The sequence below is a fragment of the Myxine glutinosa genome, chromosome 4, assembly GCF_964187855.1.
Source record: "Myxine glutinosa chromosome 4, kmMyxGlut1.1, whole genome shotgun sequence".
NCBI lineage: Eukaryota > Metazoa > Chordata > Myxini > Myxiniformes > Myxinidae > Myxine > Myxine glutinosa.
The window spans coordinates 111,404,378-111,476,466 of record NC_136264.1 but is presented as its reverse complement, the minus strand read 5'-3'; the positions used below and the strand labels follow the sequence as shown (position 1 = coordinate 111,476,466).

The 72,089-nt window shown below is 43.7% G+C and overlaps 1 protein-coding gene across 3 annotated transcripts; it reads right to left on the bottom strand.

Moving 5' to 3' along the window:
- Positions 1–18,661: 18,661 nt before the first annotated feature.
- On the bottom strand, positions 18,662–63,811 carry LAMTOR3 (late endosomal/lysosomal adaptor, MAPK and MTOR activator 3). Of its 3 annotated transcripts, XM_068113112.2 has the most exons (8): positions 63,716–63,770; positions 60,286–60,386; positions 59,922–59,956; positions 55,260–55,294; positions 51,841–51,899; positions 23,786–23,916; positions 23,605–23,668; positions 18,662–19,249 (listed from the first exon to the last, which is right to left on the bottom strand). In XM_068113112.2, exons 2-8 carry the CDS (start codon positions 60,305–60,307, stop codon positions 19,173–19,175), a joined length of 423 nt encoding a protein of 140 aa, XP_067969213.1. In that variant the 5' UTR covers positions 60,308–60,386; positions 63,716–63,770; the 3' UTR covers positions 18,662–19,172. The 3 variants fall into 3 exon arrangements, with proteins under 3 accessions (XP_067969213.1, XP_067969214.1, XP_067969215.1); XM_068113113.2 differs by lacking the exon at positions 60,286–60,386 and having other exon boundaries at positions 63,716–63,811; XM_068113114.2 differs by lacking the exon at positions 60,286–60,386 and having other exon boundaries at positions 59,918–59,956; positions 63,716–63,773.
- Positions 63,812–72,089: the final 8,278 nt, after the last annotated feature.

Below are 72,089 nucleotides of genomic sequence, written 5' to 3'. Positions count from 1 at the left end.
CACAAAACAAGCCTTGACAATGAATGGTCTGTAATCTCTGATTGCCCTTTCTAGTTGAGAAAGATTCGTTCATCGCCGACAAGTCTCACATCCTTTTCCTCTGTGACAAATCAATGAACCCTTCTGGGCGATCTTGGCTTATCCCAAGTAAATCAGTTCGTCAAGGAGGCTTCTCAAGTCAAACCAACTGGGCATACCATGCCAGGCCAAGTTTTTACTCATTGCCTCTCAACCATTCACAGCATACAACACATATATAGTGACGTGGAATTTTGGTTTCCACAGTCAGTTGGGGGCATCACACCTCGTCTTGGACTAATGGTGGTGTTCGTCTTCTCACCTTTCCTCAGGTCTCACGGCTTGCTGTCTTTTCCATTAACGGAACATAAAGCCAAGACCAATACTTGCCATGTCTTAATGTTCCTCTTCATATGACGTAGCCCATAGGGCAATGCCGTCAAGAACAGTGTTTGTCTGCCCGTCCAGTGTATGCAAGTATGTATGTATGTTCCTTAAAAACGTCCACCAATCAGAGCTGAGGATCTGGTCACATGACAGGAGTGACGTGTTTAGTAACCACTACAATTGCATATATTACTAAAAGGAAATATAATAACATGTGGAACGTTTTGGGGTCCCAGCGGGTGCCGTAAGGTAGGTAGGAGGTTTCAGAAATTCCTCAATACAATTATGATTTTGAAATGCAATCAACACGGATCTTGCTCCCGAATCCAGAAGTGAACAGATGATGACGGTTTGCTGCTTTGATACCTCAATACAATCCTGATTTAACATTATATTTTGATATATTAATACGATAGTATATTAATTTGTGATTGGAATGATGAATGATGCTGTTTGGAATGAAAATGTAGAGATATTGAGTTTAAAGCACAATGAGGAAATGATGTAAGGGTTTCCATCTGTGACATGCGCAGATTCCCCATTTGCAGTTTCGCTGCATTTGCAGAACATACATATTGACTGGATATAGCAACATTCAGACTGGGTATGGTTTTTGTCCAAGTCCTTCACGAACCTGCTGTCAATGTCTGACTTTCAACTGAAGGTATCACAGGAATGTGGAATTTATTGTTTCATCATTTAGCATTCGCTATTTTTACGGCATAGCCCATAGTGCAAAGCCATCTAGAACAGTTTTGTCTGTCCTTATGTGTGTATGTATGTACATGTATGTATGTATGTATTGTGGAAGTTTTAATGTATGTATGCATGCATGTATGTATGTATGTCCCCTCAAACGTACAGTACACCAATCAGAGCTGAGGATCTGGTCAAATGACAAGGGTGATGTGATGTCATTACGGCGGTACGACGGCTGACTCCACACACCGCCATTTTGATTTATATGCCATTCAGGCCGGACATATCATTGAACCTGTCATGTATCACAATCTGCATGCTCTCCCTTTACGTTTTTCATTCAGTGTGAAACATCAACAAACCAATTGTTAAAATGACCATCAAATATCAAAAAGATGGGTGTTGTGGGTCTTCCAACGACACGGTGCATATAGGCCTTAGGCTTCATGCCTCATGCCTCACCTTCAGACCGCTTCGGACAAATTATTCCAGGTTTCTTAATACAGTATTATCGTTTTCGTAATAATAATAATATCGTTAATATTAAAAAATATACAAAATATAATCATCCTGCAATCCCTTTGTCGTGACTGCAGAGTTGCTGGATTGAAGCGGTGTATGGTTGGTTCGTTGTTTACACAAAACATATTGAATAAACCAGTGTCTCTTAATACAGTATTATCGTTTTTGTAAAAATAATAATGATATCGTTAATAATGAAAAATATACAAAATATAATCATCCTGCAATCCCTTTGTCATGACTGCAAAGTTACTGGATTGAAGAGGTGTATGGTTGGTTCGTTGTTTACACAAAACATTGAATAAACCAGTGTCTCTTAATACAGTATTATCGTTTTTGTAAAAATAATAATGATATCGTTAATAATGAAAAATATACAAAATATAATCATCCTGCAATCCCTTTGTCATGACTGCAAAGTTACTGGATTGAAGAGGTGTATGGTTGGTTCATTGTTGACTCGAAACATATAGAATAAACCAGTGTCTCTTAATAAAGTATTATTGTTTTAATAATAATAATATTATCGTTAATAATAAAAACATACTAAATATAATCATAACAAGTACACATACATTCAAAGTACACCACCCCATGCCAAATAATTAAATATGCTGCAGCGCGGCATTGCCGGGGCGCCTCAGGCGCCCGGCAATACCGCAGTGCAGCTCATTGAGGCTGCATTGGGAGGGAGAGGTGTACACTAATTGATTGATTAATTGTATAATTAAAATCAATAAAAGATTATCACAAAATATTTTCATAATCAATTGGCTAATCGCATAACTAAACCACTAGTGCTTCATCCGAAGATGTATCTTTTAGAAATTTAATTAAATAAGTCATTATAAAAAATTAAATAATTAATTGATTACTCAATAAATAATTAATCGATTAATCAATAAATAATTAATAGATGAAATGATTAATCAATAAATCAAAAATATCCTTGATAGCCACATCACTTGGTCACTCATGTCCAAATATTAGCTTCCCAGCTCAAAAGGTGCCTGAGATATTGGCCAAATGAGAAAGAAAATAAATAAATGATTAATAATGAAAATAAATAAATAATAATAATCATAAAAAAATTAAATTATTAATCAATTTGGTCAGAGAACACATAAACTACCACTATTTCATCAGAATCTGTAACTTAAAAAAAAAAAAGTTTTTGTCATTAATGGAATAATTAAATAATTAATCGATTAATTGATTAATTAATAAATCAAAAATATCCTTTGCAGCCAAATCACCTGGTCATTGGCATGTCCAAATATCAGCTTCCTAACTCAAAAGGTGCCTGAGTTAATGGTCAGAAGAGAAATGAAATTTAATTAATTAAATAAGTACTTAATTAAACGCTAATAATTAAATAACTCCTCAATTAATTGATTATTCAAAAAACAAAAAATACCGTATTTGACAAAGGACTTGCTCACTACTGTGCCGAAATTTCAGCTTCCTAGCTCAAAGGATGGCTGAGATATCGCCCGGACAACCAAGAAAACAAGAAACCAGAGTGAAAACTGAGTACTCTCTTTCAGCGTGCGTCACTGCCGAGCCCCCTTTGGTGCCCGGCAATGACGATTTGCAATGCCTGGAGATGGCATAGGAAAGGAGCGGTGTACAATACTGCAATCCATTTGTCGTGACTGCAAAGTTACTGGATTGAAGCGGTGTATGATTGGTTCATCGTCGACTCGAAACGTATAGAATAAACCAGTATCTCAATGCAATCTCTTCACTTCCAAGGTGACCAATAGCGTAGAGACTTCGAGTACTTCAAAATAATTTAATACTTACATTATTTGTTAACTAGTATCCCCACGGTCACTATCCTCTTCAACTAAAATATCAAACCGGCCTGGCTACGCCGCTGTTAGACTTTCGGTCTTGTTTTTTTTTTAACCCAAGTCATTCACGAACTGGCTGTCCATGCCTGAAGTCAAAAAAAATTGACACTTACATTATTTGCTAACTGCTAACCCCACCCAGGTCATACTATCCTCTTCAACCAAAGTATCAAACAAGCCCGGCTATGCTGTTGTTAGACTTTCGGTCTTGTTTTTCTACACTTTCTGTGGAATGACGTCCCTGGCATTCATCAAATTCCATTCATCCTTCCAAGTACTTCAAGATGATAGCTGGGGTTTACAACATCGGGAGGCAAGCGATCGGATGGACAATCTGACATCAGCCCTATCTTTAGAGCTGTATATTGTGAATGGACACCGATTCCTCAGATATTTTAGCAATGCTGCTCTTGATGTTCAAGATTCACCTCATATTGCATGACCTTTGCTGTGAGCAATCGACTTCTCAAGGGCAAGTGTACAACTATAAGGAAGGAACGTGTTCATAGTTATCCTCACATTGGAAATACTGTATAAGCAAACCCTTTATTTCAATAAGAGCAGATAAAGGACACGTATCCTGGTATCAAAGAACAAGTGTTATCTGTATGACCTGGGGAAAAAAAATAGAAAAGAGGAAAAGGAGATTATGGATCACATGTTCCAAGTTCTCACGAAGATGTAACGATTCAGATGTTCAGAAGATCAGAGCTGGCGAGACGACCTCGTTCTTGCAAGAGCTGGGTCTGGCGCCCAACAGGGGGGAAGGACGGGAAGGAGAGCTTAGCTCCAAACAGGCCCGGCCGTGCTCATGGGGGACCGAGGCTTTTGATCGGAGGGGCCGCGGCAGATGTTGGAAATGGGGCATTTGGTGCGGGAGAGGACATGGGGGTCGACTGAGAGGCTGAAAGGGGCCCGGCAAAGGATCGTTTTTGGAGATATTTATTTTACTGACTCCGAGCGCCGATTAGTCCATGAGGAGTCCTGCTGCCTCAGCGGACACACGTTGCTGAAAGCTGCAAGCCAAATACCTGGCATTTCACGGAAAATGAAATGCAATTTACCTGCGTGTTTGCGGCCTTTCAGGCCCGGGGACTTTGGTGTTGGGTCTGCATCTTCGGCGAGGTCAAAAAGCACAGGAACCTTGCAAAACACGTGCTTGGCGATCCACACTATCTCCATTTCTCTGGTCTAACAAAAAGAAAAAACTTCCACTTTTTAAACTAGTTTAAACGAGTTAGCTAATTGACACACGATAGATCTACGTTTTGGACTCGAGATACCTATCCAAACACCTCAATCTTCAGCATCAAATGCTCCAAAAAATGCAAAAGTTTTTAAATCCGTGGTGTGATATGGGGAACTATTATTATAGAATATTTTTTGGAGCAATGCTGAAGACTACTCCCTTTTGCATTTTCAGATGCATATGGCTGCCGAAACTGTTTCGAGGCTATTGGGCACAATCCTGGATGGGTTGCCACTCCAACGAGGGATACTCGAATGGCCCATTCATCCCTGAGATCTCAAACCAGCCACCATGAGATCTCAAACCAGCCACCATGAGATCTCAAACCAGCCACCCTGAGAACTCAAACCAGCCACCATGAGATCTCAAACCAGCCACCCTGAGAACTCAAACCAGCCACCATGAGATCTCAAACCAGCCACCCCGAGATCTCAAACCAGCCACCCCGAGATCTCAAACCAGCCACCATGAGATCTCAAACCAGCCACCATGAGATCTCAAACCAGCCACCCTGAGAACTCAAACCAGCCACCATGAGATCTCAAACCAGCCACCCTGAGAACTCAAACCAGCCACCATGAGATCTCAAACCAGCCACCATGAGATCTCAAACCAGCCACCATGAGATCTCAAACCAGCCACCCCGAGATCTCAAACCAGCCACCCCGAGATCTCAAACCAGCCACCATGAGATCTCAAACCAGCCACCATGAGATCTCAAACCAGCCACCCCGAGATCTCAAACCAGCCACCAAGAGATCTCAAATCAGCCACCCTGAGATCTCAAACCAGCCACCCTGAGATCTCAAACCAGCCACCCTGAGATCTCAAACCAGCCACCATGAGATCTCAAACCAGCCACCATGAGATCTCAAACCAGCCACCACGAGATCTCAAACCAGCCACCCTGAGATCTCAAACCAGCCACCCCGAGATCTCAAACCAGCCACCCCGAGATCTCAAACCAGCCACCCCGAGATCTCAAACCAGCCACCCCGAGATCTCAAACCAGCCACCCTAAGATCTCAAACTAGCCACCCTGAGATCTCAAAACCAGCCACCCCGAGATCTCAAACCAGCCACCCTGAGATCTCAAGCCAGCCACCCCGAGATCTCAAACCAGCCACCATGAGATCTCAAACCAGCCACCCCAAGATCTCAAACTAGCCACCCTGAGATCTCAAAACCAGCCACCCCGAGATCTCAAACCAGCCACCCTGAGATCTCAAGCCAGCCACCATGAGATCTCAAACCAGCCACCATGAGATCTCAAACCAGCCACCATGAGATCTCAAACCAGCCATCCTGAGATCTCAAACCAGCCACCCTGAGATCTCAAGCCAGCCACCCTGAGATCTCAAACCAGCCACCCTGAGATCTCAAGCCAACCACCCAGAGATCTCAAACCAGCCACCCTGAGATCTCAAACCAGCCACCCCGAGATCTCAAACCAGCCACCCTGAGATCTCAAACCAGCCACCCCGAGATCTCAAAACAGCCACCCCGAGATCTCAAACCAGCCACCCCGAGATCTCAAACCAGCCACCCCGAGATCTCAAACCAGCCACCCAGAGATCTCAAACCAGCCACCCTGAGATCTCAAACCAGCCACCCCGAGATCTCAAACCAGCCACCCTGAGATCTCAAACCAGCCACCCCGAGATCTCAAAACAGCCACCCCGAGATCTCAAACCAGCCACCCCGAGATCTCAAACCAGCCACCCCGAGATCTCAAACCAGCCACCCTGAGATCTCAAACCAGCCACCCTGAGATCTCAAACCAGCCACCCAGAGATCTCAAGCCAGCCACCCTGAGATCTCAAGAAACTTCCTTAAATAACCATGCAGACCCGTTGCAAACTGCAACCTTGGTAACCGACGCAACAGCACAGAAAATCCCTCTAATTTGGAAATGACCAATACTAAAAGTGAAAGATTTTTGGTGTTTGACGCAAGCGTACCATAACCTCAAAGAAAATCTAGAAACATTGCTGAGATCTTTTCACTTGGAGCATCCAGCAAGCTGAGTTCCAGCCATTGTGGAAACTTGCAGTGGACCCCATCGCCTATTTGTGCAAGCAAGATCACGGCACACGTTTCGGCTGACACGATTCTTGTTTCTCATTTTCCACATTTGTTGCCTTGAAAAATCCATTTTGTGGTCAAGGTCGTGATGTTGAGCATTAATGCGCTTTTGGTGTCACAATTGGGATGTAGTGAGAAGGCCTCAAGGTTTTATCGAGCCACGCCACGGTCCCTAGAGCTCGGTCCTTGTGAAGACTGTACTGCATTCCGCAAGGTCATTGCGACTGCACACCAGTGAGGCTATAAAAGCACTGAGAAAGGAGCAGTGAGTGCAGCGAGGCTACAGAGAGGTCTTCAGGGGTTTTAGTCGATTTAGTCCTGCAGAGTGCTATGGATTTTGGAATTGTAAAGCGAGGGCACACTTCTGACCTCTAAGACATTGCACGAGGATGATGAGGATGGTCAGCAACCAGTGGATAAACAATGGTTCCAGCCAATCATAAGGCTTGCACAGCAATAGGAAAGAAGAAAATGTTGGTATGAATGACCCAAACAAGATAGAAACCCTCCCAAAATGTGTAGACTAGATTGCGAGTTCCCATTAGGCATAAACTCATTGGGAAGGTCACCCCCATTCCTACCCAGGATATTTTCTACCGACATTAATCCTACCTATCCAAATCCTCTTACTTCTATATGTTATCATGCTCACTCCCCTACGAGAGTAAGCTCTCTCCCCGAGTCGAAGCTCTCCTCCTTTCATGTTCGATCATCCTCTTGCTTGTTGTGTCCAAATCTGGTGCCATTCTCAGTCTGTTGCCTTTTTACCCTCTACCGCCACACACTCTTCCATGAGCTTTTGTCTTGAAAAGAGAACAAGGTGCATATTGTTGTTGTATAGGCCCAGACTTCTCTCAGACAAGCCCACGACATGGAGACAGCCGATTTATCTCCCAGGAGTGACTCGGAGATCCCTGCGTCTAGGATAGTGGAGAGAGAGAGAGACAGAGAGACAGAGAGAGAGAGAGAGAGAGAGAGAGAGAGAGAGAGAGAGAGAGAGAGAGAGAGAGAGAGAGAGAGAGAGAGAGAGAGAGAGAGAAAAGGGAGGAAAGGGCCGGTCCATAGAGACCGATCAGTAGTCAGACCGTGACTGCGCTGCCCTCACAAATCCGGGCAGCAAGGAAGAATTGGGAAGATTTGGCCCCCGACTTGCGGGATTTGGCCCCCGACAACCGCCACAAAGAGGCATCCCAGACAGTTGTATGTGCATATAGCAATCTAATATACGAGATGGGAGGTAACTCTGATGTCCCTGGCTCATTAAAAAATTTGATGTGGATGGAAGACTGGAAGAGCCTTCAATGAAACTTGAGCAATATTTACTTCCGTTTACCTGATCAGAAATGGTCGTGTTCAATGCACCTTCACATCAATGACTAGGAAACGTGTGGAAAGTATTTAATACAGTGAATATCTATGGAACTGATGCAAATTTATGAAAACAACATTTAATTGAGGTTTCATGCAATCACACGATACACAAGTCTCAAAGAGCCATGTACACTATTGTACAGTCACGTGAAAGAGTAAGTACACCCCATGTAAAGTTTTGACTTTTTCAACATATTTCAACATACAACTATTTGATCTTCATTTCAACAATATTGATAGATAAAGTTGATATAATATAACAAATATCATGAAACATTTACATTTTGTAGTCCATTGTATAATTTAAATAAACATAAATGCAAATTTCGCATGTGGAAAAAGTAAGTACACCCTTGGCTCTAATTGGTGGTATTTCCCCCTTTGGCAGAAACAACCTCAAGTAGACGTTTCTTATAACTGTCTACCAGTCTCTGACATCGACTAGGAGAAATTTTTGCCCACCCCTCCATGCAGAATTCTTTCAGCTGTGCGATGTTTAAGGGGTTTCTTGCATGCACAGCTCGTTTCAAATCCCCCCACAACATCTCGATGGGGTTTAGATCCGGGCTTTGACTTGGCCATTCCAGAACCCTCCATTTCTTTCTTTTCAGCCATTCCTTGGTGGATTTACTGGTATGTTTAGGGTCATTGTCATGTTGCAAGGTCCACCTTCGGTTGAGCTTCAACTTTCCGACAGATGGCCTCACATTATCCTCAAGCACCCTCTGGTACAATGAAGAATTCATAGTGGATTCTATGATGGTGAGCTGCCCAGGCTCTGATGCAGCAAAGCTGCTCCAAACCATAATATTTCCACCACCATGCTTTACAGTTGGTATCAGGTTCTTGTGGTCAAATGCTGTCTTTGGTTTTCGCCAAACATGTCTTCTGGTACTGTGGCCAAATAGCTCTACCTTTGACTCATCTGTCCAGAGCACATTGTTCCAGAAGTGCTGGTCTTTGCCAAGGTGTTCATTGGCAAACTTTAGTCTTGCCCTGATGTTCTTTCTGGACAGCAAAGGTTTCCTCCTGGCACACCTCCCATGTAGATCAAATTTGTGCAGCCTCTTTCTAATGGTAGACTCGTGCACTTTGACATCAACAGTGGCAAGAGCTACCTGTAGGTCCCATGATGACATTCTGGGGTTCTTAGAGACTTCTTTCAGCATCTTGCGGTCTGCTCTCGGGCTGAACTTGCTGGAGCGGCCTGGCCTGAACAAGTTGGCAGTTTTTTGGAATCTTCTCCACTTGTAGGTGATCTTCGAGACAGTCGAATGATTGATTTCAAATTGTTTGGAGATCTTTTTAAATCCCTTCCCAGACTCGTAGGCATCTATAACCTTCTTTCTGAAGGCCTCAGAGAGCTCTTTTGATCTAGGCATGGTGATGCTGCACACTTCAACAACAAAGAGCAAACCAAACTAAATGCCTGAGGTTTAAATAAGACAGGTTCCTCCAAGATCCTCTCTAATGATGTTCTAATCATTTCCGCCTGAGCTGGTGCACCTGATTCTAATTTTAAGTATTTGAAGTAGTGATAAATGTAGGGGTGTACTTACTTTTCCCACATGTGAAATTTGCATTTATGTTTATTTAAATTATACAATGGACTACAAAATGGAAATGTTTCATGATATTTGTTATATTATATCACCTTTATCTTTCAATATTGTTGAAATGAAGATCAAATAGCTGTATGTTGAAAAAGACAAAACTTTACATGGGGTGTACTTACTTTTTCACGTGACTGTATATGCAACACGTACTAGGCCTTAGCCTGCTATTCCAAATAATATTCAAGATACAAAAATAGAGAGAAGGGAAATCTCCACCGCATCAAGGAATTCCAAGAATGCTGGAAATATTTACTCTCAATCAGGATCTCTTTACACTGACAGATGAAATTAGGGCTAGGAGTTAAGGCTAGGAGTTAGGGCTCGGAGTTAAGGGAAGGAGAGCGAAGGCTCGGAGTTAGAGATCTTGTTCCTTTCACATATCTTTCTACTTTTTCATATTTCTCTTTATTTGTTCTAATTCTTCCTTCTTCTTTATTCCTCTCCTTTTCGGAGAGGTGAATTCTTGCAGAAATTTTTTTTTTCCTGGAAAGTTCACTTGGCTGCGCTTGGATGGGTTTTTTTTTTTGTTTTTTTGTATACTGAATCGAGGCTCGTGAAAGAGCTAACATTTACTTCACAAACAAATCAACCAGACAAACAAAATATACAAAAAGAGGGAGCGGAAGACAAGATGGGGAGAGAAGGGGAAGCACACAAACACAACATTTGAGAGCAGGGAGATGTGTGGAAGGGAGAGGGCTTGGGGGGAGGAGGCATGGGAAGGGGGGGGGGGGGGGGGGGGGGAGAAGTATAAAACACAAAACACAAAGACACCAAGGACTTCCAGGACAGAAGTTGGTATTTCAAAAAAGTGGAATTGGGGTGAAATTAGCGGGGGTAGAAAAGATCAAGGTTTTGGATGGGGGAAGATAAGAGATGGTGGTGAACAGCTGTTTTAAAGACCTGGAGGGTGGAGTGGGATTGAAGAGAGTGAGGGAGTTTGTTCCAGAGGCGGGAGAAAAGAGGAATTAAGGAGTGAAGGTGAGCAGAGAGTCTTGATTTTGGCAGTTTGACCATAAGAGGGTTGCAGGCAGATCTTGTGCGACCTGTAGGAATATTTGCGGGACAGAGCCCAGAGAGAGCTGGGGGGCAAGGCGAGAGAGGAGTCGGTAGAAGACGGAAAGACCACCAACCTGCCTGCGGTGAGTGAGTGAGAGGCCCTTGGAGTTAGCTTCATCGCGGGAGATTCCAATGATTCTGAATGCTTTGGTTTCAACAGCGTGAAGACGAGCTAGGTGTGAGGCAGCAGCACCAGCCCAGAGGGGAGAGCAGTATTCCATTGAGCTGCAGATGAAAGCCTTGTATGTGGTGAGGAGCTCAGGTGTGCCAAGGAAGGACTTCACACGACGGAGGATGCCCAGTCGGCGACTGGCTTTGGAGGCCAGATTTGAAATGTGGTTTTCCCAGGAAAGATCATGGCAGATAGTGAGACCCAAAAGCTTGAGTGACAGAACTTCTTGGAGAGGATTATTCAGAAAGTGGATGGGAGGGTTGTCCAGTCGGTCTTTTCGGAGAGACATCGTAAGAGTGTGAGATTTGTCAGGATTGAAAGACATGTTCCACTTGTTTGCCCAGTCTGTGATTTTGTCCAGGTCTGCAGAGAGTGAGGAGGCTGCAGACTGCCGATCTGAGGGATGAAGAATGGAGCGACAGAGAGTAGAGTCATCAGCAAAGAGATACAAAGGATTTTTAAGAGAGTCAGAGAGATCATTGATGAAGACCAGAAAAAGCACAGGGCCCAGAACACTGCCTTGTGGAACTCCAGCCTGAACAGGAAGAGGAGATGAGAGAAACCCATTCAGGGCCACACGTTGACTACGACTAGAGAGGAAGTCCGCCAGCCATGCGTGGAGATTTCCATGGATACCAAAAGAGGAGAGTTTGGTGAGCAGAGCGGGGTGCCAGACCGTATCGAAGGCACGTGATATGTCCAGGGAGACTGCTCTAATTTCCTGTTTGGCATTGAGGACCTCCATCCATTGTTGAGAAAGCAGAAGCAGCATGTCCAGAGTAGTGTGTCCAGGTCTGAAACCAAATTGATGATCAGAGATCAAGCCATTGGAGAAGAGGAAAGATTTCATATCTGAAGCAATGATGGATTCCATGACTTTGCTGATAATTGGGAGAAGGCTGATTGGTCTGTAGTTGCTGGGATCTGTTTTTGCACCTTTTTTGTGCAAAGCGGTGGTGTTGGCAGATTTCCAAGCAGATGGAAGATGACCTTGAGCAAAAGAGAGGGTGAAGAGAACAGAGAGAGGGAGTGAAAGAGCGGAAGAACAGGATTTTAGGACCCGTGGGCTGATGCCGTCAGGTCCAGTTGCAGAATCCGAGTCGAGGGTTGACAGAAACGTTTCCACCTTGTCAGGAGGAAAGGACACAGAGTCCAGGAGCAGCTGGGTACGACTGGGTATGGTGGGTACAGAGAGGGATGGGTTTGGGACACAAGATTTAGAGGCAAACACAGAGTTGAGGCATTCAGCTTTTTCACGTGCGGATTCAGCCGTGTGGCCATTTGCGGTGAGGGAGGGGATGGAGGGGGAACAAACACCAGAAACAGATTTGACCAGACGCCACCAGGATTTGGAAGAGGGAGACAGATAAGAGAGTTCGGTCCTGAGAACGGAGAGATATTGTTTCCTGGCTCTCCTGAGGGTGGACACACTTGTTTCGGGCTTTGTGAAAGGAAATGAGATTTCCTTCCGTTGGATTTGCTTTCCAGGAGACGAAAGCAAGTTGTTTCTGGGCAATAGCCTCACCACAAGATTCCGTGTACCATGGACGGGAGGAAGGGTATGACAACTGAAGACGAGATGGGATAAATCTATGCATGAGAGAGCAATTTACTTTGGAAGAATTCCCAGGATGAGTTGATGTCAGAGGCGGTAGAGATGGGAGACCAGTCCAGATGATTGATGGCTGCTTGAAGACCGTGCCAGTTGGCCTGAGTGAAATGCCAGACTCGTCGACACTGAGGAGGCTCTCTGAGAATGGTCAGAGAGATGTCCACTTTAACAAGCACATGATCAGAAGAGCCGATTGGAGCAGAAGAGCAGCAGACATTTTCAGGGAAGTTAGTCATTACCAAGTCCAGAATAGAAGATGCTCCGTTGACTGAAATCCGGGTCGGGAAATTGACAGATTGTGTCAGTCCCCAGTGAGTCACAGAAGTCCTTTGCTGAAGAGCCATGGCTGGTGAGAGAGGTACCCACACCCAGCCAACTGGCATGGTGACAGTTGAAATCACCACATATGAGGAAGAGAGAGTTGGGATGGGTAGATAGAAGTTGGTCCATATTCTCAGACAGCGAGATGTAGATGGAGTCATCACTGTTTGGTGGACGGTACAACACACATAGGAACAAAAGGTGGGAGCGAAGGGGAAGCCGTAGCCAAAGGTATTCCTGGGGGTGAGGTGGAGAGAGGGCAGTGCAGGGCGAGTGAGGAAGAGAGTTTTTTATAAAGATAGCAACCCCACCTCCAGGACGAGGCTCAGGTCTATCATACCGGAGGAGGGAGTAACCTGGGAGAGATACCAAGGAATCAGAGACATCATGAAGGAGGAAAGTTTCTGTTAAGCAGATCACGTCTGGTTTGTCAGAAGCAACCTGTATGGAGAGATCAGACAAGTTTGAGCGAAGGCCCCGGATGTTTGAGGTCCATACTGTTAAGGAAGAGGAAGGGGGAGCATCGGATACAGAACAGGGGGGGGGGGGGGGGGGGAGCGGTAGGGTAAGATGTGGAAGAGGAGGAAGAGGTAGGGATAGCTGTTCAAGGTGTGTCAGAGATTACAGAATAGCTTGGAGAAAGGGAAGAATGGGGCGGACAAAAGGTTTGATGGTGATTGGGAGAGGCGCAGTGAGGTGTTATTTGACGAGGAGGGAGAGCGAGGCAGAAGGTTGAGGGAGATGAAGGTGAAAGTTGGAAGGGGGAAGAAGCGGGGTGGGCGCTTTGAGGAGGAGGGGTGAGAGGGGAGTCTAGGAGGGGAGGAGCGAGGGAGAGTCTCGGAGGGGAGGTGTGTGGGGGGAGATTTGAAAGGAATGGGTGATTGGGAAGATTTGGAGGGGAGGGGCAAGGGGGAAGATTTGAAAGAGATGGGTGATGGGGATGATTTGGAGGGGAGGGGCAAGGGGGTAGATTTAGAGGGGAGGGGTGATGGGGAAGTTTTGGAGGGGAGGGGTGATGGGGAAGTTTTGGAGGGAAGGGGTGATGGGGAAGATTTGGAGGGGAGGGGCAAGGGGGAAGATTTGAAAGGGATGGGTGATGGGGAAGATTTGGAGAGGAGGGGCAAGGGGGAAAATTTGAAAGAGATGGGTGATGGGGAAGATTTGGAGGGGAGGGGCAAAGGGGTAGATTTGGAGTGAAGGGGTGATGGGGAAGTTTTGGAGGGAAGGGGTGATGGGGAAGATTTGGAGGGGAGGGGTGATGGGGAAGATTTGGAGGGGAGGGGTGAGATTGGATTTTGAAAAGTGTACGATTAATGGGAAACGAACATTTATTGCAAAATGAGTTTCTTGAGACATTCGAGTCAAAAATACGTTTGAGGACGCTGGAGGGAGGATGGAGTGCTGGAGAGTTTAGGGAATGAATGAAAGATGCACTATAAGGGTGATGGGGAAGACGGAAGACGGAAGACGAAGGTAGAGATGGAATTTTTTTTTGGAATGAATAGATTTGGTGAGCAAGTCGAAAGCATCCTTTTATAGAAGAAGAAGAAAAAGGTGTTATAGAATGTGACAGAATACAGGTCTTCAGGGGACAGATTAGACATTTTTTAACAACGTGATCACGTGATCACAAACAACGTGGTCGAAGAACGAACGAACAAATAAGAACGAATAAACGAATAAGAACAGAAGGAAAAAAATTATTATTATTATTTTTTTTTGAGGAGATTTTAAAACAAGGAAGTATGGGGTGAAAAGACCGGGAAAATCAGAGACCAGAAAGTAATTGCAGCGCGATCGGAGAACCGCTGAGACAAAAACAAAGCCTCAAGCCAAGGTCGAACACGGTAGCCTAGTACTACACTTAGGCCTCAGAATACGCGATACGAAAGACCGACGATTCTGTACACAGGTATGAAAAACCAACACCAAGAATACTATTAAAGACACCCCAATAGGTACATACACCGAGAGAAAGATACAGTTTCGACAAAAACACAATTGTGAAAAGTTACTTCACTTCGAAAGCGAGCGCGCATGGACAGCTTTGAAGAGAAGAGACCTCCAATCTTGCGCATGCGAATTTTTGAGGTGAAAGTTGGAAGGGGGAAGAAGGAGGGGAGGGGCAAGGAGAGGACGAGCGGACGAGCATGAAGAAGAAGACGAAGGTAGGAAATAACAGGATTTATTACTAACTACTATTGTACAAAACCAAAGAAATGGGTGATGGATTGGACGTCTCTGCAGATCTGCAGAGAAGAATGGCAGAAAATCCTCAAATCCAGGTGTGCAAAGCTTGTCGCGTCATACCCAAGAAGACTTGAGGCTGTAATCGCTGCCAAAGGTGCTTCAACTAAGTACTGAGTTAAGGGTCTGAATACTTATGTCAATGTGATATTTCAGTTTTTTCTTTTTAATAAATTTGTAAAACTTTCTAAAATCCTGTTTTCTCTTTGTCATTATGGGGTATTGAGTGTAGATTGATGAGGGGAAAAATGAATTTAAACGATTTCAGCATAAGGCTGCAACATAACAAAATGTGAAAAAAGTGAAGGGGTCTGAATACTTTCTGAATGCACTGTATTTGCTTTATTCTCAGAATCTACACATGCAATTTCGATGAAACTTCACCACAACCTTAATCACCCATGATGTACCAATGTTTGTTCAAGGCATTAGAAAAATTGGGGTCTTAAGAGGTATATGGGGTTGGGTGAGTGGGTATTTGCCCCCCAAAATAGGTATTTTTTTTGTTTGTTTGTTTAAAGTCTTATGATTATGTTGGTATGATTCTACATGCTGCCCTGTCTTCTAGCAACCATTGAAATTGGTTTAAAATACCCTTAGTCGGTGCAGTATACTGTTTATTATTCTACCAGGTGAGCGCCAAGGGTATTGCCCCTGTGCTTTTGTCATGACTTATCTTCTATATATAATTTTGGCTCCATCTCTCAATGGTGAAGAATCACTAGAAAAATTAAAAACAATTCTCGCATCCGGATTTGAATATTCACCAAAATCTAAACATTTCTTCCATGTCACATGCCCAACATGTCCACTAGGTTTTGTTGGAATATGTCTATACATTTTTCAGAGATCATGTTAAATATAATTTTTATCCCTATCACTCAATGGTGAAGAATCACTTTAAAATTCCGGCATTTGTATCCCCATCTTCACCAAAATCGAAACAATTCTACCTTGTCACACACCCAACCTGTCCACTAGGTTTCGGCCAAATACATCCAAAACATTTTAAGATATCCTGCTCACAGACAGACGGTGAAAACATAACCTCTGTCCACCTTTGGTGGCAGAGGTAATGAGGAAAAGCAGTCCTGCTAACATAGGATGAAGTACACAGTCATAGAAATTGATCTTCATTCCAATACAATATAACCCAACCTAACGAGGCACCATCCAATCTTTAACAATCTACAAAATAATGTTTTGGTAAAAACTCTTATGGCAAAAATTATTTATTTTTATTATTTTTGCAAACTTTTGTTGTAAAATATTTCCAATATGAGTACTTTTGTGCTATGCAAACCTGTATACCATATTTGAAATATTAAACAATATATATATATATATATATATATATATATATATATATACTATATATATATATATATATATATATATATATATATATATATATATATATATATATATATATATATATATATATATATATATATATATATATAGTTAATTTCATTGATACAACAACCCTGGTGTTGGGCTAGCGGCTAGGGTGCCAGCTTAGGATCCTAGGATCCTGGGTTCGAATCCCAGTAGATCGCTGAATTAACGCCAGGGGGGTTGACTCAGCCTGTCATCCTTCCGAGGTCGGCTAATTTGAGTACCAGTTCACTGGTAATTCCCTGGTTGTCGTTACAGGCGGCAAAAAGGGTTGGTGTCAGGAAGGGCATCCGGCCGTAAAACATTGCTTCAAAAAGGGGAACAAAAAACAACAACAACCACGGTTCCCGAAAAAGGCCAACCCCCGCTTTGCGGGGACAAATGGCCTCTAAAGGTGGTTTTATACAACAACAACAACAACAACAACAGGCATTTTAAGGCCATTTTCCCTGCAAGAGTGGGGGTTAGCAAAATTAGTTAGTTAATTTCATTGATAGTGGAAGGCAATAGATCCAATGTTTTTAAAAATATCTTAAAAATTGTTGCGGAGCTTTTGCTTTACTATGATGGTGACTACCTACCAAAGCAAACATCAAAAAATGGCCATATGGAGTTTTATAGATAAAATAGAAGGATAATGGAGAAAATAGGAGCAAAAGAGTAAGAAAAATGAGAATGTGAACAAATATGATAGTCAGAATCAAACCATCACCAGATGTCTTTGGTTATATGGGATCACAAAACTTAAAGACCATCAATCATGAACAGCCATTTATGTAGGGAACGCATGTGCACAGGAAAATAGTTAAAGAAACGACAATAGTCCAGGACAGCAGACAGAGCCGGAGAAACAAAGACAGAATCTGGCAACGCAAAAAACAATTTTGTCACGGTGCAAAAATACAACTTGCTGCAAAAACATAACTTGCTAGTGGGGTTTCAATGTTGATGGGGCAGCGGCTGAGTTTTGGGGTGGGGGCGGGGGTTGGGGGGACGGCTTATTGAGGAGTGGGCAAAGAGCCAGGCAGCTGGGTACACAAGGCGCGTGGACCTCCATTTCTCCACGCCGCCCCTTGGACTCCCCAACGCTCACTCTGCCGGCCTGGTGTCCCAACCTAATGAATAACAGGCGTTTGGGCTTTGGGTTTTGAAGCGGAGGTGAACGTCAAAGACAGCAGCAGCTCCAGGTGCTTTCCGAAAGCATACGATGTCAGGACGGCAGACTCGTAAGCGGGAAAATTACAAAGGTCCATTTACATGAAGAAAGTTATTTGACAACAAAAGTAGCAATCATTGTCAGTCGGTGAGAAAGTTGTCCACCGGGGATTATATCATCCAATATAACACCAAAATCTATCCATCTTGAATTTCAGGAAGTTCAGGAAAAGGCTATTGAATTTATTTAGTATTAATAATAATACAGTAATGGTAAGTATAATAAACAGGAGCTACATAAAGTTAAAAATTAATGTAATAACAGCCTTACCTAATGATCAAAATAATTTCGATATTCAGCCTTCTTGAGAAGGTTCGATAAAAAGGAACGTTTCCCTTCCTACAATCAATTGGACTGCATCGTGTTACAAAACCTACACCAGCCTGTTATCGGCATCACCTACAGGAATACACGATGATGAAGGGATGTAGTAATATGCTGCACGGCTGCTGCCACAAAATAACTTTTGATAGATATTTACACAAAATGGAAGTAAATGAAAACTGAAGTAATCGTTCTTCACCTCGTAAGCACTCTTAAAACAAACGTTTAAAAACTTGCGCTGCAATAAAGGGAATCAAACGGAAAACATGAAAAAACTTTATGTTACAGATGCAACAAAGCTAAGCCATGCAGTACACTGCACAAAGTTGGTGTAGATCTACCCCATCCCATCGATCAACCCCACCTCTGAGAATTTTTCAATGACCACTTCCTCTTTCCACACGCAACAACCTGCAATCATAATCACAGTGACCCCTGACACTTATTGCAAATCCAAGCTGCAATAACCAAAATGATAAGATTTGCTTCCAAAAATAACGAGGGGAATCTTAAAAGAAAAAGGATTTATTTTGTGCAAACAAGAGTCCATTATTTTTTTTAACCACCTGTCATTTGCAAATAAGACAACAAAAAGTCTGACACAATAACAAAGATAACGCAAGTACTGTATATTATAATAAACCTATAACAGTGCCAAAGCATTTACACAATAACTACCAGTGGCGGCAAGAGGGGTGGGGGTAGGTGGAACGGCATTTGGAGGGCGAGGAGGAGGGAGAATGGGGGGGGGGGGGGGGAAGAAGGAGGGGGCGGGAGTGAGAAAGAAGAGAAGGAGCTTAAGGTTTGGTTTAGAAACCATTCTGCCAATACCTACACCCTGTGCACAACACGGAATCGATGAAACTCCATCACCACAAATGTATCAGCTGCCAGGACCGTTAATAGCAGTGATCAATCGTCAATGCAGCATTCGTGACAACTGTGGTTGTGGTGCAGAAATCAACGTCGACATGGCAGATCTCTGTATAAAGGTGTCTGCAAAGTAGCTGTTCGGCGTAGTTAGCTGCTGGCCTCAACAACTGACTTCAGCTCAGTAACAACTCCTTCCAATTCCTTCTCCAAAGTAAACAGCAATCCTGCACAGCAAGATATGAGGTCGGACATGAACTATGACATTCTGCAGAACATATGGAATCGTTATTCATGGTACGTACATTTAGGCAGAGATCCATATCAACTGAAGTTGAGGCATTACATCATACAGAAGGATATGAGAGGAACCTCAACACAAGAGGTGGCCATTAGGTCCATCAAACCTGTGCAATCGTGCTAAGTACCCTCCTATCCATACAACTTACAGATACCTATCTAACTCAATTACAAAACGATCTCCCGTCTCTGCTGTCGTTACCTTTGCAGTGAGACTATTATATGCATTGACTACTCTGAATTAATGGCCTCTGCCTTCCTACCATCCTAACTCTCCTTCCTTAATATGAAACTGTGGCCCCTGGACCTGTCAGTGTGCTGAAAACCCTTCTGCACTTATCCCTTCTATACCCTTCAATATCTTAAACACTTTTATTAGTTTCCCTCATAATCACCTCCTTTCTAATCTAAAACTCCTGTCTCTTTCAGCCGCTCCTCATAACGTAGTGCAGCTAGGCCTGGGATCAACGTAGTTGCTTTATGTTGTACGCTAATTATGGCACATATATTCTTACTCCGATGTGGTGACAAAAATGCACCCAATATCATAAATGAGGCCTCACTAAATTTATTTACAGTGTTAATACTACCATTTTTGATTTGCAATTTATCCCCCCATGAGTACAGTGAAACCTAAAACCCAATTAGCTTTACCTATAGTTGTCAGCTCACCCTCCACACCCACCCACCTCCATATATATTACCAACCCCAGGTCCTTCTCCTGTGTGACACCATCTAACATTGCCTCTTGCATCATGCAATCCCTATTTTCATTATTCCTACCCATCCCCAACACCTTACATTTATTGATGTTAAACTGCGTCTGACAATCTTTGCCCAACCTATTGAAGGATCTAGACTTTCCTGAATCTGATCAATCACCTCTTTGCTGCCTATCTTAACTCTAAGCGTTGTATATTTTACAAGTTTGGAACCTGGACTGTTAACCCAACTGTCAAAATCATTGATGTAAATTATGAATAACTAGTAAAAAAAAAAAAGGCTCGTCAAAAATGACTTTTTTTTGCCTACTCGTATAAGAGTGAACACATAGAACATATAATAAAGGGAGCGGGAGACAAGAGGGTGAGAGAGGGAAACACAACAGTAGAGAACATGGAAATCAGGAGATCTGTGGAAGAGAGAGGGCTGGAGCAGGGTACATGGGATAAACAAGATGGACACTACAGGGGATTTCAGGAAAGAAAACGGAATTTGAAGGAGGTGGATTTCGGGTGTATTAACGGGGGTAGAAAAGATCAAGGTTTTGGATGGGGGAAGATAAGAGATGGTGGTGAACAGCTGTTTTGAAGACCTGGACAGATGAGGGATTGAAGAGAGCGAGGGATTTTTTTTCCAGAGGCGGGGAAAAAGAGGAATGAAAGAGTGAAGGTGAGCACAGAGTCTTGATTTTGGCAGTTTCACCAGAAGAGAGTTGCTGGCAGTTCTTGTGCATCCTGAAGGAATATTTGCAGGGCAGAGTACAGACAAAGCAGGGGATGCAAGGCTGGAGAGGAGTCGGTAGAAGAATGATTCTAAAAGCCTTGGTTTCTACAGCATAAAGCCGAGCTAGGTGCGAGGCAGGAGCACCAGCCCAGAGGGGAGAGCAGTACTCCATCAAACTGCAGATGAAAGCTTTGTATTTGGTGAGAAGCTCAGTAGTGCTAAGAAAGGAGGATGCCCAGTTGGCGACTGGCTTTGAAGGCGATCTTGGAAATGTGGTTTCCCCAGGAAATATCATGGCAGACAGTGAGACCCAAAAGCTTGAGTGACAGAACTTCTTTGAGAGGATTGTTGAGAAAGTAGATGGGAGGGTTTTCCAGATGGTCTTTTCAGAGAGACAGTAAGAGTGTGAGATTTGTTAGGATTGAAAGACATGTTCTACTTTTTGACCAGTTTGTGATTTTATCCAGGTCTGCAGAGAATGAAGAGGCTGCTGCCCTGCCGATTTGAGGGATGAGATATGGAGCGGCGTAGGGTGCAGTCATAAGTTTATTTGACGGTGCAGCCTCGTGAGCATGGCACAGTCTGAAGCCTTGGTCTCGTGTGAGGGGTGCTTATATCTTCTTTATTAGACATCTTACAGACGTCAATGAACACGTTTTATTCTGTGCACATTGCACATCATGTGCAGTGAATTTCACTTCCCTGCGCCTTGTTTTTTGTTTTTTTTTAAATAAAATAACAAACGCTTCTATACACCGCCCATGAGGCTTGGTTTGCAAGCCACCGTCTACAATTCCAATAGAAGAGACATAATTACTCTTATGGAAAATGTTTTTCGAGTTTGTTTTATCCTCAAAAATAGACCGTAGTAGTGAACACACATTCATGTGAAAAGATCGGCCTCTAAAACCTACCCTTATGAAGGGGGACAGACATCAGTACAAACACACAAACTGACATTGCGTTTTATATTGTAGATACTGGTCCAAGTACTGAAACCTGAAGTTCCCATTACTTACATCGTCCAAGCCGAATATCCTCCCATTCATATGAAGTCTTTGCTTCATGTTACTAAGGCAGTTTCCAAACCAGTTAGCTACTCGTAGAGACCTTGCCATAGCCAACAGCCTTCTACGTGGTACCTTATCAAAAGGTACCACATACAGTCACGTGAAAAAGTAAGTACACCCCATGTAAAGTTTTGACTTTTTCAACATACAGCTATTTGATCTTCATTTCAACAATATTGATAGATAAAGGTGATATAATATAACAAATATCATGAAACATTTACATTTTGTTGTCCATTGTATAATTTAAATAAACATAAATGCAAATTTCGCATGTGGAAAAAGTAAGTACACCCCCACATTTATCACTACTTCAAATACCTAAAATTAGATTCAGGTGCACAAGCTCAGGTGCAAATGATTAGAACATCGTTGGAGAGGATCTTGGAGGAACCTGTCTTATTTAAACCTCAGACATTTCGTTTGGTTTGCTCTTTGTTGATGAAGTGTGCGGCGTCACCATGCCGAGATCAAAAGAGCTCTCGGAGGCCTTCAGAAAGAAGGTTCTGGGAAGTCTGGGAAGTGCCACATGCCTACGAGTCTGGGAAGGGATTTAAAAAGATCTCCAAACAATTTGAAATCAATTATTCGACTGTCTGGAAGATCATCTGCAAGTGGAGAAGATTCCAAACAACTGCCAACTTGTTCAGGCCAGGCTGCCCCAGCAAGTTCAGCCCGAGAGCAGCCCGCAAGATGCTGAAAGAAGTCTCTAAGAACCCCAGAATGTCATCACGGGACCTACAGGTAGCTCTTGCCACTGTTGATGTCAAAGTACACGAGTCCACCATTAGAAAGAGGCTGCACAAATTTGATCTACATGGGAGGTATGCCAGGAGGAAACCTTTGCTGTCCAGAAAGAACATCAGGGCAAGACTAAAGTTTGCCACTGAACACCTAGGCAAAGACCAGCACTTCTGGAACAATGTGCTCTGGACAGATGAGTCAAAGGTAGAGCTATTTGGCCACAGTACCAGAAGACATGTTTGGTGAAAACCAAAGACAGCATTTGACCACAAGAACCTGATACCAACTGTAAAGCATGGTGGTGGAAATATTATGGTTTGGGGCAGCTTTGCTGAATCAGGGCCTGGGCCGCTCACCATCATAGAATCCACTATGAATTCTTCATTGTACCAGAGGGTGCTTGAGGATAATGTGAGGCCATCTGTCGGAAAGTTGAAGCTCAACCGAAGGTGGACCTTGCAACATGACAATGACCCAAAACAAACCAGTAAATCCACCAAGGAATGGCTGAAAAGAAATGAAATGGAGGGTTCTGGAATGGCCAAGTCAAATCCCGCATCTAAATCCCATCGAGATGTTGTGGGGGGATTTGAAACGAGCTGTGCATGCAAGAAACCCCTCAAACATCGCACAGCTGAAAGAATTCTGCATGGAGGATTGAGCAAAAATTTCTCCCAGTCGATGTCAGAGACTGGTAGACAGTTATAAGAAACGCCTACTTGAGGTCGTTTCTGCCAATGGGGGCAATACCACCTATTAGAGCCAAGGGTGTACTTACTTTTTCCACATGCAAAATTTGCATTTATGTTTATTTAAATTATACAATGGACTACAAAATGCAAATGTTTCATGATATTTGTTATATTATATCACCTTTATCTATCAATATTGTTGAAATGAATATCAAATAGCTGTATGTTGAAATATGTTGAAAAAGTCAAAACTTTACATGGGGTGTACTTACTTTTTCACGTGACTGTATAAGGCAACCCTTCCATCTGAGCCATTCGTATTGACTCACCTGTATTGGTGGAACTGCTTGCAATAAATGTAACAACCAAGGGCAATCGGTTGAAGTGCACAACCTGTTGGAGATAAATGATCATTAGACCAGTGCATTCCTCAAGTTGTAATTGCCAACTATCTACATGTACTGGTGGCAACAGTTTTGTTTGTCGGTCTGTCTGGCTTTATCTCCCTACCTGGCAGTGAGTGTAGTAACAGACAATGCTTTGGTTTTTGGAGAGTCCCATTTTGCTGCTCTGATCCGTAGCTGGAGCAAATGTTCCAAGGAAAGCGGGTCTCAAGGCATGATCCACACTGTCATTTGCCACTGCACGGTATGAACAACCATTGGTAAGCAAATGACTAACAAGCTCCATAATATCATATAATTTTATATAGAAATTAATTTAAAATTTTCACATTTTGACATTGGCCTAAGGCTAATGGTATGTTTACATAAATTAAATGCAGGAAAAAGTTGTAATAACATGACATCTTGATACACAATTTAAAATTGAGGCCAAATTTAACGGAAGAAGAAGAAGAAGAATGCACACTTTAGATCTGGATAAGAATAAATGCCTTTAGGCAAGAAAAGTCTGGTGAAGGCAAAAACCCTGAACAATGTTTTTGACAAGGAACAATCATTGGGACAAACATTGTCTGCTGAACATGGGATGCATTATTCAAAACAAACATTTCAATTTTGGGCACAGAAGCACACATGCAGGTGCGCCTACGCAAACCACACTGGCTGTGTCATCAGATGCGGACCACATTATCACCAATGTTTTGGCTTCTTTAGCAATATTCGCCTCTGATGGGGCAGAACACAATCAATACAGCATCTCCATGAGGCGAGTCATGAGTCGAGGCGAGTCATGAGTCGAGGCGAGTCATGAGTCGAGGCGAGTGATCATGAGGCGAGTGGGGTGCGATTGGAGGTGAGTATGAGGAATTGGAGAGGAGTGTGAGGGATTGGAGAGGGGCTAGGGGTTGGAGAGGAGCGAGGGGTTGGAGAGGAGCGAGGGGTTGGAGAGTGAGGGACGATTGGAGAGGAGAGTGAGGAGCGATTGGAGAGGCAAGTGAGGAGCGATTGGAGAGGAGTGTGAGGAGGTATTGGAGAGGCATGTGAGGAGGTATTGGAGAGGCGTGTGAGGAGGTATTGGAGAGGAGTGTGAGGAGGTATTGGAGAGGAGTGTGAGGAGAAGTGGCATTGGAGAGGCGTGAGGGTGGAGAGGAGTGAGGGGTCACATATTATGTGAAATAAATAAATTGTGTTCATTTCACACCATTTCTGGATCTGATGAATTGAAAGTAACCATTTTGTAAAATGTAATGTGCAGCATCTAAATCAAGATGTCGAAATGTCACACACGTCCATGCCCGTGGGATTCCCAAGGGTGACCCCACTAGTTACCAATGTTTTGGCTTCTTTAGCAATATTCGCCTCTGATGGGGCAGAACACAATCAATACGGCATCTCCATTTAGCGAGAATACCTGAGATAAAAATAATGCATCAAAGAGGATCCAGTGCAACTCTCACATCCTTATGCAAGGATATCACACTGCATTATTATCGAAGTATCTGCTTTTGTGTCTGTCTGTCTGTCTGTCTTCTATGCACTCCTGAACCGCTGGACGGAATTATTTGAAAACTGGTGGTTTTATTCGGGTTGTGAACGCAAAGGTCTTATGCAGGAAAATAAATCTGTAGTCCCATGGGTTCAAGGAGGGGGAAGCACTCTAGTTCTCTCTAATGTAAATGTGTATAACAAAGGGTCACTCCCGGTGGGGATGGGTATTGCAAGTCATCCCTTCTGTATTTCTGGGGGAATTAAACCATCCGTTAGGACGGGTTACTCGTTATTTGTAAAAAAAAAATAAACAATCAATAGATGTCCTCCTATTACCCTCTGAATGCAAGCAGACAGGACACTGAGCTTAACGTCATTCTGAGGGATGGCGCACTTTATGAAGCAACAGCCGACATGTGAAACACCAATCAGAGTTTGTAGGAATCAAACCCAGACTAGACGTCTCAAAGTTCAAGTTCACTCTTTCTGCACTATCAGGTCTGACTACAAAACATAAAATAAGCACATCAACAAATCAAGTCAGCAAATATGATGTAACATCTATACTATAAAATTAACAGTGTGTGTGTTTGTGTGTGTGTGTGTGTGTTTGTGTGTGTGTGTGTGTGTGTGTGTGTGTCCTTCCGTCTGAGTTTCACCCATTGGTTGGGCAGTTTGCCTGACTTCAATCACAATTTATACACGATGGGCGCCATGTTGGTGCATACTGCTATGCAAAGTTAAAGACATCTTCGGAGCTGTGATATTCACAATCGCAACGCCCTCCCGACAAGTTTTTCCTTTCGTGTAAAATGACCAAAGCAACAGTTAAAAGTAATTTGAGCTGATGGGCATCACGGGCCTTGCGAAGATAGGCCTCAGTAATCAGAGCAGTGGTATATTGTCTATACACCGCCAGAATAACGATGTAACATTCTCTCAAGAAGGGCTTTTACCACGAAGGTTACGCAAGTCCTTGCTATTATTTCCGACTATTCTATCTATACCATAAAAGGCACCGCACGTGCATCCATCTGCCCCGTCACGCTTTATTTTAAAGGGTTCCTGCTGTTACTGGGTGAGAAATGGTACCCCCATCACTGTCGGGTGGTCGACGTAATCACCCTATTATTGTAGGTGTAGTGAGGCAATCACCCAATGGATATCCTGCGAGTACAACACAAACCAAGCACCTCCACCACACTCCACACTTACAGCACCCAATCTGCACCATGCAAACAAATCACCACTACTAATATATTCGGCAATGGACAAGATAAACTGCTGTCCAGATACTTGGAAAATCACATTTAACGTCGGCAAGTCCCAGACTTTGTCTCCCCACAAGGTTCGACACTCACACTATCTAATCCACTTCTCTGTATAGCCACTTGCAGAGGTGCAGTGCCTGGAACTCCTTGGTCTCACAATCTGCCACAAGCTCATTTCTGGCAGTATAATTCCTCCAAACTGACACCAAAGGCCATCCAGGTATTCTCCGTATCACCGAAGCATTCCTGAGCTGCACGAAGCTCATTAGTGCACAAGGCTTTCATCGGAACTACATGGAGTATGGCTCCCTACTTTGTGCTGGTACACTTATTTTCCACCTTGCTCCTCTTAAGGCAACTGAAAACGAGGCCTTCTGCACCATTGCAATCACAAGACTACAGTGACGTCGATAGCATGTCATCACAAATCCCCACGCTTTCCACCTAAAGCAAAGTTGAAAGAGTAAAAGATTCCACCAGGAATGATCCAATATCAAATTTTGAGGTAAAAATTTCCCGTTTTGACCCCTGTGACCACCCCACCCCCTTGGAGCATGAACTGTGGGTCAAATCCCAAAAATCGTTACATCATTCATGCGCTCCGTATTGTCCCAATTGTGAAATCATCTTCCTGTGTCCTTTGTCTCATCTTCGTTATTTCAGTCTTTAAAATGCAATGCCCATCACCACCTCATGACCACACCCATTCACATCCACGTCATCTTAAAACACATACACAGTCTTCATCAATGATCTCTCTGACTCTCTTGAAAATCCTCTCTATCTCTTTGCTGATGACTCCACTCTCTGCCGCTCCATTCCTCTTCCCTCAGATCGGCAGTCTGCAGCCTCCTCACTCTCTGAAGACTTGGACAAAATCACAGACTGGTCAAACAAGTGGAACATGTCTTTCAATCCTGACAAATCTCACACTCTTACTATGTCTCTCCGAAAAGATCGACTGGACAACCCTCCCATCTACTTTCTCAACAATCCTCTCCAAGAAGTTCTGTCGCTCAAGCTTTTTGGTCTCACTATCTGCCATGATCTTTCTTGGGAAAACCACATTTCCAAGCTGGCCTCCAAAGCCAGTCGCCGACTGGGCATCCTCCGTCGTGCGAAGTCCTTCCTCGGCACACCTGAGCTCCTCACCACATACAAGGCTTTCATCCGCAGCTCAATGGAATACTGTTCTCCCCTATGGGCCGGTGCTCCTGCCTCACACCTAGCTCGGCTTCACGCTGTTGAAACCAAAGCTTTCAGAATTATTGGAATCTCCCGCGATGAAGCTATCTCTGAGGGCCTTTCACTCACTCACTCACCGCAGGCAGGTAGGTGGTCTTTCTGTCTTCTACCGACTCCTCTCCGGCCTTGCACCCCCAGCTCTCTCTGTGCTCTGTCCCCCAAATATTCCTACAGGTCGCACAAGATCTGCCAGCAACCCTCTGATGGTTAAACTGCCGAAATCTCGGCTCTCTGCTCACCTTCACTCTTTCATTCCTCTTTTCTCCCGCCTCTGGAACAAACTCCCTCACTCCCTTCAATCCCACCCCTCCCTCCAGGTCTTTAAAACAGCTGTTCACCACCATCTCTTATCTTCCCCTAATCCAAAACCTTGATCTTTTCTACCCCCGCTAATTCACCCCAGATCCACCTTGTTTGAAATTCCAACTTCTTTCCTGGAAGTCCTGGCAGTGTCCATATGTTTTATACCTCTCCCACCGCCCCCTTCCCATGCCCTCCCCCCCAAAGCCCTCGCCCTCTCTCAGATCTCTCGATGTCTCCATGTCTCTCGGTCCCTGCTCTCAAATGTTGTGTTTGTGTCCTTCCCCCTCTCTCCCCATCTTGTCTACCACTCCCGATGTTATATGTTTTATGTGTCGGTTTGTCTTTCTGTGTGATTAATGTTCGCTCTTTCACGAGCCTCGATCTTGTATACAAAAAAAAATTACAAATTCACATTATGTTCCTCTTCAAACCATCGTTATCTGGTTTTGTGTTATTCTACCTTATGCATGTCCGTCACTCCCCCACCCCATACCCTGGTCGTTTTTACACCTGCTGCACATTGTCATTTAGCTCTTCCATGAGCCTGACCCTTGTATAATATAAAATAAAGAAATACAAAATAAAAAAACTAGAACGGCACTCGGTGGAGTGCAAAACTTCCACCAGGCTGAACAGTTTACGTTTTGTATCCCACTGATTGGCCGGATCTGTATCCTTCTCAATGGTGAAGAATCACTTGGGAAAAATTTTTTTAAATCATATCTGGATCCGGGTGCAGATCGTCACCAAAATCAAATCAATTTGTCCTTGTAATACACCCAACCTGTCCACCAGGTTTCTTCAAATCCGTCCATATCTTTTTGAGATATCCTGCTCACAGACAGACGTGAAAACATAACCGGGTGGTGGTCAAAATAAACAAAACAGCAATTAAGCTGTTTATATGAGTTTATATGAGTAGCAATAAAATATACAAGTATAAAATAGTGATACGATTAAACAACAAACCCACTCCACAGCAACCTGCAGTCATGCCACACAACTTCTGACCAACCGCACAACTCTCTCGCTTCCACTGCGAGAAATGCGTCTACAAACTTCTTACATATCCACACTGAACCTCTCATTGAAACTTGAGCTACCTTTTCCCATGCATTCCACCTCACTCTTCCAGACCCTAAGCAGAGACAGAAAGGCAAAAAAAAAAAAGATCGACCAACATATCTTCGACATTCCACTTCAAATCTCTGGCAATAAACCCTCTCTCGCTACATTCCACTGCAAGTTCACTGTATCTTACCTTTTCCTTCTCATACACTTACTCCACATTCTAACATACACACAAATTTAAATTGCAAAAAAAAAAAAATATATGTATATATGTATATATGTATATATGTATATATGTGTGTGTGTGTATATATATATATATATATATATATATATATATATATATATATATATATATATATATATATATATATATATATATATATATATATATACATGAAAGCCCGCTTGGAGTTTGCAAAGAAGCACCTAAAAGGACTCTCAGACTGTGAGAAACAAGATTCTGTGGGCTTTCATGTGTCTTTCACTGAGGAGAGGCTTCCGTCTGGCCACTCTGCCATAAAGCCCAGATCTGTGGAGTGTTGCAGTGATGGTTGTCCTTCTGGAAGTTTCTCCCATCTCCACACAGGATCTCTGGAGATCAGCCAGAGTGACCATCGGGTTCTTGGTCACCTCTCTTACCAAGGCCCTTCTTCCCCGATTGCTCAGTTTGGCCGGACGGCCAGCTCTAGGAAGAGTCCAGGTTGTTCCAAACTTCTTCCATTTAAGAATTATAGAGGCCACTGTGCTCACGGGAACCTTCAATGCAGCAGACATTTTTTTTGTAGGCTTCCCCAAATCTGTGCCTCGACACAATCCTGTCTCTGAGCTCTGCAGGCAGTTCCTTCGACCTCATGGCTTGGTTTTTGCTCTGATATGCATTGTCAGCTGTGAGACCTCATATAGACAGGTGTGTGCCTTTCGGAATCATGTCCAATCAATTGAATTTACCATAGGTGGACTCCAATCAAGGTGTAGAAACATCTCAAAGATGATCAAGAGAAATGGGAGGCACCTGAGCTAAATTTCAAGTGTCATAGCAAAGGGTCTGAATACTTATGTAAATGTGATATTTCAGTTTAAAAAAAAAAAAAAATTTGCAAAACTTTCAAAAATCCTGTTTTCTCTTTGTCATTATGGGGAATTGAGTGTAGATTGATGAGGGGAAAAAAAGGAATTTAAACGATTTCAGCACAAGACTCCAACATAACAAAATGTGAAAAAAGTGAAGGGGTCTCAATACTTTCTGAATGCACTGTAGATTGTGACGGATCTGCGAAACTGTCATTCCCCAGGCAATGACACACAACATACAGGTTCCCCAGTTAGTTATTTCATTAGTACATGTGCAGATAGTCCTTCCCTTTTGTGTAGTGCGCTCCACGGTCAATATGCATTGTGTGGGATTAGCGAGGTTTTCCCCTTTTCTCCCCATTTCCATAAGTACAACCTCAAAACACTTGGGTCCGTTTCCCTAATGGACAACTTTGCTGAAACACCTGTGCCATTTCCACAGCTAAGCTGAGCCACCTGTGCTATTTCCACAGCTAAGCTGAGCCACCTGTGCCATTTCCACAGCTAAGCTGAGACACCTGTGCCATTTCCACAGCTAAGCTGAGACACCTGTGCCATTTCCACAGTTAAGCTGAGACACCTGTGCCATTTCCACAGCTAAGCTGAGACACCTGTGCCATTTCCACAGTTAAGCTGAGACACCTGTGCCATTTCCACAGCTAAGCCAAAACACCTGTGCCACTTCCACAGTCTTTCCCGTAAACAGCAAGTCTGAACAGGCCGAGAGGCTCTTTTGATCGTCGCCAAAGCTCCACCCCTCTCCCCCCCCCCCCCCCCCAAGCAGCTATATAAACAGTGGTGGGTTAGGGAGGTGATTTTGGGTGTGTGACCTTTGGCTTGGATGCGGTGTGCAATAAAAGACCCAATGGAGCTTGAGCGAGCTGAGCCAAGCTGTGGGACAGAGTTGCGGAGTGGAGAGCTGGGCGAGCGATCGATCCCGGCACCGTGCAGGTGCATTCCGGAGATAATAATAAAAATAATACATTTATTTTATATAGCGCTTTTCAAGAAGCCCAAAGACGCTTTGACAGAGTACGAAAAACAAGTGCAAAAAGACAAAAATAAATAGGTAAATAATCAAAGCAAAAGGAAGGAGGAGAAGAGATAGTCAGGGGTTAAATGCTGTGGGTTAAATGTTAAATGCAGTGTTGAACAGGTGGGTCTTGAGTGATGTTTTGAATGTGGTGAGTGAGGAGGAGTCTCTGATGGTGTGAGGTAGTGAGTTCCCAGAGGGTGGGAGCAGCGATGGAGAAGGCCCTGTCCCCCCAGGATCTGAATTTGGTCTGGATGGGGGGGGGGGGGGGGGGGGGACAGGAGGTTGGCGCCAGCAGAGCGGAGGTTGCGGATGGGAGTGTGTCTGGAGAGGAGGTCAGTCAGGTAGGATGGGGCCAGGTTATGGAGGGCTTTGTAGGTCGAGGATTTTGTACTGGATTCTCTGGGAGATGGGGAGCCAGTGAAGCTTATAAAGGACGGGGGTGATGTGGTCACGGGTCTGGGAATGGGTGAGTAGACGGGCAGCGGAGTTCTGAATGTATTGGAGTTTATTGATGATTATTGAGGGTGAACCATAGAGGAGGCTGTTGCAGTAGTCCAGACGGGAGGTGATGAAGGCGTGGATGAGGGTTTCTGCAGCCGTGGAGGAGAGGGATGGACGGAGACGGGCGATGTTTTTCAGGTGAAAGAAGGCTGTCTTTGTGATTTGTTTAGTGTATTTGTCGAAGGAGAGGGTTTGATCAAAGATGATGCCAAGATTCCGGATGTGAGGGGAAGTGGATACTGGGAAACCGTCAATGTTGAGGGCGAAGTTATGGGTGGATTTGGTGAGCGTTTTTGGGCCAATGATAATTATTTCAGATTTATCACAGTTAAGTTTGAGGAAGTTGATTTGAAGCCAGGATTTTATTTCAGTGATGCAGTTTGTCAGGATAGAGTGGGTGGCGGTGGAGATTGACTTGGTGGAGATGAAAAGCTGGATGTCATCGGCGAAGCAGTGGAATTGGAGACCATGGCGGTGGATTAAGTGACCAAGGGGGGACAGGTACAGGATGAAGAGGAGGGGGCCGAGAACTGAACCTTAGGGGACACCTTGGGGGAGGGGGGCAGTGGGGGATTTGCAGTTATTGATGGAGATGAACTGGCGTCTGTCAGAGAGGTATGATTTGATCCAAGAGAGGGCAGTGCCGGTAATGTTAAAGGTGGTTTCAAGTCGGGTGAGGAGGATGGTGTGATTGATGGTGTCAAAGGTGGCGCTGAGGTCGAGGAGGATGAGATTGTTGAGGTTGCCGGCGCCAGAGGAGAGGAGAAGGTCGTTGGTGATTTTGAGGAGAGCAGTTTCAGTACTGTGGTTGGAGCGGAATCCGGATTGGAATGTTTCATACAGGTTATTGGCAGAGAGGTGATGTTTGAGTTGAGTGACTACAGCGCGTTCCAAAACTTTTGACAGAAAGGGTAGGTTGGAGATGGCTCTAAAGTTATTTAGGGTGTCAGGGTTGAGTCCAGGTTTTTCCAGAATGGGGGTAAAAGCAGCAATTTTGAGGGATGGTGGACAGGGAGGCCTGTAGACAGGGAGGAGTTTATTGTTGCAGTGATAAGTGGAGAGAGCGCAGGAAGGGAGGCCTTGACAAAGCTGGAGGGGATGGGGTCCAGAGTGCAGGTGGCAGTTTTCATTCCTATGAGGAGTTCAGAGAGGTCAGTAGGGGAGACTGGGGAGAACTGAGACAGGGGTTGGCAGGATAAGGGGGGGCAGGTGGTTTGAGGGGGAGCAGGTGCGGTGGTGGTTAAGCTGTTGTAGATGTTGTCAATTTTGCTTTGGAAGAATGAAAGGAAGGAGATACAGTTGTCTACTGTGAATGACTGGGTGGTGGTGTCCAGGGGGCTGAGGAGTTTGTTTATTGTAGAGAAGAGTGCTTTTGGGTTTCCGGAGCCAGAGTGGATAATTTGAGAGTAGTAGGCAGAGCGGGCGCGGGAGAGGGCATCTTTGTAGTGCTGCAGGTGGTCCTTGTAGGCTTGGGAGTGAATTGTGAGACCTGTTTTATTGCGGAGTCTTTCAAGTTGGCGAGCACGAGTTTTCATCAGGCGGAGTTCAGGGGTAAACCAGGGAGCAGAATGGGTGAAAGAAACTGTTTTGGTTTTTATAGGCGCAAGCTGGTCGAGGCAGAAGGAGAGAGTGTGGTTGTAGTAGTCAGTGAGGTCAGAAGGGGTGTGGAGGTCAACGAAGGGAGAAGTGGACATTTTTTCAGAGAGGGTGGATGAGAATGAGGTAGGTGAAAGAGAGTTTAGCTTACGGAAGTTGATAATGCGATAATGCCTTGGTGCTGGGGTGGGGATGTTGATGGTCATAGTGATGGCTAAGTGGTCAGAGAGGGTGAGGTCAGAGCTAGAGAGATGGTGCAAAATTAGTCCAGTAGAGCAGACAAGGTCGAGAATGTGACCACGGTTATGGGTAGGAAAGTTGACATGTTGAGTGAGGTTAAAGCAAGTGAGTAAATCAGTGAAGTCAGTGGTTATTGAGGAGTCAGTGGAGTCCACGTGGATATTGAAATCACTGAGGAGTAGGATTGAGGGGGAGAAGGAACAGAGCTGAGTCAGACAGGAATGATGGGTGTGGTTTGGGAAGGCGGTAGACGACTGCCATGACTGACTGTGTGTGACCAGAGAGTTTAAAAGCCAGGTGTTCAAATTATGGAGCAGATGAGATGGAGATGAGGCTGGTCTTGATGTCCTGTCGGTGAATTACGGCAATTCCACCACCTCGGCCCTCCGAGCGTGGTTTATTGATGTATGAATATCCATTGGGTGTAGTGAGGTTGAGTGAGAAGTAGTCCAGAGGTTGTTGCCAGGTTTCAGTGAGACAGAGAAAGTCCAGTTTATTGTCCAGAATGTAGTTGTTCAGGATGTGGCTTTTGTTGTTGAGGGACCGGGTATTGAACAGAGTGAGCTTCATGTTGCTTTGTACAGTGGGGAAGAACTCGGGTGATTTTGCCAGGGTTTGCAGACAGGAGGCGCGATCATGTGCGTTGCTGTGATGACGTAGTCGATGAGTGGGAGTGCGCTGAGCTGACCAGAGTACAGGAATGGAGTGACCTGTTTGTAAGTAAACAAACTTGCGACCGGAGCCTCTATGAATGTATCTGGATCGTCGCAGGAGTCCGTGGTATTTGATTGCAGAGATGCATGATGGGGTGGAGTGAGTGTTGAGCAGAAGAAGCCTTGCGGCGGAGTACCTTAGAGCCATGCCAGGCAGGAGCGAAGGGGACGAGGACGAGGCCAAGGCCGAGGAGGATGAGCAGGCCTTGCCAGTGCGGGACGTGCAGGACGTGAAGGCCAAGGACGTGCAGGCCGGGCTCAACGGCCGCAGCGGCAACCCAAGACAGCAAAGGCCGCAGCGGCAAACGACCGCAGCCGCAAACCAAGACAGCAAAGGCCGCAGCGGCAAACGACCGTAGCCGCAAACCAAGACAGCAAAGGCCGCAGTGGCAAACAACCGCAGCCGCAAACCAAGACAGCAAAGGCCGCAGCGGCAAATGACCGCAGCAGCAAACCAAGACAGCAAAGGCCGCAGCGGCAAACCGGGCGTCTCGCTCACCCCGGCCTCGTGGTGTTCCAGCGGCAAACCGCCCTCGTCCACGTGCAACCGCAGCCGCAAACAAGACAGCAAAGGGTAGGAGAGGCGTAAGACGCCCCGGGAGCGGGCCTGAGGCAACGGTGGAAGAGCCAGGCAGGCAAAGCCGGGAGCAGAGCCGGGACCGAGCAGAGAGCAGACCCAACGGCCAAAAAGCCGCCACGACCACCAGAAAAGCAGATTTTTTGTACTCTGTCAAAGCGTCTTTGGGCTTCTTGAAAAGCGCTATATAAAATAAATGTATTATTATTATTATTATTATATACAACTAGGACGTGCCCGTACGTGGGTGCCCGTTCCTTGCCAAAAAAAAAAAAAAAATGTCTTCGCCCATGCATGCATGGGCGTGCCCATGGGCCCATGGGCGTGCCCGTAAGTGCGTGATGTGACCGTACAATGAATGTATCGTCCCGACGCCGCAGCTCGGATGGCGCTGCAGTTAATCGGGCCTGTATCGGCAGAGTTATTATAAACGTGTACTACAATCGATCGTACCTTACAACAATCAACACAGATTGCAACGTCAAATAAATGAATACGCTCTCAAATGTGCCGTCCGAGGCAGCGTCTGCTCGCCACGTTCAGCATCAGTACGTCGTCACTATGACTATCCGTAAGTCCGGAAGTGACGTCCTCATTTGACTGTCCGGAAGGTTGCATATCGCAGTTACGATGAATCGCAAATTAGTTTTAATTAGTTTTAAAACATAGTTTAACGCCAACATAGCGCCAACATAGTTTGCCAACGTGAAATAAATGAATACGCTCTCAAATGTGCCGTCCGAGGCAGAGTCTGTTCGCCACGTTCGGCACACGTGATAGCTCGCTGCTCTCTGATTGGTTGAATCGTTTTTTGGACATAGCTCGGTAACTACTTCTCCGATTAATATGAAACCTTGAAAAGGCACATCCTCAGGTCCCCAGCAATATATCTGGCAAGTTTCAAGTATATCGGACCCGTGGTTGTCGAGAAACAGCGGTCACAGACACAGACACACACACATACACACACACATACACACACACATACACACAGAGATTACTGGAATTATAGATAGATGACCCAGTCGGAGAAGCGGTACGTGCAGGGCCAGGCCAGGGCCAGGGATTATCAGGTTAAGGGCCAGGCCGATTATCACCTCATACTGACCACACCCACCCGTCAGTATACACCTTAACTAAAAAGTGCTTTCTCCTCTTTTTCCTTCACCTAAGCGAATGGGAAATGTAGGCTTGTCAGCCCTGGTTCGGTGAGGCAAGAGGCCGCAAAAGCCTCACACTTTCTCTTGTGTATCTACCCTTCTGCGGACGATTCTGAATGGGCGCCCTTGTTCCTGCGTTAAAATAGGTAATTGCATAAGCTAGACAGATCGGGACAACTCTGCTCTGCATCCCTGTGCTTTGTACATTTTTTTTTATCCATTCTATGTTCTGAATCTCTTGTGTATTGATTGCTCATTGAATGCTGGTACCATTCACTGGTCATACATTAATTACTTATTGATTGCTTATATGTCCCCCTTCCCCCCCTACCCCTCACCCCCACTACACCCCATATCCTTGTAAATAAACCCCCTCTTGTTGAATTGTTCTTGTGATGTCTCCCTTGTTTGTGCAGTATAGCCTGTACTAGCATAGCCAGGACATTCTTACCCACTGATTGGCTCCACACGTTAGTCATTAGCCAATGTGCACTGGTAATTTCCGCTCGGCTGCATCTAATTGAGATTTAAAAGATAAGAGCAGTGCATATCGAGGGTGTGAAACCTGGTTAGAAAGCCCCATCACAAGGTAAACAACAATTAGACGGAGGATCCGGGGGGATTTGGTTGACTAATGGGCATTCACGGTTGCTTAGCAACCCACCCGGGTCGCAGAGTTATCCTGCTTGGCAGCCCCAGGTCCGGTAGTCCGAGTGGAACTGAGGCTACTCCCCCTCCCCTTCTCACCCCCCCCCATCCCCCACATAGTAGATCCTGGAACCCAGAACCGTATTTTTCTATACAGTATATACATGGTATAACATTGGGGATGTTGGGATTGTACATTTTTCAAAAGGAGGAAAGGAGAATTCAAAGAAAGAAGTAACTACATCTCCTCTGCTAATTTAAGTAACTAGAAATACCTGCTTCCTTTCTGCACCTGGTGGGCATGTGTCTGCTTTTTATTCCCGAGATGACCATTTCCAGTCACTGACGGTGCACGAGGTCAGTTGAGTGTTATTTTGCCAAACCATAAACCAATAAATGTCAAATTGCATCTTCATCGATGGTCTGCTCTGCTCTTATTACTTGTGATATGGTGTTGTATGCCTAAAGCAGTTGTACATGCATAAAAAACATCCCCCACCACAATCCCCCACAAACAATGGTCACACTACCCACCCATCCTCCATGTACGCACAACCCCTGCATGAGTACTTATGTGCAGCGTGTCCTAGGTTTCATTCTTTCTTCTCGTCCCGCTGCCTTGACCTGCTGTGATTCCTGGCGCTCGTGAACTTTTGCGCCCATCATTCAATCATGGGTTCTAAACGTACGAGTAGTGCAAGAGATGTGTCCGCTCCCAAGAGGCAGAAAAAAAAGTCATGAGCCTGAGCCAGAAAGTGGAGCTGCTTGCCCGACTATCAAGAGGTTACACTGGATGGGGTACCGATAAGGTAGCATTTATGTTAGTGTAGGTTAGAACATTTTTTTGTAACCAGGGACCAGTTGGGAAGAAGCTGCGCTGTTCTAATGTCTGCCGTGAAAGGTCGTATAGTTGATATTGGTATTAGATATCAAGGCATTATTCGTCAGTGTCCCCTCTGCGAAGCAGGGATGGCAACCAGGCAATGCAAGGAGGGCGTTGAATATTGGATATGTTGGAAGTTCGTGTTTGCGCTAATAAACCCCCTTCACAGGCCGCGATCTGGGTTCAAGGAGTCTGATGCGGCCCCAACCATTACAGGGAACCATGAGGGTGTGCTTCGATTGGCACACTGCAGGGCATCGCGCCATTGGCAAGGGTGGCACCGGTGACGATATCACATCTGCGACTGTGAACAAAGAACGTTCATTGGCGCACAGTGTGACTGCAGCGGAGGGGATAAAAGGCTTGTGCAAGTGATATTCGTTCTCGTGTCTGGTGGCGCTTCCAGCTCTCATCACCCTTTGAAGTCCCTCTCTTTCAAGGCTGTTCTCCCTGGCCGCTTTAAAAGCTCTCGCCACCCTGCTCTCTGCCCTCCACTCTCTTTGCCCCCACTGGACGCTTAACCTCTGTTGGGTGCCATGACAGTGGGATGGGGCATGCTGTGGGCTGGAGACCTGCTCTCCATGGAGCAGTATCAATCACTGTATACTCTGAAAGACCTTGCCCGCCCCCTCCCAAACCTATTGTGAATGATTGATTGTCTGCTCGTGGTGCCATAGGTTCTATTCTTGTATTCAGTGCCTTACGTTTTACCGGATCACAAAGTGTATTTATTTATTTATGTAATTATGCATATTCATCTATCCTTCGTCTGGGGATTCTCCATTTTTGTTGCTGTGTTTCAAGAAACTGTTATTTTTTAAGTGCACGTTTCATGTGGTTACCATCCTCGTGCAGCATCCGTACAACCTGCCAATACCATCCTCGTGCAGCGTGCAAATAGTTCCGGCTCGACGACCAGTAAACAATTGGGGGAGGTAAAATTTGTAACTCTTGCATTGAGACCATCAGGATTAGCCTTTCCAGTTGGGGAATGGAGGGAAGCCATGCTAATCGCTGGGCGCGATTCCCTTTTATTCCGGCCATTCACAAAACACAAAACTTTAGCAGTTATATAAAATAGACCAATAATAGAAATAGACCAATAAAAGCAAGCGTTACGCCTAGGTCCCCCGTCGGGGAAGTGATGTGAGTTGACAAAGTGGAACACGCAGAAAACATGCTATGATATGATATTTCGCTCACAAGGGTCAGACATACATGGAGGCAGCCATCTTCGATTTTGACGTGGCGACCCAATTTTCAATAGCGTTCTTCCTTATGCCTAGATACACCCACACACCAGAAGGTACTTCGCTTATTTTTCAAGATATTTCGCTCACAAGGTTCAGACATATATATGGTGGTGGCCATCTTGGATTTTGACGTGGCGACCCAATTTACAATAGCGGTCTTCCTTATGCCGAGATACACCCACACACCAGATTAGAAGTTGGTACTTCGCTTATTTTTCAAGATATTCATCTCACAAGGTTCAGACATACATGGCGGCGGCCATCTTGGATTTTGACGTGGCGACCCAATTTTAAACAGCGTTCTTCCGTGCCTAGATACACCCACACACCAGATTAGAAGTTGGTACTTCGCTTATTTTTCGAGATATTTCGCTTACAAGGTTCAGACATATATATGGTGGCGGCCATCTTGGATTTTGACGTGGCGACCCAATTTTCAATAGCGTTCGTCCTTATGCCGAGATACACCCACACACCAAATTAGAAGTTGGTACTTCGCTTATTTTTCAAGATATTCATCTCACAAGGTTTAGACATACATGGCGGCGGCCATCTTGGATTTTGACGTGGCGACCCAATAGATACACCCACACACCAGATTAGACGTTGGTACTTCGCTTATTGTTCGAGATATTTCGCTCACAAGTTTCAGACATATATATGGTGGCGGCCATCTTGGATTTTGACGTGGCGACCAAATTTTCAATAGCGTTCGTCCTTATGCCGAGATACACCCACACACCAGATTAGAAGTTGGTACTTCGCTTATTTTTCAAGATATTCATCTCACAAGGTTCAGACATACATGGCGGCGGCCATCTTGGATTTTGACGTGGCGACCCAATTTTCAATAGCATTCTTCCTTATGCCTAGACATACCCACACACCAGATTAGAAGTTGGTACTTCGCTTATTTTTCAAGATATGCAGGTCACAAGCTTCAGACATACATGGCATCAGACTTACATGGCGGAGGCCATCTTGGATTTTGACGTGGCGACCCAATTTTAAACAGCGTTCTTGCTTGTGGCTAGATACACCCACACACTAGATTAGAAGTTGGTACTTCGCTTATTTTTCAAGATATTTCGCTCACAAGTTTCAGACATATATATGGTGGCGGCCATCTTGGATTTTGACGTGGCGACCCAATTTTCAATAGCGTTCGTCCTTATGCCGAGATACACCCACACACCAAATTAGAAGTTGGTACTTCGCTTATTTTTCAAGATATTCATCTCACAAGTTTCAGACATACATGGCGGCGGCCATCTTAGATTTTGACGTGGCGACCCAATTTTCAATAGTGTTCTTCCTTATGCCTAGATACACCCACACACCAGATTAGAAGTTGGTACTTCGCTTATTTTTCAAGATATGCAGGTTACAAGGTTCAGACATACATGGCATCAGACATACATGGCGGCGGCCATCTTGGATTTTGACGTGGGTTGCACCCACACACCAAATTCAAATGCGGTCCTTCGCTTACGCACGCACGGACGGACGGACACACAGACGGTGGGGAAAGCCATAGTCCCCCTTTCGCTCCGCTGTGCGACGGGGGACAAAAATATACTGGCGTTGTGATCTATTTATGTGCCATCATGGGACACATATGAGGTGCAAATCTCTGATGGAGATAAATGCTGAATAATTATAGGTCTATTTCATTGTGACCTAATAACGTATTTAGGCTTGGGTGATTCTTAAAATTTGAGAATAGATTCAGATTCTGAACTGCTGTCTTGATTGCGAAAGGAATCGATTCTGATTCTTCACCAAAATCTAATCAATTCACCCTTGTCAAACTTCCAACCTGCTCAACTAATTTCGGCCGAATTCGTACAACTTTTTGAGATATCCTGCACACAGACAAACAGGGGTGAAAACAACCTCCATCCATCTTCAGTGGCGGAGGGAATAAAGAGAAATAACTTCTGCGTAAAATGTATGTTTATGAGTAAATAAAATCAGTGGCTTGTGGTGCCTGATCCTGAATAAGTGCTTGTGGATGGCTGTTTCAGATTTGCCGATGATGGCGATTGATCTCGGTCACGTTTGCAATGACTTTCCATTCCACGACTACCAAAATAAAACATGTTTATTGTAGTGATTAAATCGTAGTATCTGGATTTGTTCAGGAACTCCGAGGATGGATTGTTCATGAATATTCATAAGTAGTATAACTTATGTAACAAATGGCAACAGTTCCCCTTCATACTGTGTATGTGATGTATGATGTGCTGAAGTATAGACATTAAAGACCATCAATTACGTGGTTCCCAATTGGCGGTCCACGGTCATTTATTGCTGACCGTTGCCGGTTCCTGTTGCGAAAAAGGTTAGGAACTGCTGCTTTAGCAGATGTGTATAATTCTAATCGCGATCAGGAATACTCTAATGCACCCCGAGACTAAGTGGTTTTTATAATGTATTCAACGCACATGGAGTGGGAAAACATTTGGAAGCAATACAATAAATAAACCCCAAAAACCCAAGTATGCACAAACCAACAAACAAACGGTAGATTCCTTATTCAAACTACTCCTTGAGGCCTCTTTCATATGACATGACATAGGAGATGGAATGGACGAGATGGAAGTACCCCGGCTGTGACCGGCAGGACACAGCGAGTGCAAAGTGGAGGAACCTTGACATGGTTAGATCATCCTGGCAAGCATGGTTGAAACGTCTTCGAGGCAGGAGCTCAGGCCAATCGCGGCAGGTTGTGGATGTCTCGGTGGCGAGGGGTAGGGAGGGAGAGAGGGGAGTAAGCGCTGAGCAGTGCGGGCGTATCTGTTGTGCCAACCACACATGAAGCCCACAAAGCCTTTTCCATCAGAGTGCGAGGGTCCTACTCGTCTTACCTTCGAGTAAACCCACCTTCATATATTCTGGTTGCGCTCCACCCGTGACGCAGCTCCACGTCTGTCGCCCTGCTCAGATTGGCGTTCCAGCCTTCAATCAAAGCATGCTTCGCCCTTTAACTTTGTACAAGTTCTATCAATATGGCGGGGACATGCCCTTTCCAGCTACCCTATACCCAATACCCTAAACCCTATACGATGCAAAGTTACCCCCTAGAAGCCATTCCCACAACAATATAGAGTAGTAGTACCCAGTCTGGGGGAGGGGGGGGGGTGGAAGGGGGTGGGATGTGGGTACAGGGGATGGGGGAGGAGGGAGGAGGGCATGAGGCCATGTGAATAAAAATCATTTTTAATGTCAAATTTGGCTAAAATATTCAAAGATTGATAAATTAAGCAAGATATTTCTATGAACACCAATGTTCTCCACCTTGCAATACCCCCAGCAACCTTCAAACAACAGAGATATGCCCGCACTGCTTGTGTGTGCTGCCGCCTGTTAATAGCAACGCAACTACTGGATTTGTAAATTAAAAACTAAACAGTAGAGGTTTAGTTTTCCCTTGCCTTGGTGGCGGGAGAAGGATGTTGGAATCATTGTTACCTCCGCCACCAAATGTGGATGGAGGTTATGTTTTCACCCCTGTCTCTTTGTCCGTCTGTGAACAAGATATCTCAAAAGGTTGTGGACCGATTCAGACGAAATTTGGCACAGAGGTAGTGTATGTGACATGGACAAAATCATTAAATTTTGGTGAAGATCCGGATCCGGCTAGTATAATTTTTTAAAAGTGATTCTTTACCATTGGGACATAGTGCCAAAAAACGATATATAGCACATTATCTCAAAAAGAAATGGATGGATTTGGACGAAACTTGGTGGAGAGGTCATGTATGTGACAAGGAATAATTGATTCCATTTTGGTGGATATCCAGATCCGGATCCGGCTAATAGAAGTTTTAAGTGATTCTTCACCATTGAGTGATCGGGCTAAAACAGATGTATAGCAGGATATCTCAAAAGGTAATGGACGGATTTGGACGAAACTTGGTGGACAGGTTGTGTGTGTGTGACAAGGACTAATCGATTCGATTTTGGTGAAGATCTGAATATGGATTCAGATACGAGAATTATTTAATTTCTAAGTGTTTCTTCACCATTGAGGGTTTGGGCGAAAAGCGATATACAGTGAAACCTTGACTTACGAGTGCACCAACTTACGAGTTTTCCGAGATACGAGCCGTCACTCGGGCGGTTTTTTGCTTTGAGATGCGAGCCGAGATCTGAGTTACGAGCTTACGCCACCCGCCACCAGGTGGCCCAACGAGCGTTCCGGTCACGTGGTTATCTTGCCGTGCAAGCATGTCTGCCGTATATCGCTGCTGCTTTGTTTTCGCATGTTGGTTATTTTGGAAAATTTCTTAGTTTTAACCATGGGTCCTAAGAAATTGAGTGCCAAGGGCAGTACTGAGAAGAAGAAGATGATGATGTGCTTGGATATAAAACACGCAATCGTCGAAAAACATGAGCGAGGTGTGCGTGTTGTCGACTTGGCGAGGCAGTACGATCGTAGTACTTCTACGATATGTACGATTTTGAAGCAGAAGGAGTCGATAAAGGCTATAACGCCAGCCAAGGACGTTACGATTATTTCAAAGCTCCGGACCTCTATCCATGAAGAGATGGAGAATTTTCGAAACATTTTGAAAGGGAGGAAGAAACAAACCTCGTTGGACAGGTTTTTATTGAAACGCCCTGCAAGTGAAAGCGAGGAAAGTGTGGCGAAAAGGGCAAAAGTTATCTCCTCCACCTCCGCCAGCATCTTCGTCTGATCTTCAAGGTAAATACACTGTAGCGCGATGCTGCGCGCGCTAATGCTTACGCAAGGAGCAAGCGGACAACGCGGTTCATACAAGTCTTTATTCAAACTGCAGCACTAAGCTGCTCAAGGCTGCGCGCCCCGTCTATATCCTGAGGCCACGCCTCTCTCCCCGGCGTGGCCCACCCCCACTTGGTGTGCGGGGTGATGTCACCACGTCAGTGCTTTCGCGTCCGCCACAACACTTAATAAAACCAGTTTATTTCTTTATATTGAAGGAGTCCGGACTCCAGCAGAATACGGATAAAAGGATGGCAAGGCACAAACTCGTCCGAGAAGATGTTTATTCGTAAAACCAACTCGGGAACACTAAAAAGCCCGTTTATCGGGCTGCCTTATAAAGCAAAACCAAAAACCCAAACCGAAACCGAAAGCCACGCCTCTCAAGCGAGGCGTGCTTCGGTGGTCACGTGATCCACAGGTGTAGCTCATTATACCCGCACGCGCGGGACGCTTTGGCGGTCACGTGACCAGCCACTCTGGCGCCGGGGATCCCCGCCGGTGACGTCACCGGCTGGAGCAAGGAGATTCTGATGCCGGTCTTGCTTGGGGGACCCATGGGTCGCTACAACATTCTCTTTTATTATGAACAGTATATACGAGGTCGTGCTTGTTTATACATTATTTGTTATTTATAAAGTACATTTTTCTTATTTAAAAACACGTAACAAAAAAAATTGGTGTGGTTTTTTGGGGGCTGGAACGGATTAATAGCATTTCAATGCCTTTTAATGGGGAAATTTAATTTGAGAAACAAGCAAATTGAGTTACGAGCTCGGTCACAGAACGAATTAAACTCGTAAGTCAAGGTTTCACTGTATAACATATCTTAAAAGGTTATGCACGAGTTATAACTAAACTTGGTGGACGAGTTGGTTAGGTGACAAGAACAAAAGATTAGATGTTGGTTCAGGTATGAATCCAGATCCGGCCTATGAGTGGGATACAAAACAAACTGTTCAGCCTGGCGGAGGTATGCGCTCTACCGAGTGCCGTTCTAGTTGGTATAGCGATTGCAGCGTGAGCATCTCCCGTGCAATTTGCTTTGCTGAAAGCCAGTGTGACCTACTCACTGAACTTCCCATCTGGATTTAAAGCCAGAAGGAGCTGTGCGCCCATATTCTTCAATCATCCCTGTAGTAGTGTATTATCAACAGTGGGCAGTGGCCATGGCGGCATAGTGTCAGACTGCGCTTTACTGCATCCAAAATAAAATTATTTTAACAAAAAAATGGGGAGACATGAAGGTTTGGTGAAAAACAAAAGGGGAGGGGTCGTCACTGCCAAAACGTTTGGGAACCACTGATATAGAGTATGTACACATACAAGCTAAGTTCGAATAGGAGATAGAGCACTGAACTTCAATCCCTGTAGAGGTTCTTAGCTGAGCAAACCATTTTGAATTGAGAAGCTCACAAGTTCTCGGAAGCAGGTTCAGTGTGGGGGGTGGGAAAGAACGATGGCTCAGGAAGCCAAACTTTTGAAACACATATACAGTGCAAGTTCATAATATGGAATACCAATAAGAGATTTTGAAATGGAGAAAGATATTTCTGAATTAAAAGTGAAAACTTTTTTTTTTAACTCTGGCTTTCTTCAAGACAGACAATGTTTGCAGGCTTTATAGAAACTCAAAGATAATTTGGGAAGGCAGTATTTTTATGCCAAAATGCTAACCTTTGTTGCAGTTGCACTGCTGAGCAAAATTCACAATCTGCACTTTTAATAATTTTGTGCAGGATATTAATAGATGTCATGAATAAGAAGTTTTCAATATCACAGGGAGTTTTAGTAATTGCTTCTTGCTGTTACATGCTATATTGCATAACCCTCAGGAAATCCATGTGTAATCTTAGGTACAATTAACAGTAATTAAGAGAATGTAATACCTTTCTGTCCACATTCTTGCAAAAATAATGGCAAATAGGAACGTTTTTTTAATGCATTGTAAAACGATTCTAATGAAACTTAGGGCTGGCAGGATAGCTTAGAGGTATGCACACTCATTTCTGTGCTGTCAAGTCTGGGTTTGAAATTGATGTGTGCACCATCCTTTGGAAGAACATCAAGTTGTGGGACAGGTCTGTCAGCACTGGTACTTGGTTAAATATCCCACAATGTCTCATGAAGAGTACGCGAGCTATCGCCAGCACCCTGGCTATATTCCAAATCCCTACCCTAACTACTTGCTGGGGAGGCAATGGGCAAACCACCTATTATAACCCTTGCCAAGAAACGGTTTTGGAAGTAGCAACTCTTTGTTAAGGGTAGAATACATTGATTATATAATTTGTTCAACTTAGAAAAAAAACATTCCTGCTTGAAGTACTGTACACTTGATGGATAATAATCTACAGTGCCTATAGAAAGTCTACACTCCTTTCAAAATTTTCACCTTTTGTTGCCTTATAGCTTGGAATTAAATTGCATTAAATCAGACTTTTCCACCTTTATTTACACATCGTAACCCACAATTTCCAAGTGAAAAACAAATTCTACAAATTTCAGTGAAACCTGATTCATGCTTGATCTTCATTTCAACAATATTGATAGATAAAGGTGATATAATATAACAAATATCATGAAACATTTACATTTTGTAGTCCATTATATAATTTAAATAAACATAAATGCAAATTTCACAAGTGGAAAAAGTAAGTACACCCCATGAAATGTTTTTTGTACACCGCTCCTTTCCTATGCCATCTCCAGGCATTGCAAATCGTCATTGCCGGGCACCAAAGGGGGCTCGGCAGTGACGCACGCTGAAAGAGAGTACTCAGTTTTCACTCTGGTTTCTTGCTTTCTTGTTTGTTGTACACCGCTCCTTTCCTATGCCATCTCCAGGCATTGCAAATCGTCATTGCCGGGCACCAAAGGGGGCTCGGCAGTGACGCACGCTGAAAGAGAGTACTCAGTTTTCACTCTGGTTGTTTGTTTGTTTTCTTTCTTGGTTGTCCGGGCGATATCTCAGCCATCCTTTGAGCTAGGAAGCTGAAATTTCGGCACAGTAGTGAGCAAGTCCTTTGTCAAATACGGTATTTTTTGTTTTTTGAATAATCAATTAATTGAGGAGTTATTTAATTATTAGCGTTTAATTAAGTACTTATTTAATTAATTAAATTTCATTTCTCTTCTGACCATTATTAACTCAGGCACCTTTTGAGTTAGGAAGCTGATATTTGGACATGCCAATGACCAGGTGATTTGGCTGCAAAGGATATTTTTGATTTATTAATTAATCAATTAATCGATTAATTATTTAATTATTCGATTAATGACAAAAAAATTTTTTTTTTTTAAGTTACAGATTCTGATGAAATAGTGGTAGTTTATGTGTTCTCTGACCAAATTGATTAATAATTTAATTTTTTTATGATTATTATTTATTTATTTTCATTATTAATCATTTATTTATTTTCTTTCTCATTTGGCCAATATCTCAGGCACCTTTTGAGCTGGGAAGCTAATATTTGGACATGAGTGACCAAGTGATGTGGCTATCAAGGATATTTTTGATTTATTGATTAATCATTTCATCTATTAATTATTTATTGATTAATCGATTAATTATTTATTGAGTAATCAATTAATTATTTAATTTTTTATAAATGACTTATTTAATTAAATTTCTAAAAGATACATCTTCGGATGAAGCACTAGTGGTTTAGTTATGCGATTAGCCAATTGATTATGAAAATATTTTGTGATAATCTTTTATTGATTTTAATTATACAATTAATCAATCAATTAGTATACACCTCTCCCTCCCAATGCAGCCTTTGTGAGGTGCACTACGGTATTGCCGGGCGCCGGAGGCGCCCCGGCAATGCCGCGCTGCAGCATATTTAATTATTTGGCATGGGGCGGTGTACTTTGAATGTATGTGTACTTGTTTGTTTTCTTGCTTGTTTGTTTGTCCGGACGATATCTCAGCCATCCTTTGAGCTAGGAAGCTGAAATTTTGGCACAATAGTGAGAAAGTGCTTTGTCAAAAACGTTTTTTTTTTTTTTGATTAATCAATAAATTGAGGAGTTATTTAATTATTAGCGATTAATTAAGTACATATTTAATTAATCAAATTTCCTTTCTCTTCTGACCATTAACTCAGGCACCTTTTGAGTTAGGAAGCTGATATTTGGACATGCCAATGACCAGGTGATTTGGCTGCAAAGGATATTTTTGATTTATTAATTAATCAATTAATCGATTAATTATTTAATTATTCGATTAATGACAAAAAAATTTTTTTTCCTAAAGTTACAGATTCTGATGAAATAGTGGTAGTTTATGTGTTCTCTGATGTTGTTGGTCCCTGGTGTTGGGCTAGCGGCTAGGGTGCCAGCTTAGGATCCAAGAGATTCTGGGTTCGAATCCCGGTCGATCGCTGAATTAACGCCAGGGGGGTTGACTCAGCCTGTCATCCTTCCGAGGTCGGCAAATTGAGTACCAGTACACTGGTAATTCCCTGTTTATCGTAAAAAGGCGACAAACAGGGTTGGCGGCAGGAAGGGCATCCGGCCGTAAAACATTGCTTCAAAAAGGGGACCAAAAAAAACAACAACAACCACGGTCCCCAAAAAGGCCAACCCCCGCTTTGCGGGGAAAAATGGCATCTAAACGGTGGTTTTTATGTGTTCTCTGACCAAATTGATTAATAATTTAATTTTTTTATGATTACTATTTATTTATTTTCATTATTAATCATTTATTTATTTTCTTTCTCATTTGGCCAATATCTCAGGCACCTTTTGAGCTGGGAAGCTAATATTTGGACATGAGTGACCAAGTGATGTGGCTATCAAGGATATTTTTGATTTATTGATTAATCATTTCATCTATTAATTATTTATTGATTCATCATTAATTATTTATTGAGTAATCAATTAATTATTTAATTTTTTATAAATGACTTGTTTAATTAAATTTCTAAAAGATACATCTTCGGATGAAGCACTAGTGGTTTAGTTATGCGATTAGCCAATTGATTATGAAAATATTTTGTGATAATCTTTTATTGATTTTAATTATACAATTAATCAATCAATTAGTGTACACCTCTCCCTCCCAATGCAGCCTCAATGAGCCGCACTGCAGCATATTTAATTATTTGGCATGGGGCGGTGTACTTTGAATGTATGTGTACTTGTTGAAAATCTTTTTAACATATGTGGACAAATCAATATTTGATCTTCATTTAAACAGTATCTATAGATAAAGGTGATCAAATTGAACAAAAAACAATGAAAACTTGACTGCAATAATTTATTCAACAAAAAATTAACAGAGATGCCATTTCCTTCTGTGGAAAAAGTAAGTACACCCTTGGCTCCAATAGGTGGTATTGCCCCCTTTGGCAGAAACCACCTCAAGTAGGCATTTTTTATAACTGTCTACCAGTCTCTGACATCGACTGGGAGAAATTTTTGCCCACTCCTCCATACAGAATTCTTTCAGCTGTGCGATGTTTGAGGGGTTTCTTGCATGCACAGCTCGTTTTAAATCCCCCCACAACATGCCGATGGGATTTAGATCCGGGCTTTGACTTAGCCATTCCAGAACCCTCCATTTCTTTCTTTTCAGCCATTCCTTGGTGGATTTACTGGTATGTTTAGGGTCATTGTCATGTTGCAAGGTCCACCTTCGGTTGAGCTTCAACTTTCCGACAGATAGCCTCACATTATCCTCAAGCACCCTCTTGTACAATGAAGAATTCATAGTGGATTGATTATATGATGGTGAGCTGCCCAGGCCCTGATGCAGCAAGGCTGCCCCAAACCATAATATTTCCACCACCATGCTTTACAGTTGGTATCAGGTTCTTGTGGTCAAATGCTGTCTTTCGTTTTCGCCAAACATGTCTTCTGGTACTGTGGCCAAATAGCTCGACCTTTGACTCATCTGTCCAGAGCACATTGTTCCAGAAGTGCTGGTCTTTGCCGAGGTGTTCATTGGCAAACTTTAGTCTTGCCCTGATGTTCTTTCTGGACAGCAAAGGTTTCCTCCTGGCACACCTCCCATGTAGATCAAATTTGTGCAGCCTCTTTCTAATGGTAGACTCGTGCACTTTGACATCAACAGTGGCAAGAGCTACCTGTAGGTCCCGTGATGACATTATGGGGTTCTTAGAGACTTCTTTCAGCATCTTGCGATCTGCTTTCGGGCTGAACTTGCTGGGGCGGCCTGGCCTTAACAAGTTGGCATTTGTTTGGAATCTTCTCCACTTGTAGATGATCTTCCGGACAGTCGAATGATTGATTTCAAATTGTTTGGAGATCTTTTTAAATCCCTTCCCAGACTCGTAGGCATCTATAACCTTCTTTCTGAAGGCCTCAGAGAGCTCTTTTGATCGAGGCATGGTGCCGCCGCACACTTCAACAACAAAGAGCAAACCAAACTAAATAAAATGTCTGAGGTTTAAATAAGACACGTTCCTCCAAGATCCTCTCTAACGATGTTCTAATCATTTGCACCTGAGCTGGTGCGCCTGATTCTAATTTTAGGTGTTTGAAGTAGTGATAAATGTAGGGGTGTACTTACTTTTTCCACATGCGAAATTTGCATTTATGTTTATTTAAATTATACAATGGACTACAAAATGTAAATGTTTCATGATATTTGTTATATTATATCACCTTTATCTATCAATATTGTTGAAATGACGATCAAATAGCTGTATGTTGAAATATGTTGAAAAAGTCAAAACTTCACATGGGGTGTACTTACTTTTTCATGTGACTGTATATTCGCAATGGCAAATATAAACAGATTCGTTTTATATTATTAGTTAAGATGAAACAGTCAATTGCTCATCATTTATACAGTTAAAAAGGAAGTAAAAAAGGCGTTTCTTGGTTTAATACTTGCTGTATCTTGTTACGGATTCGTCCCTTCCGCTGTTGTGGTTTTCATCCACTTGAAACCCTTCTGGTTCTATGTATTATAATTGTTGTTGTTTAAGGGAAATGGTTATTGTGGTTAAAAGGTTAAAAGCATTGATGGTAAAAAAGAGACAGGAAGCAGGATCAGGAACCGGAAGAGGAGGAGGAGGAGAAAAGAAGAGAAGGTGTGGCGAGCAAAGTCGGAGAAGACGCGTGACGTTGAGCTGAGCGAGCGTTGTCTAACAAAGGCCGCGAGGGAATTTTGAGTTCCTTGAAAGGACATCCGGCGATAGGTATTATCGCTGGGATTGAGAAATCTGCGTAGTCAGGTTTAGGCTGAGATTCTGACGAATCCTTGCCTGGTCGCTCCGACTCAAGTAAGAGCCGTCGGCCATTTTGACCCTCGCGCTTCGCTCACCGAAAAGGTTTTTGCTACACGTCAGCTTTTCTCTGCATCCTATCGTCTGTCCGGGATGTGTGTGCGCAAACGCTGCATTTGAAGATGACGCTGCGGTTCGCTGATTGAACTGTGAACGCGCACATCGAGTTTGCCTTTGTTTTCAGACCACGTGACTGGCTACGCTTGTTCTACGCTACTCCCAGGCCTCGTCCGCATCAACGGAGTGCGGGTCTCGATTCGATCTCGCTCTGACACTCGCTGGAGGGGATCACCTTTGAGTTATAGAGACATTGAGGAGTGTCTTTTTTTCACTCGCTTGAGGCGCAGTGAGTTCTCTGACTTTAGCTGATGGTACCATCCTAAGATATATAGAGTGCACTCTGGATTGCTATTAGTTGTACCGTTATTTTTGTGTGTGATTCTTAATACAATATTTGTTCGTTTAAAATCATTGGTGTGGTTTCACTATTGATTTCTAACACAGAATAACATATTTTTCTGCCGTGGCTCCTCGCGGGATTCGGAGGTACACCGTGACCAGGGGGTCTGGGAGGAACACGTAACAATCTGCAATGCAAAATAGGGCTGAGCGGCCAACTCAGATGTAGCGTATTTGACATTGACCGTCAAGTCTGGGTTCGATTCTAAATCAAACTATAAACTGTCATCCTCGCGCTTCACAGGCAGGGTGTTGCATCAATGGATATGCTATCCCTCTGAGGTATGTCTGTGAGCATTAGCTAGATGACAAGATCCCAAGGCATCTTGGAAAAGCCATTGTGTGTATGCAACATTGGACAGATTCTGAATCCCTTCCCGAAAGTGCAGGAGCACTGCGTTAGTGGTGCGACAGAACCAGAGACAGAACCGGCATGCTGCATTTGTAGTTACTGCTAGTATGTCATCTAAAAATCTATTTTCATATCCATTATGAAAGCTCGTGTATTTTGTAATTAAAATTGGGAAATCTTACAATTTGCAAATCTTACAATTTGCCCATTAATTTCGCATAATAAAGGAGCAAAACTGCAAATTACAATGGTGTTATGAAGAGAGGAAGTGAACAGTACCTTTAACAATCGGAACACCATCTCGATCAGATATTACTATGGCATGTAAGCCTTCAACTCTGCAAAAAAAGAGGAGTAAAGGGAAAATACCCTGGTTAATAAAGGGGATAAAATGCTGAAATATTAATTTTCATTTTATAAACAATGAATGCTTCAAAAACACCCAAATGCTTTGGAAGTCGTACAGAAACAAACAAAAAATCCATTCAGGACTCCAACATGTGCATAGCGCCCCCTTGTCGCCAAAGAGCCTCACTGTAGTAAAGCAAATCCAGCATCTAGCACAATTAAGATTGAGCATAGATAATCAACATGTTCTAGAAGATATATCTACAGACTTGGCATTTAATATGGAATATTTTTTTTGTGGGGTGAACTTACTTTTCAAGATGACTTAGAACCAAAAGTTCATTGGAATTATGTTGAAATTATTCTAGATTTTGTTAATGTGACCTTTAAAACAAACAAAAACCACATTTGACATTTCGAAGCAAATAAATTGATCCTTGAAAGTGATGTAAACTGATATCGAACTCAATTCACGGACAGTACTGTGTTAAACTTCTGTGCGTTTTCCAGAAGTATCTCTTTATTTTGCACATTAGCCAAAAATATTTTTAAACAAAAACAAAAGTTAAATTACGACTGGGATTACGGACAGTAAAATTACAGTTCAGTACTTTGTGTAACCCCCACGAGCATTCAGGAGAGCACGTACACGTTGAGCCATGCTGTTCACGAGATTTGCCAAGGTTTGGACAGGAATCGCTTGCCATGCAGTTACAATAGCCTGCTGCAATTCACGCATAGAGGCAGGCTGCTGGTCCAAGTTGTCGATTTGATGCGTTAATTCTGCCCACAAGTTCTCTATCGGATTCATATCCGGGGACATGGCAGGCCACTCCATATGCTCTACACCACGGTCAGCAAGAAAGTGTTGGATCATGCGAGCACGATGAGGCTGTGCATTGTCATCTTGGAAGACAAAGTTTCCTCGAAAGGGTGCACGAACAAATGGAAGCAATGTTTCTTCCAGAATGGCCCTGTGCTTGAACTCGTTCTGGTTTCCATTCAGAACAACCAGGTCAGTTTTGCCCCCGGCATGAAAAGCAGCCCAAACGGTCACCCCACCACCTCCAGCTTGGACTCTTGGCACTATACAATCTTCGTTGTGGGCTTAGTGCACTTGTATGCGCACTCGGATGCGGCCACCTTGACGATAGACCAGAAATCTAGACTTGTCACTGAAGATCACGTGATTCCAGTGTCCTGGCTGCCATTGACGGTGCTCTCTGGCCCACTGCAATCGGCGCTGGCGGTGTTGTCTGGTCAGACGTGGCTTTCTCAGGGGACGCCTGGCACGATAACCTGCTTGAACCAGTCGTTGGTTGGCTAGCCTTCTGGATACAGGCACATTTGTCATTTGCTGCCACTCAGCCCTGAGCCGATTAGCTGACTTGGTACGGCCATTGCAGACTAACCGGTGCAGCTGGCGATCATCCCTCCTTGTGGTTCTGCGGGGACGTCCTGACCTCGGTATTGGAGTAGGGACACCCCTCTGAGCATTTCGTTTCAGGATCTTTGACACCTGACCTTGAGTGATGCCATACTGCCGAGCAATAGCACGCTGTTTCATGCCGGAGTTTCGTAAAGCCACCACTAAATGACAAACAGCATTGTCGAGTTGACAGACCATCTCCAGGGGAAGCGGCAATAACTTTTGTAGACGTGCAGCAGTTGTTTTCCACTAATACAGAACCAACAACCCTTATATACCCGATTGTGAAGCCAATCGTCAAATGTACCTGTCCGTACATTTTGTCACGCCACCTGTGATATAATCCTGTTATTGACTTCTTGCTGCGACAGACAGTGACATGGTTCTTTTAACAAAGAAATCACCGAAGCTTAAAAGAAACTCACCAGATTGATATACCGAGTTCAGAAAGTAAACCCAAGTCAAGAAGAAAAAAAAATTCCATATTAAATGCCAAGTCTGTATATGCGGTTTTAAGTCAAAATTAATCACCATCAGCAACGAACAACGACATACAAGGTAAAACATGGAGGATCTCATGGAAATTGATTGGTTGTTAGCCACAATTAATTACCATGCCTGTGTTGTGATGGAAATACATTTTTGCACATTTTTTTTTTTAACACGATGTAGAAATGGTAACCAAAATGTTTTTTTTTTTTCTGTTGCTCCATTCAAATTGGTGTTTGCACGTGGAAACTGCGTTCGCAAACAGTTAGATTACGAGTGACAAGATAAAGCCAAATCACGGTATGCGGAGATATTACACGCATATCCTGTGAGCTTTTAAATCTTAATATTTAACTACAATAAGTGGCAATATATTATAATCGTACATTTACAGTTTCAAAAAGCATATTGCTCATTGGTACCTGCTGGTCACATCATAATTTGTTATGCTACTGGAATAGTGCTTTTATTATTTTCCGACAGCATATTTCGAAAGAGCACAATCATATGCAGTATATGCATGACAAGGTCATATGCAGTATTATGATGACATGAAAGATAAGTAAGTTCAAGTATATTCTCCCCCTCCCTTACCCCCAAATCCCTCCTCCCACATTCATTTTTATAGAGGGACCAAAGGTTGGTGGAGGACCTTGTGAATAAATTTCATAAATATCAAGGTCATGAAGGGATATTGATGTACTTTAGCATAAATTACAAGAGTATTAACACAGAGTATAAAAAAGAAAAACAGTATTTGGGATTTGAATCTCGGATGCTGGTCACATAGTAAGCCACGGGTTCAAATGAGAATGCTAAACAGGCCTAGTCAGACATTTTAATGCCTGTGCAGCTGAAGGCCGGAAGCATTATGTTTTTTGTTTCTCTGTCCACGCATCCATCCGTTATCACTTTTTTGTTACCACGGTAACTTGAGAACCACTGATGGTCTTTAAAGCAAACTTGGCACAAGTGTAGACTGTAATGGAAAGCTTTGGTTCAAAAGATCAAAGGTCAAAGGGAATGTAACCTTTAATCGAAAATCATTTTGCTCCCACAATAACTTGTGAATTACTGAAGAGATTTCAACCAAACTTGGTACAAGCATGGAAAGTAATACACGGATGAATGGATTCAATTTGGGGGGGCAACCAGTCAAAGTTCATGTGCCGTTTGAGAATCATTTTGCAGACCCCAACTCAAGCTCGAAATATCTGAAGTCTCTATCTCTTCTACTCTCTCACTGTCTCTAATGTGACATTCAGGTTTCCATGTGACCTTTAATTGAGATTAAATGTAATAGTGGGTTGAAGCATACATATCCTTAGAGGCATTTGAGTCGAATTATAATTTATAGTTGTCCATAATTTTCCTTTCATGAGCCGACTGGATGCTTTGATTGGAGATTACAGGTATTCCGTGAAAAACTTACTTGGAAAGTTGTTTGTAAAGATACCGCTTAAGATCCTGTAAAGGCAAAAAAAAAAGAAAAAAAAAGTTGGCATTATTAATGTACAAAACACACTCCCACATTGCAAGCATACTTTTTATGCATCAAATATTCACTTCATTGCAGATCTTAATCTGGTTCATTTAATTATACGCAGTGATAAGTATTGGAAGACAGGCTTTATAATGAACGTTTTATACATTTAGTGGCAGATTTAGACCCGCTCAGCTTGTCTGCATAAGCTCGGTGGTGTATTAACGGTTAAGGCTTAGGGTCTTACGGTCGTGAGTTCAGGCCCCAGCCCATGCCAAAATAACACCAGCTGGTAGACTCAGCCCGTCCACCTTTCAAGTTCGACAGAATGAGTCCAGCTTTCTGAGGTTAAAGCAGTCGAGTATCCTGCGTCGGAGTGGCGACCTGTCCAGGATTGTAACCCCTAGCCAATTAAACTGCCTCGGCAGCCTCATGCACCTGACCGCACGAGGAGGATAAACAAACAACTGCAGCTTGCTTTCGGTTCACTTTAATAATGCTGTAATCACATTAAAAATGGAGATTGCTCCATTATATAAGAACATACCACCACGATCGCCAAAGTCAGGCAATCGAGGTGAGATCCTCATTATAAACTGCCACAACATTGCACAGGATATACAAAAACTAATCGAAACTTCAAAACCCACACCCACTTACCCACTTACCCACTAGTAATTCTTACCTCACAAATTTGGTAGCACTGCATCCTAACTCTCTGCAAATAATCTACGATATAAGAGAGATGTCTGTCTGTTTGTGTCGCCATTTTTCTCAGAGATGGCTAAACGGATCTTCGTCAAACTTTCAGAGGTTCATCAGTGAATGCCTGGGAGTGTTTTAGGCAAAGAAAAAAAAATTGAAAAAAAAGATCGTTTTTTTGGAGTTAAAAAAAAAAAATCGCTCGAGAGTGCCTAAGCCTTTTAAAATTAATGACAGTTATATACAAGTACACATTCGCATAAATAAATACAAAACAATCACCAGACATTTGAACACAAATAAATCAAACAATTCCGGAAGTGTACGAAGTTGGTAGTACGGCTTCTTCTTCTTCCTGATCGGCATCACACTCAACTCAGAAACGTGAGCCACATTCACCCACCAGCATATATATGAACCCCCTTCCTTCCCCCCCTGCTCACCCCCCTCCTTCCCCTCTCCCCTCTCTCTGCCGCCCCCCTCTCCGCTTCCCCCCCCCCCCCCCCCCCGACATGAATCACAAATAAGCACCATGGTAGGCAATAATACTTCCCCCTCCCCTCCCCCCTCCTCAACATGGTGGAATACAGATCCATTTGCTGAAGGACAGCATGTGTACATTTAGAGAGCAAGTCCTGGGTCCTTACTTGATGTGGGGACTGATAGGATGGTCTTTCTGATGTTCCACAGGCAAGGCGAGGCATCATTGTGTGTGCCATCCCTCTGCATTAAATTTTGTTGCGACAGCGACTTGGGGTCGGATTGACGTTAAATGACGTCCCGTCTGCCAGCCTTCGTTGGTGGACATTAAAGATCCCACGGTGTCCTTCGCGTAGAGTAGGCGAGCTATCGCTGGCACCATGAACAAATTACAAATTCCTGCCCGAACCAGCAGAGGACATTACATAAGTAACACAGCCATACCCTCAGCCAATGATGCTACCCCATAACCTGTGATGCATATGAAGAAGAAGACGACTTCATTTGCAATCAGGATATCTCACATGTCGATGATGAAAATTCCCCAAAGCCACTGCTGTTCAAACCCTCTTGGAGGGTGATGGGAGAATATGGGATGCAATCCACACAGTCATTCTGAACAAAACCCGTCAGGATGCTGCTGTCAGAGTTCTCCTAGCTTAGCTCCCAGTCTCCTGATTTTACAAGGAATTGACAGTGTCTGGGCTGCAGTCGACACATTTCATCCTCGAGCCGTTGTATTGGTTGTATTCTCCTTTGGTGGGTGTCAAAAGGAGGAAAGGAACACCCCCCCCCCCCCCCCCAAGTCCCTTTTTATCTGCCGCCTTTTATCAGAATTTGAGGACCAATATGTGATTATATTGACACCGGGGCATGTTCTGTTATATTTCTATCATTTCAAGGACTCTTGTGTTTAGGATTATTACTGAATCATGAACAGCCTCCAATTGTAATTTGCTAAAATATTTCCTGGCATTACTTTCAAAACCTCAATGGGGTTCAATGCCGTGTAATCTGTTGGGTTTCCCTTTGTCTTGTAGTTAGTTTAGGAGGTCATCTTACAACTGAGTGACTTTCCAGGCTAATTCGGAAGGCCAGAAGGCCTTCCTCACTCAATCTGCACGTTTCTTTCCTTCCTTACCCTGCCTTTACTACCCTCTTGCCATGGACTTGCAGGTTGCTGTTTCCTTCCATCTCCTCTGACCTCCTGTTTGTTCATCCATTTGGTGCATTCGTATATCCACCCACTGGTCGACTGACTCTCCAGTGCATTGCCTTCTACCCTCTATCACTGCGGTCTTTCATGAGCCTAAAAAAAACAAATAAAACAAGTGTGGACTGCCATCATCAAGCAGTGAAGGCAGAATTGCTGAAAAGTCAATGGTGCATTGCCTTTGACCCCATTACTAAATGCATAAGTACCTTCTCCAGAGAAAAGCTCTGGAGCCCTTTGCAATTTGTCACTGGCTTTGACACCAATACAAATTTTTATTATGCACCTTAGTCATCAAATGCTACACATAATCGAACAAACAGTTTCAAATCGAGCAGCCCCCTGCCATTAGAGCATTTAAATTGCATCCGATGTGGCAATAAATGTGAATTGCCTCACACCTAGCTCGTCTTCACGCTGTTGAAACCAAAGCGTTCAGAATCATTGGAATCTCCCGCGATGAAGCTACCTCCGAGGGCCTTTCACTCACTCACCGCAGGCAGGTTGGTGGTCTTTCCATCTTCTACCGACTCCTCTCTGGCCTTGCCCCCCCAGCTCTCTCTGGGCTCTGTCCCCCACATATTCCTACAGGTCACACAAGATCTGCCTGCAACCCTCTTATGGTTAAACTGCCAAAATCAAGACTCTTTGCTCACCTTCACTCCTTAATTCCTCTTTTCTCCCGCCTCTGGAACTCCCTCATTCTCTTCAATCCCACTCCACCCTCCAGGTCTTTAAAACAGCTGTTCACCACCATCTCTTATCTTCCCCCATCCAAAACCTTGATCTTTTCTACCCCCACTAATTTCACCCCAAATCCACTTTTTTGAAATACCAACTTCTGTCCTGGAAGTCCTTGGTGTCCTTGTGTTTTATACTTCTCCCTCCCCCCCCCCCCTTCCCACGCCTCCTCCCCCCAAGCCCTCTCCCTCCCACACATCTCCCTGCTCTCAAATGTTGTGTTTGTGTGCTTCCCCTTCTCTCCCCATCTTGTCTTCCACCCCCTCATTTTATATATTTTGTTTGTCTGTTTGATCTGTTTGTGAAATAAATGTTAACTCTTTCACGAGCCTCAATTCTGTATACAAAAAAAAAATAAAAAAAAATAAAAATTGGTGCTTCCAGCTTGCCAGCTCGATGACAGAAGATGACAGAACACAGAAGACTCCAAAGACCCCCGAAGACACCTGAAGACCCAAAAACTTTTGAAGGCCATGAAGACCCAAAAGACCCTTAAAGACCCCGACAACCAAGAGACCCTCAAAGACCCTGAACAACCAAACAATCCCAAAGACCTTAAAGACCCAAAAGACCTTGAAAGAGCCTGAAAGACCCTAAAAACCCAAGAGACCAAGGAGACCAAAAAGACCCAAAACACCCAGAGGACCCCAAAGACCCTGACAACCCAGAAGCATTAGTTTTACTGAAGCGGTTTCTTGGCTAAGGTTTTACAATCCCAGAGGGGGTTGTCACTCTGACAGTGTCATAAATAGTTCATAGTTAATAACAAATGTGTAAAATCATGGCATTTCATCTGAAAGACCACGCATTTAAAAATAGAAGAAAAAAAAAGTGATGCCAGGACGTTCACATATAATTTTAAGTGAAACTACTTGAACGTTGGCAGTAATGTGTGGATCTCAGTGGTGATTATGTTGAGAAGTGAATAAGCACCATGGTAGAATAAAGATTGATGTTAGTATCTGTCTTTGTTTCAATCAAATATCCTTACCCATTTTAGAGTAGAAATATAGGAGACATTATTTCTTAAGAACAACCACGGACAATAAAATTGAATTTATATTTTGTAAACGATTAAAATAACCACAATGACATGTAAGGTGTCATGCTGACTTTTCCAGTAAGATGTTTACACTGTTCATTTATACCAGAAGAAAATTGTATGTCAGCTCATGTCATCTCATCGAGGTACACGTCCTTAAACTGGTATCATTCATGCAAGTGCAAATGCATAACCCAGGGCAAAACTCGTTTCCAACAAGGATACAGTGCGAGTAAATGCACTTGAACTTGTGCAATTCAACAATCACCATTCTTATACTGTTGCACAAGAATTCCGATTATCGCACAACGTCTATTCTGTAAGCTGCATTGAACATGTCTAGCTGTGTCAGAAGTTCAGGAAAAAAAACAGTCCAAAGAAACCCCCAAAAAACAATAGAAGCATATCCTTAAGGCTGATGAAACTTACGTACATCTGCCATTTTGTTTTCCTTAATGAAAGCACCTCCTGTAAATGAAAAGGTAAAAACAATCTCAGTGGGATAAGTGACGAGCATAAGCTGAAAAAGTCATTTTTAATAAATGTCACCTGCTGGATTATATACATTTCAAATGTTTTGGAATGTGCAGATTGGAAAGGTGAGAAGTACTGTTACCATCTTGACCGAATAAAACCAGTTCAGATCATAACCATCTTGGATCAATTTTGATTCAGAGGTTGATTTGAGATGGATATGGCCTGAGCTGCTTCTAGTCTGACATATTAACGTTATCCATGAACCACATCAAACCCATTGCTACAATGACAAAACTAAACGGGGGTGAAGGTCTACTTACTGCAAAATAAACTAGAAAGCATCTGAAAATGCAAAGCCCGTCCACGTCCACTTTGTATTCAGACTTCTACTCCTTCCGTAAACCAAGCATGACGAAAACAGCTTTAAAAAAAAAAAAAAGATGATTTTAGGTGAACTTGACTTTTTGACCTCAAAAGCAATAGGTTTCAGTGACCCAATATGCAAACTCTGCTGAAATATAAAGTCAATTGAATGAAATTTGACACTTTTATGCAACTTTGACCTTTTGATCTGAAAAACACAATCGGCTTCTAGCTTTTGATTGGTGAACCAATTCAGCTACCCAATATGCAAATTCTTCAAATTTCAGTTCAATCGGATGAAAATTGATGATTTAGGTGATGCTGACCTTTGACCTTTTGACAAAATTGTTAATTAATCTTCTCCATATTCTCATAATAAAGCTTTGTTGAATATTTTATGACAAATACTCAAATGGTAAAAAAAGAAGAAGTTACAACCGGGACAGCTCTACACAAAGTGATTGCAAAACCCGGTCTCCCGCTGTGCATGCAGGGGACGGGCTAACTAGAGAGTTCATAGAACACCTTATCCCATAAAGTCTTCAAGTGTAGAATTAAATTGAAATGAAATAATGAAATTAACGGTTGTATAAAAAAAAAAATCCAGAACTTTACCGCTGTAAATGCAGACTTACACACCACCATATATAACACGTCACATTAGTTATTCGTGCCAGTTTTTTGCGTCCTTTATAACATCCTTAAAACAGCGTCTGTTTCTGTTTTTTGTTTTTTTTTGTATACAAGATCGAGGCTCGTGTGTGAGCTGACATTAATCACAAAAAAAAAAAAACCGACACACAAAACATACAATAAAGGGAGCGTGAGAGAAGATGGGGAGAGAGCCGGAAGCACACAAGTACAACAGCAGAGAACAGGGACATCGGGAGATCTGTGGGAGGGAGAGGGCTTGGGGGGAGGAGGAATGGGAAGGGGGAGGGGTGGGAGAGGTATAAAACACATGGACACAGCTAGGACTTCCAGGAAAAAAGTTGGCATTTCAAAAAGGTGGATCTGGGGTGAATTAACGGGGATAGAAAAGAAAAGATCAAGGTTTTGGATTGGGGAAGATAAGAGATGGTGGTGAACAGATGTTTTAAAGACCTGGAGGGAGGAGTGGGATTGAAGAGAGTGAGGGAGTTTGTTCCAGAGGCGGGAGAAAAGAGGAATGAAGGAGTGAAGGTGAGCAGAGAGTCTTGATTTTGGCAATTTCACCAGAAGAGGGTTGCTGGCAGATCTTGTGTGACCTGTAGGAATATTTGGGGGACAGAGCACAGATAGAGCTGGGGGAGTTAGGCCAGATAGGAGTCGGTAGAAGACAGAAAGACCACCTACCTGCCTGTGGTGAGTGAGTGAAAGGCCCTCACAATATGCTTCATTGTGGGAGATTCCAATGATTCTGAATGCTTTGGTTTCAACAGCGCGAAGCCGAGCTAGGTGTGAGGCAGGAGCACCGGCCCAGAGGGGAGAGCAGTATTCCATTGGGCTGCAAATTGAGTTTGTAATGATTTTCAATTTTGTTTGACTGCCAGACAGGCAAAGAGAGCAAAAACATCTTGCTCCTCTCTGCGCATGTGCATTCATGATGAAATCAGAGCCAAAGTACTGATCGACTACAGGTTTGTTTTTCAATTCATGTTCCAATTCGTGTTCCAAATACAACATTCAATTAAAATTAAAGGCCCACAGAATCAGTAATTCATACTGTAGGAAGATCTGTAGAACTGTAGAATTCATACTGTAGAACTCACTGCAATTATTGGGTTTTTTTCTTAACTAAATATCTTGAAACAAAGATTTTAGTGCTTTTTTGGTGTCTTTGTACTCTGCATTTCCCCCACCCCAAAAAAACGGTGATGGGATTATGTCAAATATCACGTGACATGTCACGTCTTCTTCAGAACACTTTTGCTTCCTGACTTGTGTTTACACGCGGCTTACACATAGAAACAACGTAATCGCACCATCGACAAAAAAAAAAATTGAAGTGATTGAAAGACGACACGATCTCAACGAAGATCAGAGATCATTCTAATCTAATGCAAAATGAGAAAAGGACAGAAAAGCTGCCAAAAAGTGACAGGAACTGAGGGTAAGCAGCATACTGTTGCTTGGGAGGTGGAGATCGAGGAAATTGGGAGGCGGAGGTTGAGGAATTGGGAGGCGGAGGTTGAGGAATTGGGAAGCAGAGGTCGAGGACTTGGGAGGCGGAGGTTGAGGACTTGGGGTTGGGAAGCGATGGTTGAGGACTTGGGGTCGGGAAGCGATGGTTGAGGACTTGGGGTCGGGAGGCGAAGGTTGAGGACTTGGGGTCGGGAGGCGAAGGTTGAGGACTTGGGGTCGGGAGGCGAAGGTTGAGGACTTGGGGTCGGGAGGCGAAGGTTGAGGACTTGGGGTCGGGAGGCGAAGGTTGAGGACTTGGGGTCGGGAGGCGAAGGTTGAGGACTTGGGGTCGGGAGGCGAAGGTTGAGGACTTGGGTTCGGGAGGCGAAGGTCGAGGACTTGGGGTCGGGAGGCGAAGGTTGAGGACTTGGGGTCGTGAGGCGAAGGTTGAGGACTTGGGGTCTGGAGGCAAAGGTTGAGGACTTGGGGTCGGGAGGCGAAAGTTGAGGACTTGGGGTCGGGAGGCGAAGGTTGAGGACTTGGGGTCGGGAGGCGAAGGTTGAGGACTTGGGGTCGGGAGGTGAAGGTTGAGGACTTGGGGTCGGGAGGCGAAGGTTGAGGACTTGGGGTCGGGAGGCGAAGGTTGAGGACTTGGGGTCGGGAGGCGAAGGTCGAGGACTTGGGGTCGGGAGGCGAAGGTTGAGGACTTGTGGTCGGGAGGCGAAGGTCGAGGACTTGGGGTCGGGAGGCGAAGGTTGAGGACTTGGGGTCGGGAGGCGAAGGTTGAGGACTTGGGGTCGGGAGGAGAAGGTTGAGGACTTGGGGTCGGGAGACGGAGGATGAGGACTTCGGAGGAGGAGATTGAGGACTTGGGAGGCGGTGGATGTTGATGACAAGGTTTGTGAAGGCGGGGAGAGAGTTGTTGACTTAAAGACATGTTCTGCGGATCCCTCCTGCTGGTATCATTTATTTATGTGTCATGCTTTGTTTGTGTGAAAGATGATGCCCGCCCAGGTAGACGAGCAGGTGACATCATTGTCCGAGTCGATCACAGTTCAATATGCAGGTTTGGCCAGCCGAAAATTACCTGCGAGCACCACCCGTGTTTTCAAATAACAACCACCAGCACAATCAAACCCACGAGCCGTTGTCTAATGACTATAACAGAAAGGGTTCGAAATAAATAATATCAACAACCAAATCTTTGCTAATGTCCATTTAAAAACTGTTACCTAAATAACAAATCATTTACCACAGTTTCAAATAATAAGAGAATAAACAAACCGCCTCAGTCGATGTGCAACATCAGCCGTGAGCCGATCGACGATCATGTGACTGTGAGTTGGAGACTGGAGTCATGTGATACGTGCCTCGACAGTCGACACTCCCAAAACATTCACTTTTAAGTGGAAAAACGTTCAGTAAACCGTTCTATTAGGAAAATATTTTCAAATACGAAATACGGGCAACCATTATTTAGAAACACTGCATTTTTTTTTTAAAGAAAAAATGGGTCAACGATGAAGTGTTACACCGCCTACTATGATGTCAACGTCTACACCAACTCGTTTTTTTTTCTTAGGGAGGAAGGAGTACAAATAAATGGTTGTCACAAAAAATTATAGGTTCAAAGATAAGGTGTTCAGCCGAATTGTCCTTAGAATCGGATACTAGTAATAGTATTGCTGTTGTTTGATTAAAATATCATGTAGTTGACGCTTGACACTGGCGCAATCGCCCCACCCCCCTCCTCTCTCCCCACCTCTCCCCACCCCAATTCCCACCACCTACTACGAATAGTCGAATCCCATGATGTAGGCTTTACATTACAACTTAATCTCCACGATTTATGACCACACTGATAGATCGTCCCCAGTAATTATTAAGGACCATCTATTTATTACGTACTGTGTAATTTTGAGTGCCGGTGTTTGTTTAAATTTATTATTATAGGGAAGGTAAGTGTGGGAGGGCCGAAGTGATCCGACAGGTAAGTTAAGTGGCCCGTATATCTTGGAAAGTGAACACTAATGCCTGATGTGACAAATGTACAATCTATTGGTATTTACTATTAGTGAATCACGTGACGTCACCACGTCACGTTGTCACATCCCACATCACGTGATCACGTCACCACCCTCTTGCTGGTTTGGGACAGCGGACAGAGATCATTTATACGAATGAGTCATGATAAGAAAACTACGGTATCAAAACAGGTGATTTCGTCGTTATCCCAAGTTAATTTTCAAAAGTGGGGAGGCCATATAATTTCCTGTTGCCCCCACTTTTCAACTGCCCATGTATGTACACATGCAGTCTCTTGTAAAAGTGGAAGAATGAAGAATATAGCAGACCCCATTGACGATTAACAAACAATTGACAACAAATAACAAGGTATATCATGAAATTGGCAACCATCTTGCCGAGTCCGGGGCATCAAAGTGATGTCGAACACAATGAAGATCTGGGAAAGAATTATTGGGAGAAGATTGAGGTCGGAGAAGAGTGTTGTGTTGGTCGGAGAAGAGCAATTTGGATTTATACCAGGCAGGAGCACTGTGGACACGATTTTTGCACTTAGACAGATGGTTGAAAGGTGTACAGAAGGGGCAGAAGGATCTACTGTACATTTGGTGTTTATTGATTTGGAAAAGGCCTACTGTGGCGGTTACCTTATGTGCAGGTAACCGCATGTGGCGGTTACCTTATGTGATTACCTTATTTGGGCATAATACACGTGCACGGGCCGGTTGGACTTGTGGTTGTGCGGACGTGACGCACGCGCGGTTGCCGTTGCCACGCCCTCCGAAGAGGGCTTTTGGCTTTATATAAGCGTGCTGACTTCCGTTCGAGTTTAGTGTGCTGGATCTTGCTGTTTGAATAAACCAACTTCGAACCCTACGAATGGCCTCGTTCTCTCGCCTTCCGCGACTCCTAAACTACAAGAGTTGTGGAACTGTTAGAGAGACAGAGACAGAGAGACAGAGACAGAGACAGAGACAGAGACAGAGAGAGAGAGAGAGAGAGAGAGAGAGAGAGAGAGAGAGAGAGAGAGAGAGAGAGAGAGAGAGAGAGAGACTTGACTTTTAAGGTCTTTTATTACAAAAGTATAAAAAAGCACAACAAACCAAGTAATTCAATAGCAGTCAACAAAAAAATTAAATCAAGGAATTGAAAAACATGACATTAATTATAATTAGAGCAGCAAAAAAAGTTCATCTCCCTCCACCTTACACAGGATTTCAGCTTTGCACCATTTTTGAACAAAGTGATCAAGCCGAGAAGTCTCTCGGTAAAAATTAAATTCAATTTTAAGGCGGGCAGACACAAGGCCTTTAAAGGCTAACAAAATACTGCATTCTGGTGAGCTTGTCCCAGAGACCCGACTCTTCCGCGTAATATATATCGCGAGTTTCGCCTCGGCAAGTAAAAAATTAACGATTTGAGAACCGACATTCTCGTTAGACACAGGCATGTAGTACACAAAAAGATAGGTAGAAAAACAAAAACCGAAATTCTGGAAGACATATTTCAGGAGTTGAAAAAGTGGAGCCAGCCTTTGGCATCCGACATATGCATGGAAAGTGTCCTCGGAGTGATGGCAAAAAGGGCAGTCATCAGATATCACGAGGTTCAGTCGTTTAAGAAACGTGTTGGAAGGCAAAGAATAGTGTGCAAGCCTCCACTGTATATCACCGGCACGTTTAGACACAGGTAACGCGTACATCGACAACCAGGTAGGAGAGGATGAAGCCCCTGCAGGTAGAAGCTCTTTCCAGTGGGTGATCAGTGGGCTATTGGGGTTAGCAGAGATGACAACATTAAGACATTGCATGTACAAAGTAGCCTTTGCACAGGCTTGTAGAGGCTTTGTGGAAGGAGCACCAGAAAAACAAAAATCAGGGAAGTCAGGGTGCATTGTTTTTGTGTTCTGAACATCATGCAGTAGAGGCCATGATAAATTAAAAGAGATGAACACTTTAACAATTGAACGAAGAAGTTGTCCAATTAGTCGGGCTGAGGTAACGTTGCATACTTCCGAAATCTGGTTGGGGGTCTGCCATCCAGAATAAGTATGATTAACAAAATCCTTGACAAGAAAAAAACCAGATTCGATAAAAGATTGAATTAGGGATCTACTTTGGCAATCATGGCAAAATAGGCTGTTGTAGAAAATGGGTTCACACATTAAATTCCAAAATTTATATGTATCCTTGTTTCGTACTGGAAGGAGGCACTGACCGGCATTCACGAGACTTCGATAAAAGGAGGGCAGCAAGGAGATGTCTATTCGCTGCAGATTGAGTAGAAAGAGCTCGGGGCCACACCTGAGCTTACCCGCTTGCTGCAACAAGCAAGAAGCCAGGGGCCGCCAAGACAGGACTTCCTTGTAGAGAAGTTGGCGCAAGGTGGTTAGTCGAAAAGCCAGTATTTTACTGGTAATGTCCACAAGTCCTTGACCTCCTTTATCCAAGGGGACACTTAGAAGATCAGCTCGGAGCCGGTGCATGCCGTTCCAGAAAAAATTAACAAGGATACGCTGCAAGTTAATGACTAGCGATTTGGGCGGTTGTAAGACAGTCATCCGATGCCAGAGTTTGGAGCAGCCAAGTTATTAATTATCAGCACTCGACCTCTATAAGACAGTAGGCTGGACAATCTTTTCCAACAATTAAGGATATGGGAGATGTGATCAACCATCTGATCCCAGTTCTTTAAGGAAAAGGTCTCATTTCCAAGAAACACACCGAGATGTTTAACACCATCATACCTCCACTGCAAAGCATTAGGCAGGGAAGGTGGGATAAATAACCCAGAAGGACCAAGACACAAGGCTTTACTCTTACTCCAATTGACAGTAGCAGAGGATGCCAAATTGAATTCACATAGAGCACTTGTGAGGGCAGCAATGTCAGACTGAGTGTTAACAATCACACACAAATCGTCAGCATACGCAAGCACCTTAACAGGATTAGCAAGAGGTGTCACCAAGAACCCAGAAAGTTTGTGGCGTAAGTGAATCAGCAAGGGTTCAATGGAAAGTGAATACAGGTACCCGGAAAGAGGGCAGCCTTGTCTAATACCTCGCTGAATAGGAAAAGGTGAACATAAACTGTTGTTGATGTTCACCAAACTAAAGTTGTTGTGATACAGCAGCTTGATACAAGAAATAAAGAAGGAACCAAACCCGAACCCCTTCAAAACTTCAAGTAAATACAAATGGTCAACACTATCAAAGGCCTTTTCCTGATCTAAAAAGATCAGCCCGGTGTTAACATTCTGACAATGACAAATCGAAATCAAATCACGAACAGAAAAAATATTATCAAATATCGATCTGCCGGGAATACAATAAGACTGGTCGGGGGATACAACGTACCCAATTAAGGTTTTTATGCAATTAGCTAGTAACTTAGACAGGATTTTGTAATCAGTACAGAGTAGAGAGATCGGGCGCCAGTTCTCAACAAGTTGAAGATCTCCCTTTTTAGGGATTAATGAAATGATGGCACGTCTGCAGCTCAAGGGAAGTTCACCAGTTTGTATACTTTCTATGAAGACAATTAGTAGACATGGTCCCAGCAAATCCCAAAAGGTGCTGTAGAATTCCACTGGCAACCCGTCTAAGCCAGGTGCCCTGCTGGTGGGCAAGGTCTTTAAAACACTAGTGAGTTCGTCCAATGTTATTTCGCCTTCAGCAGTCGAATTCTGTGTCTCAGTAAGTGTAGGCAAGGATGCGGTAAATGAATGTATGTGGTTTGAGGAAGTGCGCTTTGAGGAGTAGAGGTGAGAAAAGAAAGTCTTAATAGTAAGTTTGATGTCACTTGGATCAGTCAAAATCCTTCCACCAGCAGAACGCAAGGACAATATTTGTTTTTGTTTTTTTGAGGCAGTTTCCAGCTTGAAGAAAAGTCTGCTCGGGTTATTTAGTTGTTGCAAATGAGTCATTCTCATCCGAAGGAGTGCACCCTTTGCACGTTCGGCCAGTAATTCATTTAACAGGGCTTTCTTTTCATACAGCATCTGCTGCTGCCCATTATTACGAGAGGATGACACTTTGTTTTGCAAGTGAAGAATTTGTGTCTTCACCAGATCTATATTTACATCGTGATCCCGAGTACTGTGTCGTGAGAAATTTTGACAAAAAACTCTAATTTGAGCTTTAGCGTTGTCCCACCACTGACGTAAACACGAGAACTCATTATCCATCGTGATGTAATGTGCCCAAAAGGCCCTAAAGGATGCAACAAAGAATTCGTTTTGAAGAAGTGTTGTGTTGAACTTCCAATAAGGGCTCACCACCTTTATGAGTGGCAACTGAAAATGCATAGTGATGATGTGGTGATCGGAAAACCCAGATGGGAGAATAGAGGTGTTTAAGACGAGGTTGAGGAAATGATCAGAAACGTACAATTTATCAAGTCGAGCTAGCGACACTAAGTTGTTAGAGCAGCGACACCAAGTAAATTGTTGCTGCATCGGATGTTGCAATCTCCAAATGTCTGTCAGCTTGAATCTTGAGATTGAGCGAACGAGAGGTCTTGTACTGGCTGCATGTGGCTCAGCCCCATTCCTATCAAGGGAGGGGTTAAGTGTGCAATTGAAATCTCCTCCAAGACATAGAAAGTGGTCAGGGGGGACACCAGCAAGATACGAGTCAAGACAGTCAAAAAAGGAAGATCTTTCAGCATTTGTACTTGGTGCGTACACATTGATTATTGTGAAAAGCTGCTGACCAACAGAGAAAGTCAGCGAAGCTAAATATCCCTTCACAATTTCTCTAAAGGAAACCGAAGTCAAAGGAAGAGTTTGCCGAAAGAAGATGGCTATCCCAGCAATTGGGCTTGATAGATTGCTAAAGAACCAATGCCCTTTAAGAAACAACTCCCACTCAGCTGAAGAACCTTCAGTAGAGTGAGTTTCCTGCAACAACAAGATGTCAACCTTGTTGCACTCGATTAGTTGTTTAACTTGCACTTTACGAAGAGACGTGCGACCACCGTTGATATTAAGGCTGGCAATGCGTAGTTTCATTGTGATGGGGGCACCGGCAGGACATCAGCCATGGTCTTTGAGTTCGCTCCGAGCACGACTTAGAAATTTCCTTAACCGGTGACGTTGAGGGTCTGCAACGTTGTACCGATCCGGTCTAGAAATCATTAGTCGAGCCACTTGAATGAAATCTTCTAGGACTAGAAAATGATCTTTAATTTTGACCCCCTTTTTGCGAAAACTTTTGTGTAAGAAGGCGTGAACGGCATCGGGAGATACTGAGGAATCAACCTCAAGGTTGTGAGGAGGAACATCGCTGCCTGTGTCACTTAGGGTCGAAGCAACAGAAGATGTTCCATCAGACTCGTAACCCATGCTGTCAACCACAAGTTCCCGCGGTTCTTCATTAGCAATTTGTCCAGATGCTGCAGGTACAGCCACATCCAGATCACAATCAATTTGTACATCCGGTGCATCGATTTTAACTGTGGCATCTGTGCATGGTGGGGGTTGGGAGAGGGTCTCATCGACTCCACGAAGGATCTCCGGTTCTTCAAGCACAGTGGGAGTAGCAGTTTCATGTGTACTCACAACAGGAGTACAGGGCTGCTCAAGAGGTGAGTCCGTGGGAATGGGTTCAGATGGTTGTTTGGCAGGTGTTCTTACCGCTTGCGCATAGGAAGGAGACCTCTTGGGTTTCACTTGATTGTCTAGTTTGGTATCAATTGCCCTCTTCTGTGCTTTATTCCGGGTTACAACCGTGAAGCCATCATCTGCATCATTCGTCCCTCCTGGGTGAGCATTTTGCGAAGGAAGTGATTCCTGTCCCTCGGGTGAAGAAGAAGAGTCCCGTCTTTCAGTCACAGGAAGAAATTCCTGTCCTTCAGGTAGTGTGGTGTTCTGATTGGACGCTGAATTAGCATCAGGGAGATTATTCGGACAATCCCTCCGCAGGTGTCCATGCTGATTACAGGCATAGCACGTCAACACCTCTGTTGTTGCATACATTTGATAATTGTAGTTATGCTTTATCGTGAATTTAACATCAAGGTCACGACGGTTTTCATTCAAAATCATAAATAATTGACGTCTGAAGGAATAAACGTGTTTATAACGATCGTCACAGCACCGTAAGGGAACCATTGAAATGCGGGACACGACTGTGCCAAAATGACGAAGAGCAAGCTCGACTTTTTCGTCCTCCAAAAATAGAGGAATGTTGGAAACCAGAACTTTTACTGATGGCGAATCAAACGGTGAAACTGCGATGAAAATATCGGGCTCGACGGATAAACCCGATTCCACAACACTCGCAACCATTGCTTGTTGTAGCACGAAGACAACAACTTTCTTGTTCATTCTCGAAGCTGCGAGGATATTTTCAGCTCCGATAATTTCCCCGACGGCGATAATAATCGCCTCGACCGCAACATGAGCTGGAGGGACGCATGTGAGGCCATGCTTCCTGCTTAACGATCCGAACGCGGTACTGCGAGAACGGACGCTCGTCATGCCGGCCTGGGCCGTGATAAGTATGGCGACGGCAAAGTGAGAACGTAATTAATTCAAAAGAACAGTTCTCGTCACTTTACACGAAGCGATAAGAACATGCGGATGCAATGGAAAGCAACGAACTTACTTACCATCACCCACCGCATGCGCTCTGTCTCTCTCTCGTCTCAAGGAAGGGAAGGGAGGGAAAGATAACACAGGGGAGAGGTTCGACCACAGGGGAGGAAACACGAATACGAATGGAGTAACGATATGAGAACAACAGGGGGGGGGGGGGGGGGGGAAAGGTTGAAATAATGAGGGAAAACAGTCGGAACACTCGACAGCCAGAGCAACTCACACCTCCCCGAACTGCACAACCGCCATCTTGCCACGCCCAACGCCATCTTGGAGAGAGAGAGAGAGAGAGAGAAAAAGAGAGAGAGAGAGAAAAAGAGAGAGAGAGAGAGAAAAAGAGAGAGAGAGAGAGAAAAAGAGAAAAAGAGAGAGAGAGAGAGAAAAAGAGAGAGAGAAAAAGAGAGAGAGAGAGAGAAAGAGAGAAAGAGAGAAAGAGAGAAAGAGAGAAAGAGAGAAAAAGAGAGAAAGAGAGAAAGAGAGAAAGAGAGAAAGAGAGAAAGACTTTTGTATCTTTTTATTATAAAAATAGAAAAAGAAAACCCCCAAATAGGGGTCACATTGTCATTTCAAGCAGCGAAACAAACAAAAAAATATTAATACAGTAAAATACAGTAAAAATTATGCACAAAACATTTCACAAAACAGTAAACGTTTCTCCAGGATTTTACAAATGACTTCTTTCACGCACCATTTGGTCTCAAACTGTGGCAGCCTTCCTGTTATGGAGAAAAAGGCAAAGTCTAACTTTACACGGCTCGTCACAAGATTTTTAAACAAGAATAAGGCATTTTCCTCATTAGCTCCGGGATCATCAACTTTTCTTTTTCTTGATTTATACACTGCCATTTTTGCCTGTGCAAGCAGGAAATTACCTAACACATCATTCATATTCTTGTGTGAGATGTCTAAGCCATAAATGAAAACACAAGTGTTGAAAACCAAGCCAATCCTGCCAAAACAATTCTTAAGAAAGATAAATAAAGGAGCCAACCGTTGACATTCAACATAAATATGAAAGAGGTTTTCAGGTCTTTTA

What these genes read in the sequence shown, in the direction of transcription:
- LAMTOR3 (XM_068113112.2), bottom strand. Translation starts at nt 60,307, where the DNA reads ATGCTTTCTAGTTTATTTTGCA. An exon ending in AGGAAAACAAAATGGCAGAT is followed by an intron (nt 55,295 to 59,921) that starts GTACGTAAGTTT and finishes TTGCCTTTACAG; the next exon opens with GATCTTAAGCGGTATCTTTA. An exon ending in AAGCAGTTCCACCAATACAG is followed by an intron (nt 19,250 to 23,604) that starts GTGAGTCAATAC and finishes CTTGCTGTGCAG; the next exon opens with GATTGCTGTTTACTTTGGAG.